Source organism: Arachis stenosperma, chromosome 1 (genome assembly GCF_014773155.1).
Source record: "Arachis stenosperma cultivar V10309 chromosome 1, arast.V10309.gnm1.PFL2, whole genome shotgun sequence".
Taxonomy (NCBI): domain Eukaryota; kingdom Viridiplantae; phylum Streptophyta; class Magnoliopsida; order Fabales; family Fabaceae; genus Arachis; species Arachis stenosperma.
This window is the reverse complement of record NC_080377.1, coordinates 79012782-79084870: the sequence shown is the minus strand read 5'-3', so window position 1 is coordinate 79084870 and position 72089 is coordinate 79012782. Positions and strand designations below refer to the sequence as shown.

At 37.2% G+C, this 72089-nt stretch overlaps 1 protein-coding gene and 1 non-coding gene across 2 annotated transcripts; one reads left to right on the top strand and one right to left on the bottom strand.

Moving 5' to 3' along the window:
- Positions 1–33634: 33634 nt before the first annotated feature.
- On the top strand, positions 33635–37150 carry LOC130981346 (uncharacterized). Its single transcript, XM_057904941.1, has 7 exons — positions 33635–33769; positions 35511–35765; positions 35858–36061; positions 36166–36258; positions 36349–36456; positions 36816–37031; positions 37115–37150. Exons 1-7 carry the CDS (start codon positions 33635–33637, stop codon positions 37148–37150), a joined length of 1047 nt encoding a protein of 348 aa, XP_057760924.1.
- Positions 37151–67492: 30342 nt separating this feature from the next.
- Positions 67493–67600, bottom strand: LOC130951254 (small nucleolar RNA R71). The gene has a single exon (XR_009073896.1). It is a non-coding gene; the product is annotated as a small nucleolar RNA R71 (small nucleolar RNA).
- Positions 67601–72089: the final 4489 nt, after the last annotated feature.

The following is a 72089-nucleotide window of genomic DNA, read 5'->3' as shown; positions in this document are numbered from 1 at the left end:
GCCTTAGGATTTGGGTCGTGTTCCTCTATCTGGGCCCTTTACTGGGCTTTTCTATCGATTTGGCCGAGCTCTTTGGGAAGAGGTCGGATAATCTGACCTGAAGAGGTCGGTCGCTTTGTCGCCAATTATCCTAGGTCGGGTAGCTCGTCCCAGGGTATGAACAGTGCCCCTGCTTGAGCTCGGTCTTTTTGTTGAGGTCGAGTTTTCGACTTCAGTCCTTCTATGACGAAGCCGAACTCAAGCATTTTGTCGATTTCTTCCTGTTTGTAGAATCTTTTGAATGTAGAACGTTTTCCTTTAAAAGCGCGTGCTTTTATATCAGTGCTTTGCTTTTGGGAACGTGAGAGGGTTTAATACCTTCATTAATTGGTATTAATTGCCCCGTTTTCTCCTGGTTTTTATTTTGAATTTTCTCAATCAAAAATGATTTCTCTTCTCCGCTCTTCTTCGTAACTTCTCCCTTTACTCTCTCATTTTCTGTTTCTTTCGTAATTTCTTCCCGCAACGTCTGTTCTGTCACTGTTCTCTGTGGAAGAGGGGTGATTTCTAGATTTTCTCCTTCTATCTTTGCAGTTTTCCGCTTCGAGGGGTGGCTTTGTTGCTTCTGCTCTTCGGCTTTCTTTCGAGGTTTTCTTCTATTTTCTCCAGGTTCGATTTTTCTTCCTCTGTTTCTTTATATGTCTGTAGAAAGTTTGAATTTTGCTCAGAGAAAGTTTTTGTTTTACCGTGCCTGATTGTTGCGTGTTCTGGAATTTCGTCGTTTTTGGTGCGAGTCTTTTTGCTTTTCTCGTTGCTTGAATCTTTTTTTTAGGACTTTTGCATGTTGTCGCCGCTTCTGGTTGCGCCTTCGATGATGGTTTTTGCTTGATTCTGAAAAGTTTGCGTCTTTGATGATTTTCTGCTTGGCATTTTTGATGTTTGACAATGCTTTTTGCTGATAGACTGTAGAAAGGTGGTGACTTTGTGTTTTTACTTCCTTTGTTTCCTTTGAGACTTTATTTTCTTTCTGATGAGTGTCGGGACGTAACCTGTAGAAATTTTTTGAATCCTTGCTTTGTTACTGCCTCCAAAGGATGCCCCAGGACTTTGGTTTGAATCTTGGGGCTTTTCTTTTTTGTTCGTCCGTCGAGTTGTTTTGCCCCTCGTCCGAGATGCTTTTTTAGTAATCCACTCTTCTTTTCTTATTGTAGGATTTAGTTGGCCTCATGTCTTCTCGCAATAACGTTGTAGAGATGCCTTCCTGGGTTCCTGAGGGCATGGCTGATTGGGTGGACTCAATGGTTCTTATGTGTGTCTCTTTGGTTGATTCCGAGTTTTGCGTGCAGCTTAGGCAGTTTCATAGGGTCTGTAGTAATCCTGGTGATGAGAAGAACTATAAACTTGTCCCTCCCTCCTCTGAAGAGAGAGTCTGCTTCTCTACTCGGGTTGTTGACGATCGCCCTTTTTTCTATGTTTATGACTTTTTCTTTGGTCAGCTGGGTATCACCCTTCCTTTTACTAAATTTGAGGCCGACCTGTTATGGTCCTGCAATGTCGCCCCCTCTCAACTTCACCCTAATTCCTGGGGTTTCATAAAGATTTTTTCAATTGTTGTGTAATGGTTTTGGTATCCCTGCTTTCTAATCTCTCTTTTTCTATCTATTTGTCTTGACTAAGCCCGGAGTGGTAAAAAAGAAGGCAGCTTGGGTCTCCTTTCGCTCTACCCAGGGAAAGAAGGTCTTTTCCATGTTTGATGAGTCATTTTGTGATTTTAAAAACTATTTTTTTCAAGGTTCGAGCTGTTGAAGGAGCTCGGCCCTTCTTTCTGGATGAAAATGACGAGCCTGCTTTTCCCTTGGAATGGCAAAAGGATGTGAGGGTGTCCTGATATACGCGGGAAATGTTGGATGAGGCTGAGCGAGCCTTTGTGACTGTCTTGGAAGAACACTGGGGTCAACCTCCCCATATCGACACAAAGAAATTTCTAACCAATCCCTCTCTTCTTTAAACTGAGCTGGGTATTTTGTGTTTCCTTTTTTTATCTATTTATATTGCTTGTGACTGTCTTTTCCGACTTGTGGCTTAATTTATGTTTTATTTGCAGAGGCAATGAAGAATAATGAATCTATGAAAGCTTTTAAAAGAGCGCAGAGGGCGACTGCTGCTAGAAACATCTCGGCCAAGGCGGCTGGGGAAGGATCCTCCCAAGTGCGCGTGAAGCCGTTTGTGCCGAGTTCCCCTGGGGTGAAGAAGGTGATCCCTACTCCCCGAGTTCGTCTGGTGGATCCTCACCCTACTTCTGCTGCTCCTTCTGTTGCTCCTCCTATTACTCCTCCCAATAAGAAACAGCTGAGCCTTTCGACCTCGATGCTCCCGATTTTAATGCTATTGAATTTGTGGATCAGCAAATCGGTCCCTATGGTGCCCTCTCCATGGACGATGTGTCCATCCTCCATCATTTGGAATTTATGGCCCGAAATAACGTAAAGATGGCGCATATGGCGGCTGCTATATACCGGACTGCTCAGATTCTTCCTCTCCACGCCACCAAAGCATTTATGGAGGAGGCAAAGCAGGAGTTTGATCGGATGAGGGAGCTGAAGGAGGAACTTGAAGTAAAGGTGACCAAGTTGGAGAAGGATCTAGAGAACGAGAAGGCGAGTTCCCTTTCGCTGGCAGCTTCTTTGAGGTTGGCCGAGGACACAGCCATGATGCATAAGGAGAGTTACGTTACGTCTTATCGGGCGGTGATGCGCCTGAGGGAGGAGTTGAACAATGCCCGAGAAGATTATTCTGAGCTCCAAGGTCATCTCGTTGGTAGCATGACTGCTGCTTACGAGAACTTGAAGGAGCAAGTTCGGGTCATTGCTCCCGAGGCCGATCTCACCCCTTTCAGCCTAGACAACGTTGTCAGGGATGGCAAGATTGTTCCTGATGACGATGGTGATGATGATGCTGATCCTCCCCCTGTGTCCTCTGCCAAAGTATTGACCTCTTCTGCTCCTCCGGTTGCACCTGATTTGGATTGCCAGGTTCTGAACCAAGAGGATGGAACTATAGACGCTGTGCCTATTCAGACTCGTCCTCCTTCTCCTTGTCCTGATGATGCCAAGAAGGCTCCTGATGCTTGCTGATCTCTTTCTGAATATTTGTGTAGTTGGCCCGGCTTGTGGGCTCTTAAAACTTTTTTTTATTTGCTGACATTTTGTAGTTGCTTGCTTTGGCAACTTTTACTTTGAAAAACAAAGAGTAGCTCGCTATCCTTTTAAGGTGGGTTCTGATGGCCTCCGAGGCTTTATAACTTTGTAGATTATACCAAGGTTTTTAACTTGTTATCTCCTCTGTTTTCTGAGAATGTTGGAACCTTGCAGCTCGACCTCTTTGGATTGCTTTTATAGCTTGGATCCTTTGAAGCTGTGTCTGTGTGGGTCCGACTTGTTTCTCGGTTTTCTCGCTTTTGTACGTATTTCGGCGCTCCGTAACCGATTTCTTTGCGTTGGTCCCCTTCTAAGTTATTTCTGTAATCCCCTTTCTTGGGCCTTTATCAAGTTTTTTTCGGGGATTACTTTTATAACTTTGTTTTGTAGGAGATAGACTTCGTTAGGCCGATCTCTTTCTAAGTTATTTTTGTAATCCTTTTTCTTGGACCTTTGTCAGGTCTCTTTCAGGGATTACTTTTATAACTTTGTTTTGTAGGAGACCGAATTCGTTAGGCCGATCTCTTTCTAAGTTATTTTTGTAATCCTCTTTCTTGGACATTTGTCAGGTCTCTTTCAGGGATTACTTTAATAACTTTGTTTTGTAGGAAACCGACTTCGTTAGGTAGATCTCTTTCTAAGTTATTTTTGTAATCCTCTTTCTTGGACCTTTGTCAGGTCTCTTTCAGGGATTACTTTTATAACTCTTTCTAAGTTATTTTTGTAATCCTCTTTCTTGGACCTTTGTCAGGTATCTTTCAGGGATTACTTTTATAACTTTGTTTTGTAGGAAACCGACTTCGTTAGGTCGATCTCTTTCTAAGTTATTTTTGTAATCCTCTTTCTTGGACCTTTGTCAGGTCTCTTTCAGGGATTACTTTTATAACTTTGTTTTGTAGGAAACCGACTTCGTTAGGTCGATCTCTTTCTAAGTTATTTTTGTAATCCTCTTTCTTGGACCTTTGTCAAGTCTCTTTCAGGGATTACTTTTATAACTTTGTTTTGTAGGAAACCAACTTCGTTAGGTCGATCTCTTCTTAAGTTAAAGTAATCCTCTTTAATAGGGTTGGCCAGACCTCTTTCCAGGGTTTACTTATAACTTGGGTTGACTTGGTCTGACTTCTGAACGTCGGCCAGTCTTTAAGTTATTATTTTAGCTATCCGTAAGACCTCGTCAGGTTCTTTTTTGGATTGCTTTCGATAACTTCTTACATTATTCTGTGTTCATCTTTGCCAATTTGTAGAAAGTGGTTGGCATCTTTAGATCGTCTTTTGGGTGAATCGCGTTTTCACCTTTATCGGACGGTTATCTTTGTCGTGATCATGCAGTGAAATTGTTTTTCACTTTCTGCCAATCTGTTGCTTTATAATCGGACGATGAATACTTCAGATTAATGCGTCTTGAAATCTTGTAGAATATCTAAATAAATTTTATTCAAAGAAAAGTGCGAATATATACATGTGAAAATTTTTTCATCCTTTTAAGTCGGATAGCGTCTAGGTCTCAACTTGGTGCCTCATTAAAAAACCTTTTCAGGAAAAAGAGTGCATCCAATAATGAGATGCTTTACCTTTTCTAACTATAGTACCTTCTTAGGTTGCAGGCGTGCCATGATCTGGGAAGCTCTCGTCCATCGAGTTCGGACAGTCTGTAGTAGCCCTTCCCAAGTACTTCTATAACTCGGTAGGGTCCTTTCCAGTTTGTTGCCAGCTTTCCTTCTCCAGGTCGAGTTGTTCCAATATCATTTCGGATTAGGATAAGATCGTTCTCTGCAAAACTTCTCGGTACTACCCTTTGATTATATCTGGAAGCCATTCGACGCTTTAGAGCTTCCTCCCTGATCCGAGCTCTTTCTTGGTTTTCAGGTAGTAGGTCGAGCTCTTCCCTCTGAAGTTGGGAGTTTGCTCCCTCATTGTAATGAACTACTCTAGGCGATCTTTCCTCAATCTCCACTGAAATCATTGCCTCTATTCCGTATGCTAACCGGAAGGGGGATTCCTTTGTGGTGGAATGTGGCGTTGTTCGATATGCCCATAGGACCTGTGGAAGCTCTTCTGCCCAGGCTCCCTTTGCATCTTGTAATCTCCGTTTTAACCCGGCCAATATGACTTTGTTGGCGGCTTCGGCCTGTCCATTGGCCTGTGGATGTTCGACGGAGGTGTACTGGTGCTTTATATTCAAGTCGGCTACTAGTTTTCTGAAGCCTGCATCTGTGAATTGAGTGCCATTGTCTGTGGTTATTGAATATGGGACTCCAAACCTTGTGACAATGTTTCTATATAGGAATTTCCATCTTTTTTGGGCGGTAGCGTTGGCTAAGGGTTCTGCCTCGATCCACTTTGTAAAGTAATCTACCCCTACTATGAGAAATTTAACTTGTCCTGATCCCTGGGATCAGGGGCCAAGAAGATCGAGTCCCCATTTTGAGAACGGCCAAGGCGAAGTTAGGCTGATGAGCTCTTCTGGCGGGGCGATGTGAAAGTTGGCATGTTTCTGACATGGTGGACACGTCTTTACAAATTATGTGGCTTCTTTCTGTAATGTTGGCCAATAGAATCCTGCCCGGAGTACTTTTTTGGCGAGGGCCCGTGCTCCGAGATGATTGCCACAAATACCGCCGTGTACTTCTTCTAACACTTCCTTTGTGTGGGAGGTTGGTACGCATTTTAATAATGGTACTGAGATCCCTCTTTTGTACAAGATGTTGTTTATGATGGTGTAGTACTGTGCCTCCCTTTTTAGCCTCTTTGCCTCCTTTTCTTCTGTGGGGAGTGTTCCTGTTTTGAGGTAGTTGATTATGGGGGTCATCCATCCTTGGTCCTGGTTTACTATGGCTAGAACTTTTTCTTCTTCCAAGATTGACGGGTTCTGTAACATTTCCTGGATGAGTCTGCTATTGTTGCCGCCTGGTTTGGTGCTGGCTAGTTTCGAGAGTGCGTCAGCTTGGGTATTTTGTTCGCGGGGGATGTGGCAGATCTTATATTCCCCGATTTGTCCGAGCTGTTCCTTGGTCTTATCCAAATACTTTTTCATGGTGGGATCTTTGGCTTGGTAGCTTCCCATTATTTGTGATGTGACTACTTGTGAATTGCTGTAAATGTTGAGTTTTTGAGCTCCCACCTCTTCAGCCAGCTTCAAACCAGCTAACAATGCTTCATATTTCGCCTAGTTATTTGAGGCCGGGAACCCGAACTTGAGGGAGAGCTCAACTTGGGTTCCTTGGTTGCTCTCTATTATTACGCCTGCGCCGCTTCCAGTTTTATTTGAAGAACCGTCTACATAGAGATTCTATTCTGTGAGGGTTTCCGGGACATCTGTGAATTCTGCGATAAAGTCGGCCAGATACTGTGATTCGATGGCCGTCCGAGCTTCATATTGGAGGTCGAACTCTGATAGCTCGACTGCCCATTGTAGAATTCTGCCTATTAAATATGTTTTCTGCAATATTTCTTTTAGGGGCTGGTTAGTTCGAACCTTAATGGTGTGAGCCTGGAAGTAAGGGCGGAGTCGTCGGGATGTTAAAATGAGAGTATAGGCGAATTTTTCTATTTTCTGGTAGTTCAGCTCGGATCCCTGTAGTGCTTTGCTGATGAAGTAGACGGGTTGTTGTCCATTCTCGTCTTCTCTGACTAGTGCTGAGGCTATTGCCCGGCTTCCTACTGCGAGATATAATATGAGTGGTTCTCCTTCTCGTGGTCGAGATAGGATAGGTGGCCGTCCTAAGAACTTCTTAAAGTCTTGGAAGGCTTGCTCACATTCTGCTGTCCATTCGAAATGTTTTCCCTTTCTTAGAGTAGCATAGAAGGGGAGAGATCATATCGTAGCTCCTGCTAGGAATCGGGATAGGGCGGCCAATCTCCCATTGAGTTGTTGTACTTCTTTGACACAGGTTGGGCTCTTCATGTTGAGTATGGCCTGACATTTTTCTGGATTTGCTTCAATTCCTCTTTGTGTGAGCATGAAACCTAAGAATTTGCCCGCTTCTACTGCAAAGGTGCATTTCGCGGGATTGAGTCGCATGTCATGCTTTCTTATGGTGTCGAACACTTGGGCCAGGTCAGACAATAATGTCTCTTCGCTTTGTGTTTTTATTAGCATGTCGTCCACGTAGACTTCCATGACCTTTCTGATGTGATCCGAGAAGACTTTATTCATTAGCCTTTGATAAGTAGCTCCTGCGTTCTTGAGACCGAAAGGCATCACAATGTAGCAGTAGTTTGCTTTCGGTGTTAAGAACGAGGTCTTTTCTTGATCTGGTGGGTACATGGGGATTTGGTTGTACCCCGAGTAAGCATCCATAAACGAGAGATATCTATATCCGGAGGAAGCATCTACCAGTGCGTCAATACTTGGGAGTGGGTATGGATCTTTTGGACAAGCTTTGTTGAGATCGGTGTAATCGGTGCACATTCGCCACTTCCCATTTGATTTTTTCACCAAGACGACGTTGGCTAGCCATAGTGGGTATTTGACTTCTCTTATGAATCCTGCTTCCAGTAGTGCTTGTACTTGTTCTTCCACAGCCTGGGATCGCTCTGGCCCAAGTTTTCTTCGTCTCTGCTGTACCGGCCAAGATCCTGGGTAGACCGGTAACTTATGACTCATTAGCTTAGAGTCTACTCCTGGCATGTCTGCGGCTCTCCACGCGAAGAGATCAACATTGTCTCGTAAGAATTGTATTAGTAATTCTTTTGAATCTTCTCTTAGGATTGTGCCGATATTGGTTGTTTTTTCCGAAGTATCCCCGATCTGAATCTTCTCTATCGCACCTTCTGGTTGTGGACGAAGCTCTTCTCGTCGTTGGACTCCGCCCAGCTCGATTGTGTGGAACTCTTCTCCCCTGCCTCTGAGGTTTAGGCTTTCGTTATAACAGTGACGTGCCATCTTTTGATCTGCTTTTATCATAGCTATTCCTTTCGTAGTGGGGAATTTCATACATAGATGTGGGATCGAGACTATTGCGCCAAGTTGGTTGAGTGTTGTCCAACCTATGAGAGCATTGTAAGCTGAACTTACATCGACCACGATGTAGTCTATTCTGAGGGTCCTGGATTGGTTCCCTTTTCCAAAGGTTGTATGTAGTGGTATGTATCCCAGTGGTTGAACCGGGGTATCTCCTAGTCCGAACAGACTGTTTGGATATGCTTTAAGTTCCTTTTCTTCTAAGCCGAGTTTATCGAAGGCTATTTTGAATAAGATGTCGGCGGAACTCCTTGGTCTATTAAGGTGCGGTGTAGATTGGCGTTTGCCAATATGATGGTGATGACCATGGGATCGTCGTGTCCTGAGATGATGCCGGAGGCGTCCTCTTTAGTGAATGTTATTGCCGGGATGTTGAGTGCTTCCTCCTTTCCCTCGACATGATATACTTCTTTGAGATATCTTTTGCGAGATGACTTGGAGATCCCACCTCATGCGAATCCTCCATGTATCATGTGGACATGTCTCTCTGGTGTCTGAGGTGATCGTTCAGTTCATTCGATATCTTCATCCCTTCGTCTCTTTCTTTGATCATCATCCCGGGTGGCCAGAAATCGATCTAATTTTCCTTCTCTTACCAATTTTTCTATGATATTTTTTAAGTCGAAGCATTCGTTTGTGGAGTGTCCACAGACTCGATGGTATTCACAATATTCCTTCCAGTTTCCTCCTCCTTTTTTGCCTTTGATTGGCCGTGCTGGGGGGATTTTTTCTGTATGGCAGACTTCTTTGTATATCTCGACCAGGGATGCCCTGAGAGGGGTGTAATTATGGTATTTTTTGATTTTCTCAGCTTGTCGATCTTCTTTTCTCTTGGATTCCTTGTCTTTGTCTCGGTAGGAGGTCCCAGATTTTGAGGTGTCTCCTAACCGAGCTTTTTCTTCCATGTTGATATATTTTTCTGCTCGTTCCTGTACTTCGTCTAAGGAGGTCGGGTACTTTTTTGATATAGACTGGCTAAAAGGTCCCTCTCGTAGGCCGTTAATGAGTCCCATGATGGCGGCTTCTGTTGGTAAACTTTGTATGTCCATGCACGTTTTGTTGAATCTTTTCATGTAGTTGCGGAGGCTCTCCCGATCTCCTTGTTTGATCCCTAGTAAGCTGGGGGCGTGCTTGGCCTTATCTTTCTGAATGGAGAATCTGGCTAGGAATTTTTTAGCTAGGTTATCAAAGCTTGAGATGGACTTTGGGGGTAGGTTGTCGAACCATCAGATTGCTGTCTTTGTGAGAGTTGTTGGAAAGGCTTTACAGCGAACATCATCTGGGGCGTCGGTAAGGTACATTCTGCTTCTGAAGTTGCTGAGGTGGTGGTTGGGATCCGTGGTGCCATCATACTGGGTCATATCCGGGAGTTTGAAGTCTTTTGGAATTTTGGTTTTCATGATTTTTCTGGTGAACGGGTCTTGCTCTTTGCGTGAATTTTCTTCAGGATTGGCCCGGGGGGCTTTTAATTTAAGATCGGCTTCCAATTGCTGTAGTTTTTCTTTCAATTCTCGATGTCGCCGCACCTCTCTTTGTAGATCTTTTCCGATTTCTCGTTGTTGTTGGGTTTCCTTTTCAAGTTGTTTTAGGCGATCAAGGAGCGCCTCCATTGCCCCCGGAATTTGGTGAGTCTTTGTCCTTGTTGGTTTCCGGGGTATCTTGTAGCGTGACATCCGCGTTCTTGCACGGTGTTCTATCTTTCAGACCTGAATCGTGGTCGTTGTCATGGTCGTCCGCCATGGTGATGGGATGACTTCCAAGTTTCCCGGCAACGGCGCCAATGTTCCGAGGGTTACCTGAAACTGGAGGTCGATCTCGGACGAGATCTTTCGTATTGGACGTAGCTGGTGTGTCCGGCAGGTGGATGGCAGCCGGAGCTGGTACGTCCGACTTGTTAGATTGATGGTGCTGCTGATCCTCTGCCACCGAAGGGTGGGGGTACCTGCAAGGGACTCCGATGCTTATGTTAGCAAGGGTATTAAGCAGGTTTTTATGTAGAATCAGAGTATGAGTTATACTTGGGTGCTCCAGTGTATTTATAATGGTGTGGAGCGACCTTCTTAGATAAGATAAGTTAGTTATCTTATCTTATCTTATCTTTGAGTGAGGTCATTTTTATCTCCAAGGGAACTACCCTTATCTCTGCAGGCTTGAATTGCCTTAGGATTTGGGTCGTGTTCCTCTATCTGGGCCATTTACTGGGCTTTTCTGTCGATTTGGCTGAGCTCTTTGGGAAGAGGTCGGATAATCTGACCTGAAGAGGTCGGTTGCTTTGTCGCCAATTATCCCAGGTCGGGTAACTCGTCCCAGGGTATGAACAGTAATCAACAAGAAGACGGGTGCAAAAATAAGGTTTGGGACCCCAAAATTCATTTCAACAATCAATAACTTTGGGGTCTTGTCACTTGTTTAAATTTGCTTGGAAGCTTTGTGCGCATAATTTGGGATCCCAGTGAACATTGGATATGCAAACATTGGTGGGATTTAAAGAAGAATACAAGCATAAGCCGCAATTGCAAGGGCATCCTCAAATGTGTAACTTAAAGACTTTAAATAAAAATGCTAGGTGGGAGACATCCCACGATGGTAAAATCTTTCCATTTTATCTTTTGTATATATTGGCAAATAAGTTGAATTTTAATTTTTAGTTAGGTTTATTTAGTTTTAAGTTGTAGTTTGGCCTGTTTGATAATGTTGGTATTGCTTTGGTAGCTTGTTAGGTGCTCAAGACGGTTAAAAAAAAAGAGCACCAGTCACGTGTATGCTTGACCCATGCATACGTGTCAGTGAGATAAGAGATGTTGTTTCTAGTCTATCTCTTTCTATTTCTATATAGAAATATAGAAGGTTGAAAAATCATTATATAAATATATGGATTGAAAATTAGATAATAATCCGGAGATTGCAATAGATAATAAAAAACAGAGGTTTGCGATGATTTTTCAATCTTTTATACTGGATAATCTAGTATACTTATGCATGAAGATAATGAATTCGGTCGTTGTGGTCGGACTTTATTATGGATTTCTGAGCACATTCTCCATAGGGCCCTCTTATTTCTTCCTTCTTCGAGCTCGGATTATGCAAGAAGGGACCGAGAAGAAACTATCAGCAACAGCTGGGTTTATTACGGGACAGCTTATCATGTTCATATCGATCTATTAGTGACACCAAAAAATTTGGCCATGCGTCAACTGTGTGTGGACTGTGCCACCGTATGGCCTGGATAGATAGTTGTGCCAGAATCATGCGGGTACTGTGTAATGAGCAGGATCAGCAGTCACGCGTACGCATCACTCACGCGTACGTGTCGCCTCCCATTTTTCCCAGGTCACGCGTACGCATGCCCCACGCATACGCGTGACACCCTACTTCACACACTCTTGTTTTCTTCTCTTCTCTCCATTCTTTTCTTCTTCCTTCTTCTCTTTGTTACTTTCCATCCTTCAACCATCATCCATCACTACTGTAAACTTTGAGTAATTAGTAAATAATTAACCAATAAATTAATTATTATTTAAAGAAATTAGAAAATTGAATTTTATAGTTTCATGAAGTAGAAATAATTAAAATATAAATTTTAACACTAATTTTAAAGATTTTAGCCCAAAATCGGACCAGCGGATAGAACCGGTCGAACCAGACCCGAACCGGACCCAAGGCCCACTTACATATAATCGAACCCAACCCTTCTTCCCTATTATCCTCGTTGGAAACATGCAGAAGAGAGAAACGACATGAAAACCCGTAGCCCTTCCTTCCGATTTTCAATCATCCATAACTTTCAATCCGGAGTTTCGATTGATGAGCCGTCAGTGGCCACGTGTCTGTCTCAGAATTCTCTACAAAATCCATGGATCAATTTAGGTCAAATTATCTCATGGATAGTATTGGGCTTTGTCTAATTCATCCATGGGTAAGGTAAGAAACTGTTAAACCCTTATGAATCATTAAATTAGTGAACTCTATGATGATTATAATGATATTATGTGAAATAGATTATGTTTTAGTTGACTTGGAGTTCAATTGGGTGATTTAGAATGAAATCCGGGTAATTAGGCTTGAGGAATTGACATTTGGAGGCTTGGAGCTTGTGAAAGGAGAGGTTTTTGAGGTGTTTTGAGTTTAGGGAGGAATCGACCAAGGTATGTGGTGCACGAAATAAGAACTCACACAACTGAACCAGCAAGTGCACTAGGTCATCCAAGTAATACCTGAGGTGAGTCAAGGTCGATCCCACAGAGATTGCTGTTTTGAATCAAGCTATGGACACCCTGTAGATCTTAGTCAAGTGATTAGAAAAGATAGTTTGTTGAGATAAATGCATAAAACAAGAATAGGGATGAAATTATTAATTTGAGTAAAACTAGTGATAAGAGAACGGTTGAGGCTTCGAAGATTCCTCATTCTTCTGGATCAACCTTTCCTACTCTCTTTCTCCAACTGTGAGGGATTCCTTCCATGGTAGGCTGTAAGTGATTAACGCCGGTTTAATGGCCGCCAATCTTCCTCCCTCAGGCCGAATGCCAGGTTTAGTGTGCACCCAACCTGAATGAGGGTGAAGCTCCTACAGTTCATCCCCTTGATTATCCTACTCAAAATGCCACAGACAAGGTCAAATCTTCTGGATCAGAGATTGCTACGCCTTTGGTTTTAGCCTCTACCACAAAGACCCTAATCTCCCCATTCCTCGGCTGAACTGGTGTCTCGAGAAGTCCCCAACAAAGTCATGGATTAGCCGTCTAAGAGATGTATAATCAAACTGGTGGTTCAGTGATCTCCTGTTACAGACTCACACTAAACCTATGTAGAATGAAGATGAGTATTATAGATCATCCCATTCATAAGGTTGAAGAACAAAGATACATCTTAGAATAGAGTCACACACGAATTGAATAGAACAGTAGTACTTTTATTAATCCATGAAAATCAGCAGAGCTCCTAACCTTAACCTAGGAGGTTTAGTGACTCATGTTGATAGAAAAATACAATGGTAAATGTGAAAGTGGGCAAGAGTCCTTAACAGGGGTGAACTCTTGTCTATATATACAAATTTAATGACTAAGGATTACAGAAATGAGATAAACTAAGTTGACAGTGCAAAAATCCACTTCTAGGTCCCATTTGGTGAGTTTTTGGGCTGAGCTTGAGTGTCTCCCATGTGCTAATGTCCCTTAGGGGCTTTGAACGTTGGCTAGGGACCCCCTTTTGGGCGTTGAACTCAAGTTGCTCCCTTGTGGGCGTTGGACGCTATGACTAGGGCTGGTAACTGGCGTTGAACGCCAGTTTTGGGCCTTTATGTTAGAAACAAAGTATGGACTATTACATATTTCTGAAAATCTCTGGATGTTAGCTTTCTAGAGCCGTTGAGAGCGTGGCATTTGAACCTCTGTAGCTCCAGAAAAACACCTTCGAGTGCACAGAGGTCAGATCCTGATAGCATCTGCAGTCCTTTCTCTACTTCTGAATCAGACTTCTACTCAAGCTCCTCAATTTCAGCCAGAAATTACCTGAAATTACCATTAAACACACAAACTCAAAGTAAAATCCAAAAATATGAATTTTGCACTAAACGCTATGAAAATATAATAAAAATTAAATAAAACATACTAAAAACTATTTGAAAACAATGCCAAAAAGCGTATAAAATATCCGCTCATCAGTATGGTTTAGGTTTCTCATAGATAATATATAATGTTTTGTGAAAATATAGAATAGATGATCATTGGATAGGTTGAAAATGTGGGAATATGTTAATGCTAGTAACCTTGATGAAAATGTGGAATTATATTGTGAATGAGTTGATGAATATGATTTTGTTGAGTTGGTTATAGGAATTATGTTAACTAATATTGTTGATGGGAGTTGATGAAGGATTATTGATGAATGTGAGTATTGATGATGAAAGATTGAGGATTGGTTATGTGTATATATATATATATATATACACAGATATATATATATATCTGTGTGTGTGTGTGTGTGTGTGTGAGTGTGTGAGTGTGCTGTCGAAATTTTTATAAAATTAGAGATTTGGTTTGAAATATAATTTAGATAAGCATGGATAAAAGAATTATATTATGTGACTTTGATTTAGAAAGAAAAGAAATGCATCATGTTTTGGAACTTGATTTATTAAGAAAAGTATTATGTTGAAGTTTCAATTTATTAAGAAAAGTATTATGTTTTGAGTTTTATTTAGTTAAAAAGAGAATTATATTTTGAGTGTGAATTATTGATGAACGAAATGGGAGGTGTGATAATGATAATTGTTGAATGAATTGAATGATGATGAAGATGAATTTGATATGGAAATTGTTATGTGGGGATCGTGGTTATTTACCGCCCACCATATTTTAAAGAAAATTATTTTTTGGGGATCGTGGTTATTTACCACCCACCAGATTTGATATGAAATTATTATGGAGATTGTGGTTATTTACTGCCCTCATGTATGCTGTTGAAAACGTCTGTGGGGATCAAGGTGGTTTACCGCCCGCAGATGGTGGGGATCGAGGTGGTTTACCACTCACCAGGTGAGGATCGTGGTACTGTACCACTCACCAGTTTTCAAGAGGACGATGTCCGGGTTAACTACCGGACATGCCGGGTTATTAGCTATATAATCAATAGATGAGACTCATCAGCCATAGGGCAAGCATACATTTGATGCATATGTGTGTTTTGTTTGATTGTGCATTAATTGGGCTTGCCTATGTGATTATTATGCTTACCTGCTATATTTGCTACATGCTTTATCTGTATTCTACTTATGTTTTCTTTGTCTGTACTGCATGTCTAAGCACCGGGGTATTGGAGGATTGAAGGAAGGCGAGTAGTTGAAGGAATAAGTAGAATTAAGTTAGACTTAGGAACCTTAGATAGCTCACCTTGTATTATGGTTTTAAACTTTAATTTTAAGCTTTATATCTGAGTGTCGGAATTTTAAGGATTGCCTCTAGCTTTCTCGGGACCTTATATCTTATGTACATGGGCACCTTTACCATAATGAGAACCCCGAGTTCTCATTCCATACATATAGTGGTTTCTAGATGCAGGACATGAAGCACCGTACTAAGTAATTTGGAGACACTTGGAAGCGAAGAACTATCTTGGGACTTAGTGTTTGTATTTTATTTATGTATATAAATTCTCCATCTTGTATTTTATGCTTATCCCTCTTAGAGGTTGACTTGCAGAAACAAGTTGTCAGTTTTACGAGTCTGAGATATTTTGGGTTATATATATATATATATATATATATATATATATATATATATATATATATATATATATATACTCTGGCCGGCCTTTGCATCACAGGTCGAGTTCGGAGCTTGATATTTGTATTTTGAAATTCTACTTTATGTTTATGGTCTTTTAGCCTTCCTTTCGATCTTGCTTATCTGTCTACACTTATCTTTCGTGAGCGACGCGATTTCTGTTTCGATTTTGGTTAACTTCTTTTTCAAGCCTCCTAGTTATAACTTCTTTCAACTATATCTATGTACGTATTTTATTTTTAGAGGTCGTAGCGCCTTGGTGTACGGAATTGCAATCACACTTTTGCAATTCTGCACAACTAACCAGCAAGTGCACTGGGTCATCCAAGTAATAAAACCTTACGCGAGTAAGGGTCGATGCCACAGAGATTGTCGGCTTGAAGCAAGCTATGGTAATCTTGTAAATCTCAGTCAGGCAGATTCAAATGGTTATGAGGTATTGATAATTAAGAGGTAAATAAAACGGAAAATAACATAGAGATACTTATGTAATTCATTGGTGGAAATTTCAGATAAGCGTTTGGAGATGGTTTGTTGCTTCTGAACCTCTGCTTTCCTATTGTCTTCATCCAATCATGTGTCCTCCCTTCCATGGCAAGCTGTATGGTCCTCTCAGTGAAAATGGTCCGGCTACGGTTTCTGTACGGCTAATCAACTGTCGAATTTCTCGTCTCGGATGAAAAATACTAGGCACAGCTACCGCATGGCTAATCATCTGTCGGTTCCCACTTGTGTCAGAATAGGATCTCTCTATCCTTTTGAACACTGTCACTGCGCCCAACAGTCGTGAGTTTGAAGCTCGTCACAGTCATCTTGTCCCAGATCCTACTCGAAATACCACAGACAAGGTTTAGACTTTCCGGATCTCAGAAATGCTGCCAATTGTTTCTAGCCTACACCACGAAGGTTCTAACCACGCGGACTCAGTCCGTGGATTAGAGACTCAAGAGATTATACTCCAGCTGTCGTCCAATGACTACGTTGAACATCATGTAGACCGCTTGTGGTTGTCAGGCACGCGGATCTTGGCTAAGCGAGTAATGAAGATAGTGGGTGATTGTCACGGGTCACCCCTTCATTCTGACTTAACTAAATTAAGTACGAGAGTATATCTTGGAGAAGAAGTAGGCATGAATTGAAAGAGAAACAATAGTACTTGCATTAATTTATGAAGAACAGCAGAGCTCCTCACCTTAATCTATGAGGTGTAGAAACTCCATCGTTGGAAAATACATAAGAAAAGAAGGTCTAGGCATGGCCGAATGGCCAGCCTCCTAAAAGTGATCAAAATAAAACTCTGACGCTTTTACAATAGTAAAAAGTGCTATTTATACTAAACTAGTTACTAGGGTTTACAGAAATTAAGTAACTAAGTGCAGATAGTGCAGAAATCTACTTCCGGGGCCCACTTGGTGTGTGCTTGGGCTGAGCTTTGAAGCTTTCACGTGCATAGGCCATTCTTGGAGTTAAACGCCAGCTTTGGTGCCAGTTTGGGCGTTTAACTCCAATTATGGTGCTAGTTCTGGCATTTTACGCTAGAAAGGGGTCTCTGGCGGACGTTTAGATGCCAACTTGGGCCATCAAATCTCGGGCAAAGTATGGACTATTATACATTGCTGGAAAGTCCAAGATGTCTACTTTCCAACGCTATTGAGAGTATGCCAATTAGGCTTCTGTAGCTCCAAAAAATTCACTTCGAGTGCAGGGAGGTCAGAATCCAACAGCATCTGCAGTCCTTTCTTAGCCTCTGAATCAGATTTTTGCTCAGGTCCCTCAATTTCAGCCAGAAAATATCTGAAATCACAGAAAAATACACAAACTCATAGTAAAGTCCAGAAATGTGATTTTTGCATAAAAAACTAATAAAAATATACCAAAAAGTGACTAAAACTTACTAAAAACTGCCTAAAAATAATGCAAAAAAGCGTATAAATTATCCGCTCATCACGCCTCACCACCCCTGATTTACATCCTAGGTGTAAGTTTTGTGTGGTAGGGTGTTACATTATGGTATCAGAGCAGTTCGTTCCTGTAGAGCCTGAGGAACAGACTCACTATGCTTCTGAGCATACTCTGGCTGTGTGTATATACTATTTAGGATGTCTGTTTGACATATACAGCATAAATGTTCATGAGCATTCTTTTGGAAAATTGAAGCACTAGACTTGAGATATTAAGATTGGTCACCTTAATATTAATTTTTCGGTGTAGACAAGACCCAAAAGGCATCTCATGGATGCGAGCAAGACTATACGGTTGATTTTAAAGCTGCTCTGGAGAATATGGTTGCTGTTGTGCGAGCTGCTGCTAAAGGGATGGGGCGAACAAATTAGGAACGATGAATGAGGCGGTAATAGACTTGGTGGTGGAGATAACCAAGTGATCCGAACTCGTGCAGCTAGAATAAAAGTTAATGGCGTTAGTTGGAGAAGTAAAAGGATGCAAGAAGATGTTATGTGGAAGTGAGTGAAGAATTAAGCTCTTAGTGATTTATAATTTGAGTGGCGCTGTGGAAGCGCGGTGATTTGGTGGATCTAGAGTTGTAGTGGCTTGAGAAAGGAGTCTTCAGATAGGAGATTGTTTCGAGGATTGACGTAGGATTAAATAATGGAAAGTGTGAGTGTGTGATTTAGGTTATAGTGGGTTGATCAGACTAAGAGATTGAATAATTATTTAGTGTTTGAGACAGTGAGAAGTATTTGAGATTGTTTTGATTTAGATGGAAACCTTAAAGGGTAAGAGAGAGTGTAGTTGTAACACCCCGTTACCCAAGCCTTACCTCGCGCCATAAAGCGAAGGATAACAAAGTATCACAATAGTTCTAAGCCTTGTATAATATCATATATACATATATAGAAAGAAATAGTAATACTAGAAGCCCGGTGAAGGAATAAAAGCTCAAATTGCATAAGGCGGAATTACGAAACGCGAAGCGTTCGCACACGATAACTAAACGCATAGGTACGATAGAACAAGGCATAATATATAAAATCTTGTAAATAGCTCCAGGATACACAAGGTAATAATTTAAGTAAACAATATATATATATATATATATATATATATATATATATATATATATATATATATATATATATAAAAGTGTGAAATGCCAAAAGAGGACTAGTCACAGCCTATGGAGTTTAGGCCGGCTAATCAAACTAAATACAACAGGATTTCAAAGTTTAAAACAGCGACAACCAATCTCTCAAAGTTTTCAGAAAATAAAGCCTCTAAGGCAACAAAGTTAAATATACAAGAGGTGAGAGAATATTACAACAAAAGTAAAACAGAAATAAACAAGGAAGGAACCATACTCCGCTCTGTCACCATGTCCGTAATTTCAACAAGGTGAATTATGACCTGCATCTGAAAATTAATAAAAACATATGGTATGAGAACCAGAGGTTCTCAGTATGGTAACAGTGCCCAATATATAGGATGTAAGGTTCTGGGACGCCAAAGGCAATCCTAGAACTTCACACCGAAAACAGATTTTCAAGCTTAGCAAAATAAATAACGTAAACCATAAACAATAAACAGGATTATCTAAACTTACGGGATCTCTAACTAGTACTAATCACACTACTGTATCCCACAGCCTTCGCCAACCTAACCTCCATGCGATCCCATCGCCACCGCCTTCTGAACCTCCTCAATCTCAGCAGAAAACACAAGTAATGCAGACAAGTAAAGCACAAGTAAAGTACATGTACAGCAAATAGAACAATTAGCAAGTAAACATGTGATTTATTTAGACATAACAGAAATTAAGCAAAGCAAACAAGCAGGTAGAAGATGCATATGATGAATGCCTTTCCTATTGGCTCGTGATATCACTTGTCGGTCTATAAATGCCAACCTAACTCATCCTTACGGATGTAGCTTTTCTGCCACTCCCACAGATATAGTGCTGTGCACACTATATTGACCCACAGATATAGTGCCGGGCATACTCTATTGACCCACGAATATAGTGTCGGGCACACTCGCATGCGTAACCCAAGGATATAGTGCCTGACACACTCTTGCAGCAGAAAAGATTATTAATTATAATTCATTACCAGGGACATAGTGCCTTGTATACTATCGTACTTAACCCAATGATATAGTGCTTGGCACACTCTCAACATTTAACAAGATCATCATTCCTTTTTGAGTTATCATCATACTTAACCCAGGGATATAGTGCCTAGCACACTCTCAATATTCAACAAGATCATCATTCCTTTTTGAGTCCTCAACTCATCATAACCATCATCATTTTCCATTTTCTCAAATTTGCCATAAATTATAATAACCTCTCAAGTCCTCTTAGTCATCCCCAATATAGTATTCCGCCCGCTCACCCACCACTTCAGCAACCTAAACCTCCGTCTTCTAAACTCAACTAAAAATACACCTTTTAATTCACTTATTATTTTCTCCCTTGATTCAAGATCCAAAAACTAGCAAAAAGGTTTTAAACAAGTGTTACGGAAGTTTGCAAGCTTGGCGGGAGGGTAAAAACGGTTAAAAACAAGGTTTTTATTGAAAAAAGGGCAGTGTGCATACGTACAGGGTTGTGCGTACGTACAGGGTTATGCGTACGCACGCCCATAAGAGTTTTCCCAGCTTGTGCGTGCGCACGAGGTTGTGCATACGCACAACTTACAAATTTCGCAAGGTGTGTGTGTGGTGCACGAAATTGTGATTATCAACAATGGCGCCAAAGACTTGGAGCTCTCAAACGTGAATCACACTTTGTCACAACTTCGCACAACTAACCAGCAAGTGCACTAGGTCGTCCAAGTAATAAACCTTACGTGAGTAAGGGTCGATCCCACGGAGATTGTAGGTATGAAGCAAGCTATGGTCATCTTGTAAATTTCAGTCAGGCGGATTTTAATGGTTATGATGGTTTTCGAATATAAACATAAATAAAACATAAAATAGAGATAGAGATACTTATGTAAATCATTGGTGGGAATTTTAAATAAGTGTATGGAGATGCTTTGTCCCTTCTGAATCTCTGCTTTCCTACTGTCTTCCTCCAATCATTCTTACTCCTTTCTATGGCAAGTTGTATGTTGGGCGTCACCGTTGTCAATGGCTACTTCCCATCCTCTCAGTGAAAATGGTCCAAATGCTCTGCCACAGCACGGCTAATCATCTGTCGGTTCTCGATCATGTTGGAATAGAATCCAGTGATTCTTTTGCGTCTGTCACTATGCCCAACACTCGTGAGTTTGAAGCTCGTCACAGTCATCCCATCTCAGATCCTACTCGGAATACCACAGACAAGGTTTAGACTTTTTGGATCTTAGGAATGGCCGCCAATAATTCTAGCTTATACCACGAAGATTCTGATTAAGGAATCCAAGAGATACACACTCTAGCTTTCGCTTGTAGAACGGAAGTGGTTATCAGGCACGCGTTCATAAGGATGGATGATGATGAGTGTCACGGATCATCACATCCATTAGGTTAAAGTACGAGTGATATCTTAGAACAAGAATAAGCTTGAATTGAATAGAAGAATAATAGTAATTGCATTAATACTCGAGGAACAGTAAAGCTCCACACCTTAATCTATGGTGTGTAGAAACTCCACCGTTGAAAATACATAAGTGATGGTCCAGGAATGGTCGTGAGGCCAGCCCGCAAGGTATAAGAACTAAACGTCCAAAGATGTACAATCCCAGATTAATTCTAAGATGTCAAGTACAATAGTAAAAAGTTCTATTTATACTAAACTAGCTACTAGGGTTTACAGAAATAAGTCTAAGTGCAGAAATCCACTTTTGGGGCCCACTTTGGTGTGTTCTTGGGCTGAGCTTGAGCTTTACACGTGTTGAGGCTTCTCTTGGGGTTAAACGCCAAGTTGTAACGTGTTTTTGGCATTTAACTCTGGTTTGTGACGTGTTTCAGGCATTTTACTCCAGAATGCAGCATGGAACTTGTGTTGAACGCCAGTTTGCATCGTCTAAGCTCAAATAAAGTATGGACTATTATATATTTTTGGAAAGCCCTGGATGTCTACTTTCCAACGCAATTGAGAGCGCGCCATTTGGAGTTTTGTTACTCCAGAAAATCCATTTCGAGTGCAGGGAGGTTAGAATCCAACAACATCAGCAGTCCTTTGTCAGCCTCCTATCAGATTTTCGCTCAGGTCCCTCAATTTCAGCCAGAAAATACCTGAAATCACAGAAAAACACACAAACTCATAGTAAAGTCAAAAAATGTGAATTTTGGATAAAAACCAATAAAAACATCCCTAAAAGTAGCTAGATTCTACTAAAAACTACCTAAAAACAATGCCAAAAAGTGTATAAATTATCCGCTCATCACAACACCATACTTAAATTGTTGCTTGTCCCCAAGCAACTAAAAATCAAATAGGATAAAAGAAGAGAATATACTATAAATCTCAAAATATCAATGAATATTAGTTCTAATTAGATGAGCGGGACTTGTAGCTTTTTGCTTTTGAACAGTTTTGGCATCTCACTTTATCCTTTGAAGTTTAGAATGATTGGCATCTATAGGAACTCAGAGTTCAAATAGTGTTATTGATTCTCCTAGTTAAGTATGTTGATTCTTGAACACAGCTACTTTTATGAGTCTTGGTCGTGGCCCTAAGCACTTTGTTTTCCAGTATTACCACCGGATACATAAATGCCACAGACACATGACTGGGTGAACCTTTTCAGATTGTGACTCAGCTTTGCTAAAGTCCCCAGTTAGAGGTGTCCAGAGTTCTTAAGCACAATTTTTCTGCTTTGGATCACGACTTTAACCACTCAGTCTCAAGCTTTTCACTTGCACCTTTATGCCACAAGCACATGGTTAGGGACAGCTTGATTTAGCCGCTTAGGCCTGGATTTTATTTCCTTGGGCCCTCCTATCCATTGATGCTCAAAGCCTTGGATCCTTTTTACCCTTGCCTTTTGGTTTTAAGGGCTATTGGCTTTTTCTGCTTGCTTTTTTTTCGCTTTCTTTCCCTTTTTTTTGCCACTTCTTTTTTTTTCGCAAGCTTTGTTTTTCACTGCTTTTTCTTGCTTTAAGAATCAATTTTATGATTTTTCAGATCATCAATATTATTTCTCTTTTTCATCATTCTTTGAAGAGCCAACAATTTTAACATTCATAAACAACAAGTTAAAAAATATGCACTGTTCAAGCATTCATTCAGAAAATAGAAAGTATTGTCGCCACATCAATATAATTAAACGAATTTCAAGGATGAATTTGAAACTCATGTACTTCTTGTTCTTTTGTATCAAAAACATTTTTCATTTAAGAAAGATGAAGGATTCATGGAATTATTCATAGCCTTAAGACATAGACACTAAACACTAATGATAATGTAATAAAGACACAAACATAGACAAACATGAAGTTTAAAAACCGAAAAACAGAGAGATAAGAACAAGGAAGTTAAGGAATGAGTCCACCTAAGTGATGGTGGCGCCTTCTTCTTGAAGGACCAATGGTGTTCTTGAGCTCCTCTATGTCTCTTCCTTGCCTTTGTTGCTCCTCCCTCATAGCTCTTTGATCTTCTCTAATCTCATTGAGAATGATGGAGTGTTGGATGAACTCCAACTATCCTCTAGCCACAGGCTTAAGGTCCAGTCTTCTCAATTGAACTGGCTTGCCTTTTGAGTCTCTTTTTCATTGAGCTCCTTCCACACATATGTCCATGAGGACTTGGTCCAACCTTTGATCAAAGTTGACCCTTCTAGTGTAGGGGCGTGCATCTTCTTGCATCATAGGGAAGGTGAACGCCAGCCTTATGTTCTTCAGATTGAAATCTAAGCATTTCCCCCGAACCATTGTAAGCCAATTCTTTGGGTTTGGGTTCATGCTTTGATCATAGTTCCTAGTGATCCATGCGTTTGCATAGAACTTTTGAACCATTAAGATTCCAACTTGTTGAACGGGGTTGGTGAGAACTTCCCAACCTCTTCTTCGGATCTCATGTCGGATCTCCGGATACTCATTTTTCTTGAGCATGAAAGGGACCTCAGGGATCACCTTTTTCTTGGCCACAACTTCATAGAAGTGGTCTTGATGGACCTTTGAGATGAATTTCTCCATCTCCCATGACTCGAAGGTGGAAGCTTTTGTCTTCCCTCTCCTCTTTCTAGAGGTTTCTCCGGCCTTAGGTGCCATAAATGGTTATGGAAAAACAAAAAATCTATGCTTTTACCACACCAAACTTAGAATGTTGCTCGCCCTCGAGCAAAAGAAGAAAGAATAGAAGAAGAAGAAGAAGATATGGAGGAGAGAGAGAGAGAGGTGTGGGTTTCGGCCAAGGGGGAGAAGAGAGGGTAGTGATGTGTGAAAATGAAGAAGGATGGAGGGGTTTATATAGTGGAGGGAGAGGGGTTTAGGGTTCGGTCATGTAGGGTGGGTTTGGGTGGGAAAGAGATTTTGAATTTGAGGGTAGGTGGGGTTTATGGGGAAGAGAGATTGAGATAATTGGTGAAGGGTATAGTGTTATTGGATTGTGTGAAGAAGAGAGAAGTGGGGGTAGGTGGGGATCCTGTGGGGTCCACAGATCCTGAGGTGATCCTGTGGGGGGCCACAGATCCTGAGGTGTCAAGGATTTCTCATCCCTGTACCCTTTAGGCGTGTAAAATGCCCTCTATATGCAATCCTGGCATTTAACACGAGACTGATGCTTGTTTCTAGCGTAAATGCCCAAATGTAGCTTGTTTCTGGCATTTAACGCCAGCCTAATGCTTGTTTCTGGCGTTAAATGCCAGCTTGGTGCTTGTTTCTGGCGTTTAAATGCCAGATAGCTCTTCCTCCAGGGTGTGCTTTTTCTTCTGCTATTTTTTATTCTATTTTTAATTATTGCAATTATTTTGTGACTCCACATGATCATAAACCTAATAAAAACATAAGAGAACAATAGAAATATAGATAAATAAAAATTGTGTTGCCTCCCAATAAGCGCTTCTTTAATGTCAATAGCTTGACAGTGAGCTCTCATAGAGCTTCACAGATGTTCAGAGCATTGTTGGGACCTCCCAACACCAAACTTAGAGTTTAAATGTGGGGGTTTAACACCAAACTTAGAGTTTGGTTGTGTCCTTCCAACACCAAACTTAGAGTTTGATTGTGGGGGCTTTGTTTGACTCTGTATTGAGAGAAGCTTATCGTGCCTCTTTTTCATGTTTACAGAAGGATAACCTTGAGCTATAAACACAAGGTAGTCCCCATTCAATTGAAGGAGTAGTTCACATTTGTCAACATCAATCACAGCTTTTGCTGTGGCTAGGAAGGGTCTTCCAAGAATGATGGATTGATTCTCATCCTTCCCAGTGTCTAAGATTATGAAATCAGCAGGGATGTAAAGGCCTTTAACCTTTACCAACACATCCTCTACCAATTGGTAAGCTTGTTTTAATGACTTGTCTACCATCTCTAATGAGATTCTTGCAGCTTGTACCTCAAAGATTTCTAGCTTCTCCATTACAGAGAGTGGCATAAGATTTATACCTGACCCTAGGTCACATAGAGCCTTCTCAAAGGTCATGATGCCTATGGTACAGGATATTAAGAATTTACCAGGATCTTGTTTCTTTTAAGGTAGAGTTTACTGAACTCAGGTATCTAGTTCACTAATGAGCAAGGGAGGTTCACCTTTCCAAGTCTCATTACCAAACAACTTGGCATTCAGCTTCATGATGGCTCCTAGATATTGAGAAACTTGCTCTTCAGTTACATCTTCATCCTCTTCAGAGGAAGAATAGTTCTCAGAGCTCATGAATGGTAGAAGGAAGTTTAATGGAATCTCTATGGTCTCTATATGAGCTTCAGATTCCTTTAGGTCCTCAATAGGGAACTCCTTTCTGTCTAGGATACGTCCTATGAGGTCTTCCTCATTGGGATTCACGTCCTCCCCTTCCTCTTTGGATTCAGCCATTTTGATTGTATCAATGGCCTTGCACTCTCTTTTTGGATTCAATTCTGTATTGCTTGGGAGAGCACTATGAGGAGTTTCAGTGATTTTCTTACTCAGCTGACCCACTTGTGCCTCCAAGTTTCTAATGGAGGACCTTGTTTATTCATGAAACTTAAAGTGGTCTTAGATAGATCAGAGACTATATTTGCTAAGCTAGAGGGGCTCTGCTCAGAATTCTCTGTCTGTTGCTGAGAAGATAATGGAAAAGGCTTGCTATTGCTAAACCTGTTTCTTCCACCATTACTAAAGACTTGTTGAAGGTTTTGTTGATCCTTCCATGAGAAATTTAAATGATTTCTCCTTGAGAAATTATAGGTATTTCCATAGGCTTCACCGATGTAATTCACCTCTCCCATTGTAGGATTCTCAAGATCATAAGCTTCTTCTTCAAAAAATGCTTCTATAGTACTGTTGGATGTATTTTGCAATCCATTTAGACTCTGAGAAATCATATTGACTTACTGAGTCAACATTTTGTTTTGAGCCAATATGGCATTCAGAGTATCAATTTCAAGAACTCCCCTTTTCTGAGGCGTCCCATTACTCACAGGATTCCTCTCAGAGGTGTACATGAATTGGTTATTTGCAACCATGTCAATGAGTTCTTGAACTTCTGCAGGCATTTTCTTTAGGTGGATGGATCCACTTGTAGAATGGTCCAGTGACATCTTAGAAAGCTCAAATAGACCATCATAGAATATATCTAAAATGGTCCACTCTGAAAGCATACCAGAAGGACACTTTTTGGTCAACTGTTTGTATCTTTCCCAAGCTTCTTAGAGGGATTCACCATCTTTTTGCTTGAAGGTCTGAACATCCACTCTAAGCTTGCTCAGCTTTTGAGGAGGAAAGAACTTGGCCAAGAAGGCCGTGACCAGCTTATCCCAAGAGTCCAGGCTATCTTTAGGTTGTGAGTCCAACCATGTTCTAGCTCTGTCTCTTACAACAAAGGGGAAAAACATGAGCCTGTAGACTTCAGGATCTACTCCATTAGTCTTAACATTATCACAGATCTATAAGAATTCAGTTAAAAACTGATTGGGATCTTCTAATGGAAGTCCATAGAACTTGCAGTTCTGTTGTATTAGAGCAACTAGTTGAGGCTTCAGCTCAAAATTGTTTGCTCCAATGGCAGGGATTGAGATGCTTCTTCCATAAAAATTGGAAATAGGTGTAGTATAATCACCAAGCATCCTCCTTGCGCCTCCACCATTGTTATTGGGTTCGGCCATGTCTCCTTCTTTTTTGAGATTCTCTGTAAGGTTTTCTCTGGATTGTTGTGCTTTAGCTTCTCTTAGCTTCTTCTTCAGAGTCCTTTCAGGTTCAGGTTCTGCTTCAACAAGAATGTCCTTGTCCTTGCTCCTGCTCATATGAAAAAGAAGAGAACAGAAAAGAAGAGGAATCCTCTATGTCACAGTATAGAGATTCCTTTATGTTACTAGAAGAAAAGAAGAATAAGAATGAGAAGAGAAAAATTCGAACACAGAGGAGAAGAGAGGTTTCGAATTTTGAGTAGAAGAGAAGTGTTAGTAATTAAATAAATAAATAGAAGAAGATGAGAGGGAGAGAATTTCGAAAATTGTTTTTGAATAAATGGTTAGTGATTTTCGAAAATTAAGAGAAGAAGTAAAATTAAAATTAAAATTTGAAACAATTAGTTAATTAAAAGAATTTTGAAAAAGGGTGAGGGTGATTTTCGAAAATTAGAAAGAGAAAAGTAGTTAGGTGGTTTTGAAAAAGATAAGAAACAAACAAAAAGTCAATTAGTTAGTTGAAAAAGATTTAAAATTCAATTTTTTGAAAAGATAAGAAGTTGGAAAAGATTTTGAAAAAGATATGATTTGAAAAAGATATTTTGAAAAGATATGATTGAAAAAAATATTTTGGAAAAGATTTGATTTTTAAAATTAAAATTTATTACTTGACTAACAAGAAACTAAAAGATATGATTCTAGAAATTCTTAACAAGAAAGTAACAAACTTGAAATTTTTGAATCAATCACATTAATTGTTAGTATAATTTTCACATATAAAAGATAAAATTAAGAAAAAGATTTTTGAAAATCAATTTTAAAGAGTTTCCGAAAATAATAAAAAAATGAAAAAGATTTGATTTTTTGAAAGAGATTTTGAAAATATTTTTTAAAATTGAAATCTTGACTTGACTAACAAGAAACAACTTATTTTAAAAATTTTTGACGAAGTCAACCCAAAGATTTTGAAATTTATGAGAGAAATAAGGAAAAGATATTTTTTTAGTTTTGAATTTTTAATGATGAGAGAGAAAAACACAAATATGACCCACAACATAAAAATTATGGATCAAAACACATGATGCATGCAAGAACACTATGAATGTCAAGATGAACACCAAGAATACTTTGAAGATCATGATGAACATAAAGAATTATTTTTGAAAAATTTTCAAGAAAGGAAAAATATGCAAGACACCAAACTTAGAAATTTTTCGTGCTTAGACACTATGAATGCAAAAATGCATATGAAAAACAACAAAAAACACAAAACAAGAAAATTTAGAGATCAAACAAGAAGACTTATCAAGAACAACTTGAAGATCATGAAGAACACCATGCATGAGTTTTTTCGAAAAATACATAAATTTTGAAAACATGCAATTGACACCAAACTTAAAAATTGACTCAAGACTCAAACAAGGAACACAAAAATATTTTTTTTGATTTTATTAAATTTTTTTTGAAAAACGAAAACAAAGAAAAAAATTTTTGAAAAATTTTTTTGGAAAACAAAATAAGAAGAAAATGACCTAATCTGAGCAACAAGATGAACCGTCAGTTGTCCAAACTTGAACGATCTCCGGCAACGGCGCCATAAACCTGGTGCACAAAATTGTGATCATCAACAATGGCGTCAAAGACTTGGAGCTCTCAAACGTGAATCACACTTTGTCACAACTTCGCACAACTAACCAGCAAGTGCACTGGGTCGTCCAAGTAATAAACCTTACGTGAGTAAGGGTCAATCCCACGGAGATTGTTGGTATGAAGCAAGCTATGGTCATCTTGTAAATCTCAGTCAGGCAAATTTTAATGGTTATGATGGTTTTCGAATATAAAGATAAATAAAGCATAAAATAGAGATAGAGATACTTATGTAAATCATTGGTGGGAATTTCAGATAAGTGTATGGAGATGCTTTGTCCCTTCTGAATCTCTGCTTTCCTACTGCCTTCCTCCAATCATTCTTACTCGTTTCTATGGCAAGCTGTATGTAGGGCGTCACTGTTGTCAATGGCTACTTCCCATCCTCTCAGTGAAAATGGTCCAAATGCTTTGTCACAGAACGGCTAATCATCTGTCAGTTCTCGATCATGTTAGAATAGAATCTAGTGATTCTTTTGCGTCTGTCACTACGCCCAACACTCGCGAGTTTGAAGCTCGTCACAGTCATCCCATCTCAGATCCTACTCGGAATACCACAGACAAGGTTTAAACTTTCCGTATCTTAGGAATGGCCCCCAATAATTCTAGCTTATACCATGACGATTCTGATTAAGGAATCCAAGAGATACACACTCTAGCTCTCGCTTGTAGAACAGAAGTGGTTGTCAGGCACGCGTTCATAAGGACGGATGATGATGAGTGTCACGGATCATGACATCCATCAGGTTGAAGTACGAGTGATATCTTAGAACAAGAATAAGCTTGAATTGAATAAAAGAATAATAGTAATTGCATTAATACTCGAGGAACAGCAGAGCTCCACACCTTAATCTATGGTGTGTAGAAACTCCACCGTTGAAAATACATAAGTGATGGTCCAGGCATGGCCGTGAGGCCAGCCCCTGGTGCACGAAATTACAATCACACTTTTGCAATCCGCACAACTAACCAGCAAGTGCACTGGGTCATCCAAGTAATACCTTACGTGAGTAAGGGTCGATCCCACGGAGATTGTTGGTATGAAGCAAGCTATGGTTATCTTATTAATGTTTGTCAGGATTCTAATAAGGTTCTTTGAATTTAATTGTAAAAAGTGAAAGTGTTTGGAATAAGTAATTGTTACTCAATAATGGAGAATATGTTGGAGTTTTGGAGATGCTTTGTCTTTTGAATTCCTATAACATAATGCTTTCTCACTTTCATAAATGCAAGGCTCCTTCCATGGCAAGCTGTATGTAGGGTGTCACTATTGTCAATGGCTACCTCCCATCCTCTCAGTGAAAATGGTCCAAATGCTCTGTTACAGCACGGCTAATCATCTGTTGGTTCTCGAACATGTCGGAATAGGATCAATTGATCCTTTTGCGTCTGTCACTACACCCAACACTCGCGAGTTTGAAGCCCAGAATCCTACTCGAAATTCCACAGACAAGGTTTAGACTTTCCGGATCCTCATGAATGCCGCCAACAATTCTAGCTTATACCACGAAGATTCTGATTAAGAAATCTAAAAGATACTCATTCAATCTAATGTAGAACGGAGGTGGTTGTCAAGCACACGTTCATGGATTGAGGAAGGTGATGAGTGTCACGGATCATCACCTTCTTCATAGTGAAGCACGAATGAACATCTTAGATAGGAACAAGCATGTTTGAATGGAAAATAGAAATAATTGCATTAATTCATCGAGACGCTGTAGAGCTCCTCACCCCCAACAATGGAGTTTAGAGACTCATGCCATAAAAGAGTATAAAATTCAGATCTAAAAATTTCATGAGAACCAAAATAAATCTCTAAAAGTTGTTTAAATACTAAACTAGTAACCTAGGTTTACAGAAAATGAGTAAACTAGGATGGATAGTGCAAAAATCCACTTCTGGGGCCCACTTGGTGTGTGCTGGGGCTAAGACTTAAGCTTCTCACGTGCCTGGGCTGTTTTTGGAATTGAACGCCAGGTTGTAACCTGTTTCTGGCGTTGAACTCCAACTTGCAACCTGTTTCTGGCGCTGAACGCCAAACTGCAACATGGAACTGGAGTTGAACGCCAGTTTACATCGTCTATCTTTGCGCAAAGTAAGGACTATTATATATTGCTGGAAAGCCCTGGATGTCTACTTTCCAACCCAATTAAGATCGCGCCAATTGGACTCTTGTAGCTCCAAAGAATCCATTCCGAGTGCAGGGAGGTCAGAATCCAACAGCATCAGCAGTCCTTTTTCAGCCTAAATCAGATTTTTGCTCAGCTCCCTCAATTTCAGCTAGAAAATACCTGAAATTACAGAAAAGCACACAAACTCATAGTAAAGTCCAGAAATTATTTTTAAAGAACGGTTTTACAACCATTACAACAATTATTTATGAAATAACCATTTTTTAATATTATTTAAATAATTATACAAATTAAACAATACTAATAAAATTAATTTTAGATAATAATATAAATTGAAATTATTTTTTCTATAAATATTGAATTTATAAAATACTCAAAATCTATTGTTATAAATAATTAACAAATATTATTTTAAAAAAATAAAATTGAAATAAGTTTATTATAAATATTATATATTATTATAAATATATAAAAAATATTATATTTTGAACACATAAAGCTAAAATAAATTTATAATAAATATTATATATTTTTATTATAAATATATAATAAAAATTAATATAAAGAAATAAAATTAAAATAACAATTTTTCCCTAATTCATTAAGAAATACAGCGAATTGAAGAAATTAAAGTAAGAAAGCTAAGCTAAGCCCTCATCTTCTCTTCGAAATAAACCAGGCCAGCAAAGAGCGAAGAACGCTCTTCCTCCTTCCACCGACCGAACCCTAACCCAGCCATCAGAATCAGAGACGCATCGCAAGTCACCAGGAAGCCCCAAATTGCAACTCACCATCCTCGCACCATCATCGTCGCTGCGCTGCGTTCTTCCCAAATCGTCGCTGCGCTGCGTTCTTCCTGAATCGCCGCTGCCTCCTTCTTCCCGGCGTCGCTGAGTCTCTCCTCTCTGCGGCGTCAGTGCTTCTCCCCTCTCCGAGGCTTCACTGCTTCTCCACGGCGTCCTGGATCTCCCCTGTTCTGCTTCTGGTTCGCTGCTTCTACCTTGCTGCTTCTGCTTCAGTGTTTTGTTTGGCTGCTGCTGGTTTGCTGCTATTGCTTCGCTGCTGCTGGTTTGCTGCTGTTGCTTCGCTGCTGCTGGTTTGCTGCATTGGCCGTTTGTGGTAAGTCTCCTTCTCTGATTTTCTGTTTCTTAGTTAGGGCTTGATTGGTTGTTGGGTATTTTTGTTAGCTGTGGAAAGTGGTGATATTTGTGAACATGAGCAAGATGAGGGTTGAATGTTGACTGAGCTTTTGTTCTGGTTTGAATTTGGTTTGAATTTGGACTGGGTACTTGTGGTTTGAATTTTATTATCTGCGAGTAGTGTGTTGTGGACTGCTTGTATCTGCTTTGTTTATTTTAGCCTTATTGTATAATGTTATTATTTGAGTGAGTTGTGGACTGCTTTTCATATTGGTTGGTTTCATCTGGGATAACAGAGGAATTTCATGCTTATTCCAACTATTTGACTTAGAGATCAGCATAAATTCTGCTCTTCTTCCTACATACCTCAATTAACCAGGATAAATATTTATTATTTTAAATATTTGATGGAAAATGTGATGCTTATAGATGCTCCCCATTCTTGATTCGCGGTTACAATGACCAAATTCCAATCGATGACCCCTTTGAACATATGTATGTAATACTGGTTTTAATGGCAATCTGGCTTGCTGCTTCTCCGATTTCTGCTCTTCTTTTCTTAAGCATATCAATGGATCAGTCAATTTTATAAGCATGTAGCATATTGCAAGCTAAGCTTTAGTAGAAAACCAAAAACAGCATCATTTTATTTGAGCTAATACATTTTTCTTTAATTTGTTGTTAACAAATAATGAAGTTCCAACCCATCAGGATTGACAGATAGGTGACTGCTGGACGCTGACTCATCATAATGCACAAAAATCAAACCTTAAGCAAGGTTTTTATTAACAACAAAAACAACTGAAATTCTCATGAAATGTTAATTCCGATTATATCCAAAATAATAATTATTATGGGGGTTTGGAGGATGTCATTGTTAGACAGATAGACTTAAACACAGTCCCACATATGTTGCTTTCATTCTTCAAAGTTCAAACGGCTACTTGTTTACAGCTAGCATTTTCTATTTGTTATTTTCTATTTCATTCTTCTAATCCTTCGCTCTTTGCTTTGCACCATTCTTTACAGCTAGCATTTTCTATTTGTTATTTTCTATTTCTTTCATCATTATTATTAATATTATTGTTTACTGTCTTATTTATTTGGGTGCCCCTTTTATCTACTTTTCTTAATAATTGATTATGGTGCCTGATGCATGTCTTGTGAAGGGAACCCCCACACCAATATCAGCCTTTCATTTTCAACATGTGTCACTTGTGACTCATCACACATTAGGAACCACCCCTTCCTCTCTTTCTTTTTTAAAATCTTCTTATCAACCACAATTGAAATTACGATGTGTTAGTTTGTGAACTAAAATTTAAAGAGTAATGATAATATTATTCTGCTAATTGATAATTCTATTGTTTGATTTTTTAGTTATATATCACTTTTGAAAATAAGATTTCTAAAAACTGGTTTTAAAAGTGAATTTTTTGTTAAAAAATCTGGTTATGAATTACTGATATTTTTATTTTTTGTTGCTGTTTTAGTTTGTCTCTTTAAAACCAGAAAAAGAGAATCAAATAGCGGATCTCTCTGTAGCTGTGATTACCTTAGACATTGAGCTACACTACAGGTAAATCATTTAATATATTATCTTTTTAAATTTGTTTGAACATTTAATTGTTAAGAATATTTACTGATTAATTGTTTGCTTAAGCTTCTTTGCATAATTTGTTAGATACAAATTGTTAGTCTCTTGATTGGTTGAGATGTTCTTTTTCGAACATGTGTGGTTGACTTCTAGAAATTTTTTAGAAGCAATAAGCTCTTGATTAGAAAAAATCACTTATAGTTAGTCTAAAACATATGCCCGTGTTCTTTTATTTTAGTTGACAAAGTAATGGACAAAGGGTGGACTAGTTTACCAAGACATACTAAGGGTTACCAACATGGTGTTAATTCATTTTTGGATTTTGCCTTTTCTAGAGGTAGATCACAAGGACAAGAAATTCTTTGTCCTTGTTCTGTATGTAATAACTTTAGTTGGGGGCGAAGGGATGAAGTTTATGATCATTTAATAAGTAAGGGATTTCAAAAAGGTTACACTGTGTGGGTTCATCACGGCGAAAGGATAAGTCACATGGATAGTGAATCCGATGAGAGTGAAGTCCATGAAGGATTTGCTGCTGATGCCTGGAATGTTCTCTTCTCAAATTGTATAGTGCGTGCTGTTTTATCCTTGTCAATGGCTTATTATGCTAATTTTGATATCGCTGTTGGTTGCCATTTTCGCTTGCTGCCACTTAATTCATATAAATTGATCTTGATTAGTGCTGATTTGATTTTAGTGAGTTCATATGGGTTGATTTTGCTGTTTGTTTAAATTCAGAAACGTCCTATTTACTGCCAGAGTACTGTCGAAATTTCTCAATTTTTTTCCATGTTTATAGTTTCTTAGTTTAATTAGTTTGTTCAGTTTTTGTTAAATTAGTCGATTTAGCTATGCATGCTTAGTGGATTATAGGTGGTTAGCAACTAGGAAATTATATCTGATTTGTAGTGGATTTAGGTTGAACTCTTTGGTTGCTGCTGATGCCTGGAATGTTCTCTTCTCAAATTGTATAGTGCGTGCTGTTTTATCCTTGTTAATGGCTAATTTTGCTAATTTTTATATCGCTGTTGGTTGCCATTTTCGCTTGCTGCCACTTAATTCATATAAATTGATCTTGATTAGTGCTGATTTGATTTTAGTGAGTTCATATGGGTTGATTTTGCTGTTTGTTTAAATTCAGAAACGTCCTATTTACTGCCAGAGTGATGTCGAAATTTCTCAATTTTTTCCATGTTTATAGTTTCTTAGTTTAATTAGTTTGTTCAGTTTTTGTTAAATTAGTCGATTTAGCTATGCATGCTTAGTGGATTATAGGTGGTTAGCAACTAGGAAATTATATCTGATTCGTAGTGGATTTAGGTTGAACTCTTTGGTTGCTGCTGTGCCTGGAATGTTCTCTTCTCAAATTGTATAGTGCGTGCTGTTTTATCCTTGTCAATGGCTTATTATGCTAATTTTGATATCGCTGTTGGTTGCCATTTTCGCTTGCTGCCACTTAATTCATATAAATTGATCTTGATTAGTGCTGATTTGATTTTAGTGAGTTCATATGGGTTGATTTTGCTGTTTGTTTAAATTCAGAAACGTCCTATTTACTGCCAGAGTACTGTCGAAATTTCTCAATTTTTTTCCATGTTTATAGTTTCTTAGTTTAATTAGTTTGTTCAGTTTTTGTTAAATTAGTCGATTTAGCTATGCATGCTTAGTGGATTATAGGTGGTTAGCAACTAGGAAATTATATCTGATTTGTAGTGGATTTAGGTTGAACTCTTTGGTTGCTGCTGATGCCTGGAATGTTCTCTTCTCAAATTGTATAGTGCGTGCTGTTTTATCCTTGTTAATGGCTAATTTTGCTAATTTTTATATCGCTGTTGGTTGCCATTTTCGCTTGCTGCCACTTAATTCATATAAATTGATCTTGATTAGTGCTGATTTGATTTTAGTGAGTTCATATGGTTGATTTTGCTGTTTGTTTAAATTCAGAAACGTCCTATTTACTGCCAGAGTGATGTCAAAATTTCTCAATTTTTTTCCATGTTTATAGTTTCTTAGTTTAATTAGTTTGTTCAGTTTTTGTTAAATTAGTCGATTTAGCTATGCATGCTTAGTGGATTATAGGTGGTTAGCAACTAGGAAATTATATCTGATTCGTAGTGGATTTAGGTTGAACACTTGGGTTGCTGCTGATGCCTGGAATGTTCTCTTCTCAAATTGTATAGTGCGTGCTGTTTTATCCTTGTCAATGGCTTATTATGCTAATTTTGATATCGCTGCTGATTGCCATTTTCGCTTGCTGCCATTTAATTCATATAAATTGATCTTGATTAGTGTTGATTTGATTTTAGTGAGTTCATATGGTTGATTTTGCTGTTTGTTTAAATTCAGAAATGTCATATATAATTAGTATCTTTGTATAGAGACAACAGTGAAAAAAACACGAGGACCTACACAATGCTTGAAGATTCATGCAAGACAGTTGGAAGATAGAGAACAAATTACTCTAGATAGTGAAGGAGAGGCAATTGGTCCTACTGATGAAGCTGTAAACAACTTGAGCAAATTTTTGGGCACAGTGGCAAGGAATTCAGATTTTTGTCCATTAATTTACACAAATTGGAAGGGGATTAAAGATAAAGAAGCCATTTGGGAATATGTTCAAGTGAGAACTTTAGTCTTGTTTCTTTTAGAAAGTATTTGGAAATGTACACATGTATTTTATTCTTACTAGCAAATAATAATTGTGTTTTATAGGCTAAATTCATTATTCCAACTGAAGGAAAGAGGATGGTCCTCGCTCGTATCAATGACAACTGGAGAAGGTATAAGACTACAATAAAGCAAACTCATTTTCTGCCATACAAATGTGTTAATGAGATGCTGAAAAATGGTCCTAAGAGTATACTTGAGAGTCATTTTCGCAAGTTAATTGCTTATTGGAGAACTGAGAAAGTTAAGGTAAGACATGTGAAACTTAGTGTAATTGTTTATGCAATTATATTATATACACATATGAGCGAAGTTTGATGATTTGTTGATAATACTTGTCCCTTGTTATGTAGAAAATGTCTGTGCAGAATAAGAAAAATAGGGCACAACAGAAATTTAGGCATCGAAAGGGACCAATAAATTTTGCAAGAATACGTGCAAGATTGGTACAATTTTTAATTCCTTGTTGAATTTGTTTGTGTATGTGTGGTGTGCCTTTTAACTCTATATAAATGCTATTTGAATTGGACTTATAGGCTGCTTCTAAGGAAAATAATGAACCATCTACTCAAGCAGAAATGTTTGTTGAGACTCGCCAAAGCACAAAGGGAAAATCATTGGATGAAGACACTCTGGATGTTATTGTAAGTATTAATTAGGAGTTAATTTGGTTAAAATAGGTTATAGATTTCTTGTGTCTTGGCAATTTGTCCATCACTTGTGGTTATTTTTATGCTTGCGTTGAGTTAAAGAATCTTGACATTATTTTTAATCTCTATTATTTGTTTCGATGTTGTAAAATGATATATGCCTTTACTCCAATTGTGTATTTACTCTTATTTTATTATTATTATTTTTCTTCACATTAATATAGGCACATTTGCAAGCTAAGAATAAAAAGTCTAAAGAATCAGCAATTAGAGCTTTCCAATCCATATTTGGGAAAGAGAAGGCAGGGAGAGTGTGATGTCACGGAAGAGTAACCACACCAACTTTGTTGAAGAAAAATGAGGAAATTGCCACCCTTAAGCAGCAACATGCAACTGAGAAAGCAACATTAGAGAATAAAGTTGATGTGATGCAAAAAGAAGTAGATGAACTAAAATCGCTTGTTAAGATGATGCTGCAACAAAAAAGCTCAGGAGTGGACCTTGACATGTTAGCTACTCAATTAGGAAGCACTTTAGGGAATCCGAACAATAATGATGCGCATGAAGAGGTATTATTTGTTGTTAAAGTTTCTATATATTATCATATCTTAAAGATGTGTAGTTTTATATTTGATTTTTTTTATGTTTACAGGAAAACTATGTTGAAGGAGAAATCGAACTTGATTAAGGTCAACTTTTTAAAAGCAAATGTTATAGGGTAAAAGTCATGAACTTGTGGACATGATGACTATTTGCTACTTAGCTATTTCAACCCTCTCTTTTGTTATTATATTTTTTGCAAACTTAGATGATATTGTGGATCTTACAACAATTTTTATAAGTTAAATTTGATGAGAAATATTCAATTATTTTTCTTTAGTGACTTAATTCAAATAGTTTAGAATATTTATTGATACTAAATAATTAAAAAAAACTGAAATGAATTTAATTCGCGAGAAAACTATTATAAATAAAAAATTATATATCACAAAAAAATCGTTGTCAATAGTTATAAAACCGTTGTCAAAGATGACTACATAATAAAACCGTTGCCAAAACGCGACTCTAAAGGTAACGTTTTAAAACCGTTGTTTTAGATCACTATAAAATAGCAATGGTATTAAAACCGTTGCCGAAAACGACATCAACTGTAACACTTTAAAACCGTTGTCATAGATGGCTATAAACTGGCAACGGTTCAAAAACCGTTGCCGAAACCTGGCACCAATGGCAACGGTTTAAAACCGTTGGCTATGTGAATAATAAAACGACAACAGTTTAAAACCGTTGCCTATCCAGTTACGGTTTTAAACCGTTGTCATGTTAATAGGAACGGTTCGAAACCGTTGCTTATTGAGTAACGGATCAAAACCGTTGTTTAAAATTTTTCGTCAAAACCGTTGTCTTAGGCACTAACTGTGGCAACGGTTTTTCTGTTACCGTTGCCTTAGATAAAAAACCGTTGCCTTTGACCATTGGTAACGGCCGCATATACCACAGGTCAAAAATCGTTGCTAAAGCGTTGCCTAAAGTTTTGGGAACGGTTTTTCAATCTACGGCAACGGTTTTTGACCGTTGCGAAAAGCCTTGTTTGTTGTAGTGCAACCACAAGATTCAAAATCCAAAATCACCATCAACATATATCATCACACATCATAATCATCAATATCCCTCATTCCAAACCATCACAAACATTTTACATTAACTTATTACCGTAAATTCTCATAATCCTCATTATTCATCAATATAACTAATCACCATCAATACTCATCAAAACCAATAATTTCCAACAATCATCATCAATCACAATAATCCAATACAACCAACAATTAATGTCAATTCAAATATAATTATTCATACACCAATATCATTCAATCCTATCTTAAGGTCAACTAGTCTAAGTGTCCAGAAATATTACATATTACATAAAGGAAACTGAAATCATACCTTGGTCGATTCCCAAAACGTACCAAACATCAAAACGAAGCCACCAAGCTCGATCCAAAGCGACAAACCAACTCCAACAAATATCAAAACTAAATCTAACATCACATAACATAAAAACATCAAACCTAGGGTTCACAAAAATAACTAAACATAAGGGTTTAGTGAAACCTTACCTTGCCCAACGAGATTAGGGGTAAAAATCAACAATATTCCAATCCTAGATCTCCCCTAAATAACCAAAATCACAAAATCTACTAAAAAATCAAACGTAAAAATGCAAATTTACTTAGGACAGAAAACTGGAGCTTGAGATGCAATTTCTTACCAGCTTTGCTTAGATAGAAATGAAGAGCTCGATGAGAGTTTCGCGTAACCTCAAACGACTCGTCAATCGGAGTTCTGTAGCTCAAGTTACAAGCAAATGAAGATGAGGGTGAATAATGTTCTTCCTTCTCCCTTTCCTCTCAATGCAGCTGCGCCCCCTTCTTCAAATTAGGGTGGAATGAGCTGAAATGCTCATTTAATGAGCATATATATGTTGGTCCTTGGGCCCGGTTTGGGTCCGATCCAACACGTTAGCGTTTTTAGTCCGTTTGGTCTATTTTGGGCCAAAATATTTAAGATTAGCGCCCGGTTTTCAATTCTAAATTATTTTTTCCTTTTTAAAATATAAAATTCTATTTTCAAAATCTTATTTTCTTAAAACACGGTACCAAACAGTCTAGAGGCGGTACTGGCAGCTTAAACACCAGTATACGTTTTTACAAAAATCTTTTGCAAAAGATGCATTTTCCAACTCAAAAAAATTCATTGAAATTAAATTTCACCTTTTTATTTTTAAAATATCATTTCTATATTTTCAAACCTATTTCGGACGATTAAATTATTATTTATTGAAGCGGTTAAGCCGATTCTTATAGTAGTTACTGTGAAAGAGCTAGACGAAGCTAATAGTGAAACAAATAGATATGAATTAGGCTTGAATTTGGTTAACTTTATGAATAATTATATGTGAATTAGCGTTAACTGTTGTGATTCGTATCTCCAATAAAAAAATCTAATCCGAAAAAAAGTATTTGTATCATTCTCCTCTATACTTTGGCATCATTTTTGTTCGGTAGAAGTTGGCAGTGACATAGTTCCTCTTCCTCTTGAGTTCGGCCAGTTGGAGTTCTAGGAGGCACAGACGATTTCTAACATTTTCTTCTTTAGCTGCTCAGTCAGAAAGCTTTTTTGGAGCTTTCATTGTCTTGATTTCTTACGAAGGTAGGGTTTGGTAACTTTATAATACTTAAATGTGAATTTGATAAGTGAATATTGATTGGGTTGATTTTGTTTGAGTTTGATTGAGTTTATGCTGAATTTATGTGATATATTGATGTATTTATGAAGTTCATGGCTTAGCTGTGATGAAACTCGTAGGGACTGAATTGTTTTGGTAATTTTTGGGGCTGGAATATCGTTGAGAATAAATTATAGATTGGTGGGGTGCGATGGCCGAGAGATTAAATTAAAAGTTACGAAGAATCGGTAACTAAAAAACTCAAGAACGGATTAAAGCACAAATAATATTCTGAAAGGAAAGAGCTAGGAATTTCAGTTTTAGTATAAGAGTAAGATTAGTTCTTAAAATTTATTTTCGAAAGGTAACATTGTATTTGAGGATCTTTGAGTAAGTCTATGTATATAATGCTACGTGGATATATATAATTTTGCGATTAAATGATTTAAAGTACAGACTCTTCATTTTCTTGGTGAAAGTTTTGGTTCATATTTGCGAAGGCTCAATATTAAATAAAAATAGTATAGAATAAACAGGTTTAGAGGTAAGTAATGCATGAGCTTTTAGTACGATCATGAGGTGCTAAAAGTTAGAGTGTTACATTATGGTATCAGAGCAGTTCATTCCTGTTAGAGCCTAGGGAATGGACTGACTATGCTTCACTGCATACTCTGAATGTCTGTCATGCAATAGGACTTGTCCTAGTGACAAGAATTTAAGTTTTAGATCCATGATTGTCTATTGATTAATGCTATTAGTTGATCGTTGCATCTCTCATGGTATTAGGTCTGGCCAACTTAATACAAATGATTCATATATACAGAAACACTAATGGATTATCATAGACGAAATAGAAGTAATAGGTTATGCGAATCACGGGCTTTGGAAACATTAGAAGTTGCGTTCTAAGGGTTGGATTCGTTTCAACATATACTCTTTATTCGTGCTACGTGACTTGGTTTCATCTTTTCTTTTACTGTTTATTCATTTATTTTTCATCTCTTCCATTCTTTATTTCAATTCTTTTTGAAACCAGAGTTGACTAACCATCTTTATTATTATTTGTACACTACCTCATAAATTATGTACCTTTCGATCTGAGCTTGAATTTATTCTGATGCAACGCATAATCCTTAATTTTTAAGCGATTTAAAACCTTGAGAGTTATGATTCGTAGCAAGCTAATTATACGATTTGATTCTTCTGCCTCGCATTCTGCAACCTATGTGCTTCCTGCTCAGATTACAACCCTTGATCTTGTGTTCATCTACATGAATGATATAATCCCTCGATAAACGTTTTGAACCTGTTTTGATACGATAAACCATTTCTAATACTTTTCTTCGGAAGTTCTTATTTTGGAATCTTCTTTGAAAAGAGTTTTGTTTTGATTCTTTTTCTATTTGATCCTATCTGTCCACTCGAATCCTTTTGAGTATTCATCCTTGATGTTGCTTGTATTTTTCTTATGAATCTAGTTTTTTTCATAGATTTTAAATTTATTTTATCGTATCAATTTTCAAGGACGAAAATTCTTTTAAGGTGGGTAGAATGTGATGACCCGCATTTTTGAAAAATGTAATTATAATTTTATTAATAAATAATGAAAATTATATATATATATATATATATATATATATATATATATATATATATATAATTTAAGTAATTGATATTTTTAATTTGAAAACAAAGTTTAGTTAATAATATTATTATCGAATTGGATATCTGATATGAATAAATATCGGTATTTCTTAGTGAACATAACTTTACTAACGTTTCGCCATATATCTTTTATTGTTATGTTGCTAATGTCATTTATATTATTAACTTATATATATTATTACTTGTGTTTTAATATAATTAGCTTTTATAATTATTAGTGTAAAATATTTATAACTTGAAACATGCCGTGACACCCAACTCATGATTAACCAAGCCATGACACCTAATAATCATCCTTAATATTTTATCATCTTTTTTATTAGATCCATTCCTTGTGACCGAACTAATTAGAAGATAAAAGAGAAAGGTGCTAATGGAATTAAGTATGTGTTTGTACCATATATTAGTTGGCAAATTAATTTCGTTGGAAACCATTAGAGCTTGATGGCAATAATGATAGATGCACATTTGGAGTTATAAAAGAAAGAAAGGAAGACGTGGCTAGTAAGCATATAAACGTATATATACATATATATCCATGACTCTATGACACCTACAATCGCAGCTTTGCCACCGCAAATTAAATCATCACCATTTAGCCTTTAATCACTTCCATTCTCTTTCATTCATCACCGAATGAATTTGAGGAACAAAAAGAAAGAAAAAGACCGTGAAAGAAAAGAGAAAATTGTGACCTCCTATGAGATTTCGACTTCGATTTTTTTGTAACCAGTATCTTTAAAAAAATTTAATTCGGTAAAAATGTTTGAATTTTTCTCCTCTATACATTGGTATCATTTTTGTTTGGTAGAAGTTGATGATAATGTAACTTCTCTTTTTCTTGAGTTCGACCAGTTGGTATTTTAGGAGACACAAATAATTTCTGATGTTTTTTTTCTTCAGCAGCTCAGTCAAAAAGTTTTTCCAGAGCTTTCGTTGTTTTGATTTCATACAAAACTAGAATTTGGTAACTTCATAATAATTAAATGTGAATTTGATAAGTGAATATTGATTGGGATGATTTTTTTTGAGTTTGATTGAGTTTATACTGAATTTATGTGATATATTGATGTATTTATGTAGTTCATGGCTTGACTGTGATGAAACTCGTAGAGACTGAATTGTTTTGCTGATTTTTGGGTTGGAATGTCATTGAGAATAAATTATAAATTGCTGGGGTGTGATGGTCGAGAGATTAAATTAAAAGTTACAAAGAATCGATAACCAAAAAACTCAAGAACAGATTAAAGCACAAGTAATATTTTGAAAGGAATGGGCTAGGGATTTCGGTTTTAGTATAAGAGTAAGATTAGTATTTAAACTTTATTTTCGAAAGGTAACATTGTATTTGAGGATCTTTGAGTAAGTCTATGTATATAATGCTACGTGGATATATATAATTTTGTGATTAAATGATTTAAAGTACCGACTCTTCATTTTCTAGGTGAAAGTTTCGTTTCGTATTTACGAAGGCTTAATATTAAATAAAAATAGTATAGAATAAACAGGTTTAGAGGTAAGTAACGCTTGAGCTTTTAGAACAATTATGAGGTCCTAAAAGTTAGGGTATTACACTCGAACCCAATCCTTCTTCCCCATTATCCTCGTTGGAAACATGCAGAAGAGAGAAACGATGTCGAAAACATGTTACCCTCCCTTCCGATTTTCAAACGTCCATAACTTTTAATCTGAAGTTTCAATTGACGAGCCATCAGTGGCCACGTGTTTGTTTCAGAATTTTCTACAAAGCCCACGGATCAATTTGGGTTGAATTAGCTCGTGGATAGTGTTGGCCTTTGTCCATTACATCTATGGGTAATGTAAGAAACTATTAAACCTTTGTGAATCATTAAATTAGTGAACTCTATGATGATTATAGTGATATTATGTGAAATAGATTGTGTGTTGGTTGACTTGAAGTTCAATTAGGCGTTTTGGAATGAAATCCGGGTAATTAGGCTTGAGGAATTGACATTTGGAGGCTTGGAGCTTATGAAAGGAGAGGTTTTTGAGGTGTTCACAGCTTAGGGAGGAATCGACCAAGGTATGATTTTGGTTTCTTGTAGATAATATATAATATTTTGTGAAAACATAGGCTAGATGACTATAGAATAGGTTGGAAATGTGAAAATATGTTAATGCTAGTAACCTTAATGGAAATGTAGAATTATATTGTGAATGAGTTGATGAATGATGATTTTGTTGAGTTGGTTGTAGGAATTTTGTTAATTAATATTGTTGATGGCAGTTGGTGAATAATTATTGATGAATGTGAGTATTGATAGAAGATTGAGGATTGGTTGAGTTATGTATATATATGTGTGTGTGTGTGTGTGTGTGTGTATGTTTGTTGAATAATGAATGAATTAAGAGTTGGAAATGATTTGAAAAGAGTTTGAAAAGTGGATTGGTTGGGACCCAAGAAGGGTGGCAAAGTCTGAATTTTAGAATGAGATGTTGTCGAACTTTTTATAAAAATTGGAGATTTGGTTTGAAGTATTATTTAGATAAGCATGGATAAAAAAATTATATTATTTGACTTTGATTTAGAAAGAAAATAGATGCATTATGCTTTGGAACTTAATTTATTAAGAAAAGTATTACATTTGAGTTTTAACTTATCAACAAAGGTATTATGTTTTGAGTTTTATTTAGTTAAAAAGAGAATTATGTTTTGAGTGTGAATTATTGATAAACGAAATGGGAGGTGTGATAATGATAATTGTTGAATGAATTGAATGATGATGAAAATGAATTTGATGTGGAAATTGTTTTGTGAGGATAATGGTTATTTACCGCCCACCAGATTTGATATGAAATTGTTGTGGAGATCGTGGTTATTTACCGGCCACGTGTGTGCTGTTTTCCAATTGAAAACGTCTGTGGGGATCGAGGTGGTTTACCGCTTGTAGATGGTGGGGATCGAGGTGGTCTATCGCTCAACTGGTGAGGATCGTGATACTGTACCACTCATTAGTTTTCAAGAGGACGATATTCAGGTTAGCTACCGGACATGTCGAGTTGGCTATATAACCAATAGATGAGACTCATCAGCTATAGGACAGGCATACATCATATGCATATGTGTGTTTTGTTTGATTGTGCATTAATTGGGCTTGCCTATGTGATTATTATGCTTACTTGCTATATTTGCTACATGCTTTATCTGTATTCTACTTATGTTTGCTTTGTCTGTACTGCTTTTCTATGCACTAGGGTATTGGAGGATTGGAGGAAGGCGAGTAGTTGAGGGAATAAGTAGAATTGAGTTAGACTTAGGAACCTTAGATAGCTCTCCTTGTATTATGGTTTTTGTAAACCCTACTAAATTAGCACATAATTAGTCAATAAATTAAATTTTAATAAAAGAAAATAGAAATGCAAATTTAATAGTAAAATAGGATAGAGCCAATTAAAACAAGAATTTTGACACTAATTTCAAAGAATTTGGCTTAAGATTGGGCCGAACGGGCCGAACCGATCGAACTGGGCCCAATTGGGTCCAAACCCATAAACACAATCCACAAACAAGCTGAGCATTCAGCCTCTTTTCCCCATTAGTCATTCCAATTCACGGTGAGAGAGGGTGCAAGAACACAAACCCTTTGTTCACTATTCACTCCAACATTCAATCTTCTGTAACTTTCAATCTAGAACTCCGATTGATGAGCCATCAGCAGTCACGTGTTCATCTTGGAGTTTTTTACAAAACCCATATAACCAAGTTACTGGTAAGTCTCACCTTCGTTCTTAGCTGTTCATCCTTTAATTTTGACATCCTTGGACTTTGGTGTTGAGATTTTGTGTTATTTCGGTGTTTAGGATCAAATTAACTTGGTGAACTTGTCGAGTCTTGTCCTTGGTAAAGTGAGAATCCTAGAATCCTAGTTAATTTCTTGAATTTATGTATTGGGTATTGAATTTGGGTGTCTGTGTGTTGTATATATGTATTAAGTTGTGTATATGTAATTAGAGATTGAATTTGTGGACATTGGAATCTTGTAGGAGGTTGAGTACTTGTGCTTTGGTGAGTTCTTGAACCTTGGGCTGTGTTTGGGGCAAAGGGCATTAGTGATTTGTCACGAAAAACACGTGGAAAATGGCCAAGGTATAGTTTTGGTTTCTCGTATTTAATATATAATGTTCTGTGAAAACTTAAGCTAGGTAACCATAGGATAGGTTGGAACGTATGAGTATATTTAATGTTTAGTAACCTCGATAAGAATTATGATATGGATTTGGTGTTTGTTGAATAAGTGTTAAGTGATATATTGTGTGTTTAATGTTGGTTGGATAAGTGTTTGGTGATAAGTTGATGATGATGATATATATATATATATATATATATATATATATATATATATATATATTATATATTATATATTATATATATAATGAATACAGATATGCTTATCTTGTTGATCATTTGAGATTATGATGCATGATATGGTTGAATTAAGAAATGCTAGGATGAGAGATTGTTGTTTGTTTTGGATATGGAAATAGCATGTTGAATGATGTGTTGATGATAGTCGGCAAGTTGATGGTAATGGAATTGTATAGGAAATGGAGTATAGATGATCATGTTGATATAAGTGAAGTTAAAGCCTTAAAATTGTTGAAAATTCAGGTTTAATGGGTGATGGTTGTATGTGGAGTGATAGTGCTATGAAATTGTATGAGTTGGTGCTGATTTTGAATGTTGTAGGTTGGTTTTTGAAAGGAACTTGCAAAGAATTGAGGTTTGAGGTTTTGTGTAACAATAAGATTTTGGCCAAACTTCGATGAGCCATAACTTGGCTTTTGGACCCCCAAATTATTTCAAACTTATTTCAAATGAAAATTGGGTCCGTGAAGTTTACGCCGTTTGAAGAATGGAGAAAAAATGATTTAAAACGAAAAAGTTATGCGCGTCGGAAGTTTGAGATTAAAAACTAAAATTTTGCAACTTTTGAAACTTAGTAAAATATCTGAAAAAACGTATGTCCATGCGTACACATGGCCCACGCGTATGCATGACATGGAATATTTTGCATATGCATATATCCCCTTCGCGGACAAACGCTACTGCCTAGTTTGCATGTGTACGCGTAAAGAGGGATGCGTACGTGAAATGGGCTAAATGCACTCCTACGCGTACGCATGGCCCACGCATACGTACGTGTGACATTTCAGTAGTGCACTTCTACGCGTACGCGTGATTCCTATTTTCAGCAAAGAAGTTTTGTGTTATAAAACTTAATTTTGAACCTTCAAACCTCTGTTTTCACCCTTTTAATGATTAGCCTAGCAAGAAGTTGGAATTAGGAAATTGGGGTAATGGTGCACGAAATTGTGATCATCAATGGCGCCATCAACATGGTACGCTCATTGCAATCTCAACTCTTTATTACAACTTCGCACAACTAACCAGCAAGTGCACTGGGTCGTCCAAGTAATAAACCTTACGCGAGTAAGGGTCGATCCCACGGAGATTGTTGGTATGAAGCAAGCTATGGTCACCTTGTAAATCTCAGTCAGGTAGATTCAAATGGTTATGAATGATATATGAATAAAGCATAAAGTAAAGATAGAGATACTTATGTAATTCATTGGTGAGAACTTCAGATAAGCGAATGGAGATGCTTTGTCCCTTCCGTCTCTCTGCTTTCCTACTGTCTTCATCCAATCCTTCTTACTCCTTTCCATGGCAAGCTGTATGTTGGGGATCACCGTTGTCAGTGGCTACAATCCCGTCCTCTCAGTGAAAATGTTCAACGCACCCTGTCACGGCACGGCTATTCATCTGTCGGTCTTCAATCAGGTTGGAGTAGAATCCATTGATTCTTTTGCGTCTGTCACTAACGCCCAGCCTTCAGGAGTTTGAAGCTTGTCACAGTCATTCAATCATTGAATCCTACTCAGAATACCACAGACAAGGTTTAGACCTTCCAGATTCTCTTGAATGCCGCCATCAATTCTAGCTTATTGGTGCACGAAATTGTGATCACTACTTTTCACAACTCAAATAATCCCCGGTAATGAATCCAAAAACTTGGTGCTCAATACCATGGTATAAACATAATTTCACAACTTCGCACAACTAACCAGCAAGTGCACTGGGTCGTCCAAGTAATAAACCTTACGCGAGTAAGGGTCGATCCCACGGAGATTGTTGGTATGAAGCAAGCTATGGTCACCTTGTAAATCTCAGTCAGGCAGATTCAAATGGTTATGAATGATATATGAATAAAGCATAAAGTAAAGATAGAGATACTTATGTAATTCATTGGTGAGAACTTCAGATAAGCGAATGGAGATGCTTTGTCCCTTCTGTCTCTCTGCTTTCCTACTGTCTTCATCCAATCCTTCTTACTCCTTTCCATGGCAAGCTGTATGTTGGGGATCACCGTTGTCAGTGGCTACAATCCCGTCCTCTCAGTGAAAATGTTCAACGCACCCTGTCACGGCACGGCTATTCATCTGTCGGTCCTCAATCAGGTTGGAGTAGAATCCATTGATTCTTTTGCGTCTGTCACTAACGCCCAGCCTTCAGGAGTTTGAAGCTCGTCACAGTCATTCAATCATTGAATTCTACTCAGAATACCACAGACAAGGTTTAGACCTTCCGGATTTTCTTGAATGCCGCCATCAATTCTAGCTTATACCACGAAGATTCCGATTAAAGAATCCAAGAGATAAACATTCAAGCCTTGTTTGCTTGTAGAACGGGAGTGGTTGTCAGGCACGTGTTCATAAGTGAGAATGATGATGAGCGTCACATAATCATCACATTCATCAAGTTCTTGAGTGCGAATGAATATCTTGGAATAAGAACAAGCTGAATTGAATAGAAGAACAATAGTAATTGCATTAATACTCGAGGTACAGCAGAGCTCCACACCTTAATCTATGGTGTGTAGAAACTCCACCGTTGAAAATACATAAGAACAAGGTCTAGGCATGCCCGTGAGGCCAGCCTCCCAATACATGATCAAAAGACTCCAAATGATCAAGGATCAAAAGATTCAAAGATCTAAAGATGATCTAAGATCCCAAGATGAAAATACAATAGCAAAAGGTCTTATTTATAAAGAACTAGTAGCCTAAGGTTTACAGAAATGAGTAAATGACAGAAAAATCCACTTCCGGGCCCACTTGGTGTGTGCTTGGGCTGAGCATTGAAGCATTTTTGTGTAGAGACTTCTCTTGGAGTTAAACGCCAGCTTTTGTGCCAGTTTGGGCGTTTAACTCCCATTCTTGTGCCAGTTCCGGCGTTTAACGCCGGGCAGTTTTGAGCTGATTTGGAACGCCGGTTTGGGCCATCAAATCTTGGGCAAAGTATGGACTATTAAACATTGCTGGAAAGCCCAGGATGTCTACTTTTCAACGCCGTTGAGAGCGCGCCAATTGGGCTTCTGTAGCTCCAGAAAATCCACTTCGAGTGTAGGGAGGTCAAAATCCAACAGCATCTGCAGTCCTTTTTAGTCTCTGAATCAGATTTTTGCTCAGGTCCCTCAATTTTAGCCAGAAAATACTTGAAATCACAAAAAAACACACAAACTCATAGTAAAGTCCAGAAAAGTGAATTTTAACTAAAAACTAATAAAAATATACTAAAAACTAACTAAATCCTACAAGAAACATACTAAAAACAATGCCAAAAAGCGTACAAATTATCCGCTCATCACTTATACCACAAAGATTCTGATTAAAGAATCCAAGAGATAAACATTCAAGCCTTGTTTGCTTGTAGAACAGGAGTGGTTGTCAGGCACGCATTCATGAGTGAGAATGATGATGAGCGTCACATAATCATCACATTCATCAAGTTCTTGAGTGCGAATGAATATCTTGGAATAAGAACAAGCTGAATTGAATAGAAGTACAATAGTAATTGTATTAATACTCGAGGTACAGCAGAGCTCCACACCTTAATCTATGGTGTGTAGAAACTCCACCGTTGAAAATACATAAGAACAAGGTCTAGGCATGGCCGAATGGCCAGCCTCCCAATACATGATCAAAAGACTCAAAATGATCAAGGATCCAAAGATTCAAAGTTTTAAAGATGATCTAAGATCCCAAGATGAAAATACAAATAGCAAAAGATCCTATATATAGAGAACTAGTAGCCTAGGGTTTACAGAAATGAGTAAATGACATAAAAATTCACTTTCGGGCCCACTTGGTGTGTGCTTGGGCTGAGCCTTGAAGCATTTTCGTGTAGAGACTTTTCTTGGAGTTAAACGCCAGCTTTTGTGCTAGTTTGGGCGTTTAACTCCCATTCTTGTGCCAGTTCCGGCGTTTAACGCCGGGCAGTTTTGAGCTGATTTGGAACGCCAGTTTGGGCCATCAAATCTCGGGCAAAGTATGGACTATTATACATTGCTGGAAAGCCCAGGATGTCTACTTTCCAACGCCATTGAGAGCGCGCCAATTGGGCTTCTGTAGCTCCAGAAAATCCACTTCAAGTGCAGGGAGGTCAGAATCCAACAGCATCTGCAGTCCTTTTCAGTCTCTGAATCAGATTTTTGCTCAGGTCCCTCAATTTCAGCCAGAAAATACCTTAAATCACAGAAAAACACACAAACTCATAGTAAAGTCCAGAAAAGTGAATTTTAACTAAAAACTAATAAAAATATACTAAAAACTAACTAAAACATACTAAAAACATACTAAAAACAATGCCAAAAAGCGTACAAATTATCCGCTCATCAGGTAACTTGGAAATGAAGTTAGGAAGGAGAGGTAACTTAGAATGGAAGCAAGATTATTAATGATCGGAGGAGATGGCACTCGAAATGATAAGTTGACGAAAGTGGTATATGAGGCAGTTAAGCAAGTAGTGGAAATTTGAGAATGGTGTATGAGAGAATTGGTGATGTTAATTATTTGAGAATAATAAAATATATGTGAACCATAATTAAGTGATTATGATTTGTTGAGGAAGTGCGATAATGTCGCGAGTATGCCAGAGATGCATATTTGAGCTAAGAATTGAGAAATTATTGAGCTTGGGGTAATGTTTTTTCCATGTCAGCTTGGGATTCATCCCATGGATATTATTGAGCTTGGGGGCATTCTCTTCCCCATGTCAGCTTGGGAATTCTCTCCATGTTGTATTTTTGAGCTTGAGAACATGTCGGGATGGCTACGTAACCGACATTTGATATCAATAGCCATATGACAGGCATACATCATATGCATTTGTATGTATTGCTTGTTTGTGCATTAATTGGGATTGCCTAATTGATTATAATATGCTAATTGTCATAATTGATATCTGTATTTTCTGTATTCTACTTGTGCTTACTTTGTCTGCTTGTTTGTCTTTGTAATTACTGGAGATGGAGGAACGAAGGAAAAGCGGAGAGATTGAGGATTCTATTTAAGTTCCAGTTAGATTTAAGGAATTGATTTAGTTTAGAAAGTCTTAGAGGACCACCCTGATTTATGGTTTTGTTTAGTTCTTTAAGTTTATAATCTGAGTGTCAGCATTCTAGGATTGCCTCTAGCATTCCCAGAACCTTATATATTATGTGCGTGGCACCTTTACCATGCTGAGAACCTCCGGTTCTCATCCTATATTGTGTTGTGTTTTTCAGATGCAGGTCGAGAGGCTCCTCGCTAGGCGTCTGGACTTCTGAAGCGGAGTAGTTCTTGGGTTTATTTTGATATATAGCTTATGTATATACATATAGTTAACTTTCTCTGATTGACTTGTAATTTTGTTCCTCTTAGAGGCTAATGGAGAGCTAGGGTTTTATTTTGTATTTTGAGCTTTGGGATATGTATATGTGTATGTAAATATTTTCCGGCCAGTTTTGGCTTCGCAGGTCGAGTTCGGAGCTTGATATTTGTATTTTAAAATTCTACTCTATGTTTATGGTCTTTTAGCCTTTCTTTCAATCTTGCTTATCCGTCTACGCTTATCTTTCATGAGCGACGCAATTTTTGTTTTGATTTTGCTTAACTTCATTTTCACAGCTCCTAGTTATAACTTCTTTCAACTATATCTATGTACGTATTTTATTTTTAGAGGTCGTAGTGCCTCACCACCATTGATTTACGTCCTAGGTGTAAAGCTCTGTGTGGTAGGGTGTTACAACCACCATTCACCATCCACCATCCACCATCATCTCCTTTAGTTAGTTAGTTAGTTAATTTAATTTCTATTTAATTTTCTGTTTTGGTGCTAAGTGTTGGATTATTGATTTGATTTACTGATTTTGATGGGATATTGCTGTTAATTACTGACTTATTGCTATTTTAGCATCATTGTTTTTAATACTTATTGTTAGATTTCTTTGTTGAGGTTATACTTTGTTACTTGGTACTAAATTTTTATGCTTAATAATTGTGCATACCAAGTACTTGTGAATTGCCTTTAAAGCACTCTAAATCTTTTGAATTACATACTTTGGGCAGCATGTGATTTAAATTCTTTAACCATGACTAGGCAATTTTCTTATTGTTGATGTTGTGAATTTATCTTAATACATTGTGTTAATTGACCATATACAACCATATTGTTTATAGCTTTGATTACCCGGTTATGCTTATGCCTTAATGACATGTTGACCCTTAATTTTTAATTATGTGCTCTACACATACTTGAAACTAGTTATTTTATCACAATGCTTCATTTGTGAAATTGGATTGTAAGCTCATCTAGTGACATCTTTTTGAAATTCTCAAGCTATATGGACCATGCTTGCTATATGATTGATTTTACCTTATATCTCTCTTTTCCTAAGTTGTATAGCACCCGTGTGCCCCACTTTATGTCAATTAGGTGATGCGAACAAAAATTCAAAGTGTGTCATTGATTGATGTGTGATTTTCATAGTTTCTTTTGTTTATTAAGTTTCCTTGCACATCAACCAATTTCCATTCATTATCCATTTCACAATCACTTGATTCTTGCTTGAGTACTTTCATGCTTCTTTATTACTTGTTTGTTTGTCTTAACCTACAAGTTTTATTTGAAGTATTTCAAACACACTAAAATGAGTGAAGTGCATACTTCTTTTGTGTAGTTGTGATATAGCTTTTAAATGCTAATGTGTGAGTTCTAAATTGTGCGCAATTTAGAATTCACACACTATTTTCCTTAATGTCACAAACTGATCAATCCACTTCATTTTAGTGATTCTTACCTCATTCCAACAATCCATGCTTCCCTTCTTTTACATTTACTCGTCTTACTATCCTGTTTTTTATCTTTCAAGATGACTTTCCATAAGCAAAAAATGGAAGCAGAAGAAAGAACATGCAGTAGCCAGTTGATCCACCAACTGAAGGTGTCAATCCATGAAGTCGCCGTACCCCTTTGCTCATGTTTGAATGCATCGAGGACGGTGCAAACTTTTAGGTGTGGGAGGTCGTCCGACCAATTGGCCAATTTTTGGGTGAAAAATTCTAATCCTAACACTTTTACATTTCATTTATTTTTCTTCTATTACTAGGTTTTTTAGAATTCTTAGTTACATTTTTATTAGTTTATTGCATTTCTTTACATATATACATATATATATAATAAGCTTAGTCAAAATAATAAAACTTTTTAAGGAATTTATCTATAGGGCACCCCAATTGATTTGAGTAAAAATTTTTCATTGAAATTGCTTGAATTATATATTGTAGAATATGTTATTGAGCCTAATTGTGTGGTTGCGTCATATAACCGCTATTTTCATTCTTGTGTGTATTATTCTCTTTCTATGATTGTAATATTTAATTTGTTTGATTCTTTATGTCCATTATTTTGTGTATGAATTCATTTATATGATTGAGGCCTTCATTTCAAATAGCTCACTTACCCAATTTTGAACTAATTTTGTTAACTAATTTTGAACCTATTTTAATTTCTTTTTGTTCTTTATTCTAGTACATCACTACCCCTAAGTGAAAAATAGTAAATGCTCCTTGTTTGGATCTTTGATTAGTTTAAGGTAGTGAGAATGTGTATCATTCAAGTTTGAGAAAGCTTGGGAACATTGGTTAAGATAAAAGTGTATTTTTATATTTTGTTGAGGATATTAGGAATTGGGTACATACTCATGCATTATATGTTTAAACCATATGCATTGATACTCTTGTATATATTTTATTTCAAAAAAAAAAGAGAAAATAAAAAAATAAAAAGGAGACAAATGTTAACCCCAAAGAAAAGTAATAAGAATAATGCATATGGGATGTGATTTGAAAAATTGCATGAGTGTGTGAAAAAGTGAAGAATGGATAGTTAGGTTTGCATCTAAATTGCATAGGTTATTATATGTGTTAGGTTAGAGTTTAAGTTAATCAAAGATTCAAATTTCAAGCTCACTTGACCATATGCATCTTTACATTTACCCTAGCCCCATTACAACCTTTGAAAGCCCTCATGATATTTGTATGCATGCATTGAATAACTGTTGATTGTTAGATGAAAGACAAATCTTATAAAAGCATGATTAGAGAAGAATTGAGCAGATCAACCCTAAACACTTGAGCGATTAGAGCGTATACACATCCCTTGAGGGGTTCGATTGTTCAATTCTATGTTTCCACATGTTATATCTCCTTCTTGTAAGTTGTTAAATTCTTTTCAATAATTCAATTCAATTGTGGATTTGATTTGATTGTGATTGCTTTAGACCTTATGTTTATACATGCTTTCTTGGGAAGTGATTTATTTTGACCAAGTAGTTGCATGCATGTAGATAGGTTGCATTTAGATAGTTTACATTGAATAAATATTAATACCCCTTTATTGTCTTTCTTGATTTTAGCATGAGGACATGATATTGTTTAAGTGTGGGGAGGTTGATAAACCCCAATTTTAGGATTTATTTTGTGTTGAACTTAGCTAATTTTATCAACTTATCTCACATTTATTCAATGAAATAGTATGGTTTTGTGAATTTTTTCTAAATTGTGCTTAAGATTAAAAACATGCTTTTTAAACTCTTAAATTGCTAAATTTAATTTACTTTAATTCCATTCGATGTCTTGATGTGTTTGTTAAGTGATTTTTGGCTTAAAAGGAAAAGATTGGATTGAAGAAATGAAGAAAAAGCATGCAAAGTGGAGAATTTATAAGAAATGAGAATTTGGTGGAATTCATGGCCTTGCTTACGCATGCCTCACGCGTACGCATGAGTAAGATTTGTCAGGTCACGCGTGCGCGTGACGCTCGGCAAGTGACTCACTTAAAGAAAATGTGGCTGGCGGTTTTTGAGCTCATTCAAGTCCAAATCCAACTCATTTCTAAAGTATTTGAGGCAAAATTCAAGAAAGAACAAGGGGGAGAACAATTAGTGTAGCTTAGGAACCATGCTTTAAGTCATTTTTTAGAGAGAGAAACTCCCTCTTCTCTCGAGAATTAGGGTAAATATAGGTTAATTTTCTTTTAGATTTAGGTTTTAATTCTTGTTTTAATCTAGTTTCTTTTACTTTTCCTTGTTCTATTGCTTTAATTTTCTTGGTTCTTCTTGTTAATTTCTCACTTGTGCCATTTTTTTTTAGTTTATGAATACTATTGTTAATTTTAATTTTCTTTAATGTAATTTGATGTTTTATGTTCTCTTAGTGCTTGTTTGAGTTATTGTTGTTATTTTCTTGCATTTGGTAGCTTTAGATTTTGTTATTCATGAAATTTATTATGCTTTTATTTTTATGCTCATCAAGTATTTGATAAAATATTTGGATCAGTTTTACAGTAGATGTTTGAGCGTTTTTAGCTTGGAAAGAGAAGTTTGGTAGTTTTGAGTTATTAATACCCAACTTATGTTGGTGATTTAGAGTTGTTAGTTAATCTTGTTTCCAGTGATGCTACTTATGGATTGGGATTAACTAGGTCTACTTGATCTTCTCCCAATATTGGACATAATATAATAGGCTTAACTCTTGGTAATTATTGTGTTATGATTAATGACTAGGATAGAAAACCTTGATTCTCAATCCTTGCCATGAATGCCTCTTTAGTATTTGTTATCTTAGTTGTTTGATTTACTTTCTTATCATTTAGATTATTGTCTTCTTCTCCACAAACCACCCCATGAATTTCATAACTAATAACATGCATACCTCACTGCAATTTCTTTGAGAGACGACCCAAAGTTTAAATACTTTCGGTTTTTATTGGTTTGCATTGTGACAAATAAAATTAAACTTTGGTACGAGTCAATTGTTGGTTTGGAACTATACTTACAACGAAACGACTCTTTTATTGAGAAGAAATTTTGATCCGACGATTTTCCCAACATCATACCTCCACTAATTTGATTTCGAATTTCACTCCACCTTTTCCAAGGCTCATTAAAAAATGGATGACATGTGTTAAAGAGTGTGTGACTACAGTTTCATATTCTGTTATTGTGGATGGACAAATTCATGGTTTATTCAAATCATATAGAGGGTTACGTCAAGGTGACTCTCTATCCTCCTATCTATTTTTGTGTGTGTAGAAGATCTTTCCTATCTACACCACAGAGGAGAATAGAGACTGAAATTTTAGGATTGAGACTTAATCACAAATGTCCTAAGATCAACCTTCTATTCTTTATATATGATTCAATTCTATTTAGCAGAGTCACAGAGGATAATTGCCTAAACCTGTTCGGATTTTGAGAAACTGAGAAAATTAGAGGTCAAGTGGTTAATCTAGATAAGTCATCAATCTTTTTTAGCCATAACATCCCTAATACTACTCATGATCACCTTACTGAAATTCTAATAGTTCCTCATGTTGGAAATCAAAATAAATATCTTGGGCTATCGGTAATTATTCAGAAATAAAAAAGAGACACATTCAACTACATCAAAGACAAAAATTTTCAAAAACTTTAATAATAGAAGAGATCAGTATTGTCTGCAAGTAGAAGAGAAGTCCTAATCAAGGCTGTAGTTACGGCAGTACCTCTGCATACTCTAACTTACTTCAAGTTACCGGAATCGTTGATGGATGAAATAAAAAATAGCAATGCCTAATTTTTGGTGGGAACAAAAAGGTATGGAAAGAATGATGCATTCAATAAGATGAAAACTGTCTTGTAGAACGAAAGACCAGAAAGGCCTCAACTTTAAAGAACTAAAAGTCTTTTAACCTTGCAATGCTAGACAAGCAAGGTTGAAAAATTTTACCTCAACCTAACTCATTGATTAGTAAGGTTTATAAGAGCAAATACTACAGATATTCCATTCTCATGAGAGCAGAGTTAGAAAACAATCCGTCATAGGGTGAAGAAGTATAATTAAATTACGCAAAGTGATAGAAAAAGAGTGTTATGTGAAAAATTGATAGAGATAACACTGTTCGTATTAAAAAAGATTCCTAGATATATAAATTTACAGCAATTCCAAATTCCTATACTAATTATTTTTTAAAATGGGTATCCGATTTAATTCACTTAGATAGACAATGGAATTAAGCTTTGATAAGAAATATTTGTAGCCCAAAAGTAGTTACAACAATTCTGAATATAGAAATCCGTAAAAAAAAAGATACAATCATTTGGCTAAAAGAAAAATCAGATAACTATTTAGTGGCATCTGAATACAAAGTAGTCTTCTATTAATTTTATCTACTATAAACTTGTCTGAACAATACCAAAATAAAAAATATCTAACCAAATTTTTGGAAATTTAAATATCAACTAAAAGTGAAGAATTTTTTATGAATGATTTTTTCATAAAATTTATCTATTAGGTAGAAGCTTCATGCCAGAATTCCATCGGTGTATCCAACTTGTCCTCGATGTGGATTGACTGTAGAATCAGTGTCCCATTGTCTCTGGAAATGTCCCAAAAACATAAAATACTTAAATTATAAAAGTTATTATAAAATATTATCATGCACTCTTCTATCATTTAATAGAATAGTAAAATAATAACGATAATTTTTAAATACCAATCAAATTTTTATTATACCAAAAATTTAACTAATTAATTAATTAAAATTATTTTTTAGTATATTTATTTTTATAAAAACATCATAAAATAGTAAAAATATATTAAGTCAGAAAAAATACAAAATAGTGAAGAGCGAAAAAAACAAACAAAAATATATAGCAATTTATAATGGTAGTTAATTTGTACATAAATCTGTACATTCTGTAACAATTTATGATGATAGTCAATTTACACATAAATTTTTACACTCTATAACAGTTTATTATGTATAAAATTTTGAAACTTTTATACCTTGTATTAATTTATATAAAAAGTTGCAATTGGATATTCATTATTTATTTATATAATTTGTCTTTAAATATCTTAGATTTTATTTTTTTTATCTCTAATATGCATTAAAGTTTACATTTAAAATAATTATAAGACAAATATGAATGATAAAATTTACTGTGTATGTAAATATTAAAATTTGATTATTTAAATATTACGTAAAAATAACTATAAATATTAAAAATACACTAATAAACCTTTTCGTTTAGATTGTCTGCAATATGTTTGCCTTCATTTGGTCAACTTTGCGTCATTATTTAATTTGTTCATCCTTGTTTTCTTGTTATTTTTATTTCTACTTTTTTCTACTAAACTCTCTTTATATTTTCAATTCAAAACTTCACTTCCTTTCACACACGCTTTCTTTTGGTAAAATAAAAAAGGAAAGGATAAATAGATCTCTGACTTTTTTTTCTACAGACATTTTTGTTCCTAACCATTAAAAAATACTTTTAAATCCTTGACGTCCTTAAAAGTTGGACGGATCATTCCCTCCGTCCAAATGCCTCCATCAGACCCAACAAAAAAGTCTGACGTGGCTCCCATAATACTTGTCCCGCGTACACGTGGGTCACGCTTACGCGTCGCATGGCAGACTTCCTTCTCACGCGTCGCCATGAATTCAGCAAATCCTCATTTCTTTATGAATTCTCCACTTTGCAAGCTTTTTTTCCATTTTTTTCAAGCCATTCTTGCCTTCAAAACTTTAAATCACTCAAACAGAGATACCAAGGCATTGAATGGGAGAAAAGTAAATTAAATTTAGCAATTTAATAGCCTAGAAAGCATGTTTCCAATCATTAAGCACACTTAGGAGAAATTCACAAAACTATGCTATTTTAGTAAAATCCACCAAATTCAATGTAATATAAAGCATAAAATTATGGTTCATCAACTTTTTCACACTTAAACATTAGCATGTCCTCATACTAAACTCTTGTAGTTCATCAACTAATATGCAAAATGCGTCTACCTACTTACTTAAAAGTGAATCAATCTCTAAGAACATATATGAACAAGTAGGGCTAAGATAGTATGATGATTTATGAATTCCACTAATTCAAATCTCAAAGTGAAGTATAAATATACTTGCAAGAAGAAAGCTCGTGAAATCAAGGAACAAGGGATTGAGCATCGAACCCTTAGCGGAAGTGTTTGCAATCTAATATCTCTAGTGTTTGAGGGTCGATTCTCTCAATTCTCTACTAATCTTGCTTTCTAAGGCTTGCTCTTCTTCTATCAATCAACACATATTCAATGCATGGATATACATATCAAGAGGTTTTTTCAAGGGTTGTAATGGGTGATGCCAGGGCATCTTGGCCAGTTTCACTGACCTTTTCTTTATTGTTTTAGGGTAGTTTCATGCATTTTCTTAGTAAATAAGAAAATTTTGGATAAAAATATACTTACACCTTGATTCAAGCAAACATTGTGAACTTTACATGGTTTCATGAGAATTATGCAGGAATTTAATGATAAAATGGATAATGCATGATCTCATGCCTTGGAACAGAGCTTTGATGCACTTTATTTGCTTGATTTCAGGACAAAGGAAGCAAGGAAGAGCCACGTTAGTAGCCACGTTAATCTAATTAACATGACCACTAACGTGGAATGGGAATAAGCTTGTAGCATTAATGGAAAAAGTGATCGCCAATAACGCCTTCGAAGCCATCATAGACCACATTAGTTGCCACGTTAATTACATTAACGTGGTGGCTAACGTAGAGGAGAAGGAGAGCTCCAACGTTAGTGGTAAAGTGAATAACAGTAACATTCCAAAAAGGCACATTTAGCCATGTTAAGAGTCACGTTAATCCAATTAACGTGAACTCTAACGTGGGAGGAGAAAGCAATCGCCAACGTTATTGACACTCACCTTTGTCACTAATGTTGGAGATGGCAATCACCACCACGTTAGTGGTCACGTTAATGCAATTAACGTGAGGCACTAATGTGGGAAGGAGGGACGTTTGGAGCGTTAGTGACAAAGGTAAGTGTCACTAACGCTCTCGAAGCTTAAGCATGCCCACGTTAAGGGCCACGTTAGTTACACTAACGTGGATCACTAACGTGGGGAAAAGAGGCAAAGAGAAACGTTATTGGATAAGGTGAATACCAATAACGTTTGCGAAGGACTAAGAGGCAATGTTAGTGGTCACGTTACTGCCACTAACGTTGAAGTTAACTGGTGCATGAATTTGTAAATCACACTTTTCACAACTCGTACCACTAACCAGCAAGTGCACTGGGTCGTCCAAGTAATACCTTACGTGAGTAAGGGTCGAATCCCACGGAGATTATTGGCTTGAAGCAAGCTATGGTTATCTTGTAACTCTTAGTCAGGATAATAATAATTCTCAGTTTTGATTGGTAGTAAATAAAAAGCATGGATTAAATAATACTTGTTATGCAGTAATGGAGAATATGTTGGAGTTTTGGAGATGCTTTGTCTTCTGAATCTCTGCTTTCCCCCTGTCTTCTTCTTCATGCATGCAAGGTTCCTCCTATGGCAAGTTATGTGTTGGTGGATTACCATTGTCAATGGCTACCATCCGTCCTCTCAGTGAAAATGGTTCAGGTGCGCTGTCACCGCACGGCTAATCATCTGTAGGTTGTCACTCATGCTGGAATAGGATCCATTGATCCTTTTGTGTCTGTCACTACGCCCAACTCTTGTGAGTTTGAAGCTCGTCATAGTCATTCAATCCCTGAATCCTACTCGGAATACCACAGACAAGGTTTAGACTTTCCGGATTCTCAAGAATGCTGCCAATGGATTCTAGCTTATACCACGAAGATTCTGATTAAGGAATCCAAGAGATACTCATTCAATCTAAATAGAACGGAGGTGGTTGTCACACACGCGTTCATAGGTTGATAATGGTGATGAGAGTCACAGATCATCACATTCATCATATTGAAGTGCGAATGAGTATCTTAGATAGAAACAAGCGTGTTTGAGTGAAAAACAGAAATAATTGCATTAATTCATCAAGACACAGCAGAGCTCTTCACCCCCAACAATGGAGTTTAGAGACTCATGCCGTCAAAGAGTACCAAGTTCAGATCTTAAAATGTCATGAGATACAAAATAAATCTCTAAAAGTTGTTTAAATACTAAACTAGTAACCTAGGTTTACAGAAAATGAGTAAACTGAGATAGATAGTGCAGAAATCTACTTCTGGGACCCACTTGGTGTGTGCTGGGGCTGAGACTTGAGCTTTTCACGTGCCTGGGATGTTTCTGGAGTTAAACGCCAGGTTGTAACCTGTTTTGGGCGTTTAACTCCGACTTGTAACCTGTTTCTGGCGTTTAACGCCAGAATGGAACATGGAACTGGCGTTAAACGCCCATTTACGTCGTTTATCTTTGAGCAAAGTATGGACTATTATATATTTCTGGAAAGCCCTGGATGTCTACTTTCCAACGCAATTAAGAGCGCGCCAATTGGATATATGTAGCTCCCGAAATTCTATTTCAAGTGCAGAGATATCAGAATCCAACAGCTTTAGCAGTCCTTTTTCAGCCTGAATCAGATTTTTGCTCAGATCCCTCAATTTCAGCTAAATAATACCTGAAATCACAGAAAAACACATAAACTCATAGTAAAGTCTAGAAATATGAATTTTGTATGAAAACTAATTAAAACATACTAAAAAGTAGCTAGAACCTACTAAAAACTACATGAAATTACCCCCAAAAAGCGTATAAAATATCCGCTCATCACAACACCAAACTTAAACTGTTGCTTGTCCTCAAGCAACTAGATAAATAAAATAGGATAAAGAGAAATCAAGAAGCAATAATATCTCAGATTTTTAAGTGAAGCTCAAATTCTAATTATATGAGCGGGACTAGTAGCTTTTTGCTTCCGAACAGTTTTGGCATCTCACTTTATCCTTTGAAATTCAGAATGATTGGCATCCATAGAAACTCATAATTCCGATAATGATATTGGTTCTCCTATTTCAGTATGTTGATTCTTGAACACAGTTATTTATGAGTCTTGGTTGTGACCCTAAGCATTTTGTTTTCCAGTATTACCACCAGATACATAAATGCCACAGACACCTAACTGGGTGAACCTTTTCAAATTGTAACTCAGCTTTGCTAAAGTCCCCCAGTTAGAGGTGTCCAGAGTTCTTAGGCACACTCTTTTGCTTTGGATCACGACTTTAACCACTCAGTCTCAAGCTTTTCACCTGGACCTTCATGAGACAGGCACATGGTTAGGGACAGCTTGATTTAGCCGCTTAGGCCAGGATTTTATTCCTTTTATGCCCTCCTTTCCATTGATGCTCAAAGTCTTGGATCCTTTTTGCCCTTGCCTTTTGGTTTAAAAGGCTATTGGCTTTTTCTACTTTTTTCTCTCTTTTTTTCACTGCTTTTTCTTGCTTCAAGAATCAATTTCATGATTTTTCAGATCATCAATAACATTTCTCTTGTTCATCATTCCTTCAAGAGCCAATAGATTTAACATTCATAAACTCCACCATCAAAATTATGCACTGTTCAGGTATTCATTCAAAAGACAAAAAGTATTGCCACCACATATAAATAATTTGAATTTTTCTTATTAAAAACTCGAAAAAAATATTGCCTCCTTATTCTAAAAATCTGCTATTTTATTCATGTTTGATGATGATGAGAAAAATAAATTATAGCTTAATTGGAGATAAAATCAAAATAGAGATACTAATTACTACTACTCATATATAACTTCTAAGGTAAATTCCTAATAAGAACAATTATCACAGAGTTAAGGCTAAGATTAGGACTCAACAACCTTTATTTTGGGAAGTGGATGCTCCTTTAGTCTGTGGGGTGCTTGGCCCTTCAAGAGATAGCTTCTGACGCTTCAGTTCCTTCAGTTCATGCCCTTGCTCTTCTTGTTCCCCAAGCAGCTTGCAAAGCATGCTATTTTGATTTTTCTATTCTTCCATTAGTTAGTCCATAGCTTCTTGTAACTTGGTAACAGATGCTTCAAGACGCTCCCAGTATTCAATTTGAGGGATTTTCGGGAGGAACTCCTGTGCTTTCCTCTTGATGGGGTCGTCCAGCACTTGTTGTCCTTCCATTGACTTTTTGGTGATTGGTTGCTCAACTAAGATATACTCATTTACTCCCATCTTTACCTCAGCATCTTTACATAGCATAGAGATTAAGCTTGGATAAGCCAATTTGGCATCTTTGGAGTTCTTGTTTGCAATTGTGTAAAGTTCACAAGAAATCAACTGATGAACTTCCACTTCTTTTCCCAACATAATGCAATGGATCATTACTGCTCTTTTGACGGTGACTTCAGAGTGGTTGCTAGTGGGCAGTATAGAATGCCCAATGAAGTCCATCCCGCCTCTGGCGACTGGTTTGAGATCTCCTCTCTTGAGTTGGTTTGGGACACCCTTTGTGTTGTTTGTCTACTTGGTTCCAGGGAGGCATATGACCTCTAGAATTTCGTCCAAGCTCTTATTTGTTCTCATCATTCTCCTATTAAAGGAGTCTGGGTCATCTTGCAGTTGAGGCAGCTTGAAGATCTCTCTTATTTTGTCAGGGTGGAGGTGAACAATCTTCCCTCTGACCAGAGTTCGATAGTCATAGAAGGTGGTTCCAGCTATTCTCTGCCTGTCTGTTTGCCACAGATTAGAGTAGAATTCCTGAACCATGTTTCTTTCCACCTTTGTTTCAGGATTAGCTAGGATTTCCCAGCTTCTGTTTCGAATTTGCTCTTGAATCTCCGGATATTCGTCTTCTTTCAGATCGAATTTAACTTCTGGGATCACTGACCTTAGACCCATTATTTTGTAGTAATGGTCTGAATGTTCTTTGGTTAAGAACTTCTCTTGATTCCAAAGTGGTTTTGGAATATTCTCTTTCTTGCCTCTTAGAGTGGTTTGTTTTCCCTTAGGAGCCATGATCTTAGTGGGTATTGGTTTAGTGATTGATGAGCAGATAATTTATACGCTTTTTGGCATTGTTTTTAGATAGTTTTTAGTAGGATCTAGCTACTTTTAGGGATGTTTTTATTAGTTTTTACGTAAAATTCATATTTCTGGACTTTACTATGAGTTTGTGTGTTTTTCTATGCATTCAGATATTTTCTGGCTAAAATTAAGGGACCTGAGCAAAACTCTGATAAAAGGCTGTCAAAGGACTGCTGATGCTGTTGGATTCTGACATCCCTGCACTCGAAATAGATTTTCTGGAGCTACAAAACTCCAAATGCTGCACTCTGAACAGCGTTGGAAAGTAGACATCCATAGCTTTCCAGCAATATATAATAGTTCATACTTTATTTGAGATTAGATGACGCAAACTGGCGTTCAACGCCAGTTCCATGCTGCATTCTCGAGTCAAATGCCAGAAACACGTCACAAACCAGAGTTGAACGCCAAAAACATGTTACAACGTGGCGTTCAACTCCAAGAGAAGCCTCTGCACGTGTAAAGCTCAAGCTCAGCCCAAGCACACACCAAGTGGGCCTCGGAAGTGGATTTTTGTATAAATTACTTACTTATGTAAACCCTAGTAGCTAGTCTAGTATAAATAGGACATTTTACTATTGTATTAGACATATTTGGATTATTTTTGGATTACCTTATGATCCTTTGTTCTCGTTCAGGGGGGCTGGCCATTCGGCCATGCCTGGACCATCACTTATGTATTTTCAACGGTGGAGTTTCTACACACCATAGATTAAGGGTGTGGAGCTCTGCTGTACCTTGAGTTTTAATGCAATTACTACTATTTTCTATTCAGTTCAGCTTATTCTTGTTCCAAGATATCCGTTGCACTTCAACTTGATGGATGTGATGATCCGTGACACTCATCATCATCCATCCTTATGAATGCGTGATTGACAACCACTTCCGTTCTACCTTAGAACGAGCACATATCTCTTGGATTCCTTAATCAGAATCTTCGTGGTATAAGCTAGAATTGATGGCGGCATTCATGAGAATCCGGAAAGTCTAAACCTTGTCTATGGTATTCCGAGTAGGATTCAGGGATTGAATGACTGTGACGAGCTGCAAACTCGCGATTGTTGGGCGTGATGACAAATGCAAAAGAATTAATGGATTCTATTCCGACCTGATCGAGAACCGACAGATGATTAGCCGTGCTGTGACAGAGCATTTGGACCATTTTCATTGAGAGGATGGGATGTAGCCATTGACAACGGTGATGCCCTACATACAGCTTGCCATGGAAAGGAGTAAGAAGGATTGGATGAAGGCAGTAGGAAAGTAGAGATTTAGAAGGAGCACAGCATCTTCATACGCCTATCTGAAATTCCCACCAATGATCTACATAAGTATCTTTATCTTTATTTTATGTTTTATTTATTATTATTTTTGAAAACCAATATAATCATTTAAATTCGCCTAACTTATATTTACAAGATGACTATAGCTTACTTTATACCAACAATCTCCGTGGGATCGACCCTTATTCACGTAAGGTTTATTACTTGGACGACCCAGTGCACTTGCTGGTTAGTTGTGCGAAGTTGTGAAGAAAGTGCTGAGTTAGTAGATGCGCATACCAAGTTGAATGCCATTGATAGAGATCACAATTTCGTGCACCAAGTTTTTGGCGCCGTTGCTGGAGATTGTTCGAGTTTGGACAACTAACGGTTCATCTTGTTGCTCAGATTAGGTAATTTTCTTTTTGTTTTATTTTCAAAAATCTTTCAAAAATTTATCACATGTTTTCGAAAATTTTTCAAAATTTTTAAGAATAGATTCTAGAGTTTCATGAAGTATGTTGAAGCCTGGCTGGCTGTAAAGCCATGTCTAAATTCTTTTGGACTGAGGCTTCAACTAATCACCACATTGCATGTAATGCCCTGCTGAAGCTTGGCTGGCTATTAAGCCATGTCTAATTCCTGGACCAGAGCTTTAGACTAACATTGCAAGATTCTTGGAATTCTTCTTAAAAATTTTGAATTTCTTATTTTCTTTTTCCTATATGTTTTTCGAAAAAAAAAAGAAAATACAAAAAAAATCATAAAATCATAAAAATCAAAAATATTTTGTGTTGCTTGTTTGAGTCTAGAGTCAATTTTTAAGTTTGGTGTTAATTGCATATTTTTATTTTTCTAAAAATTTTCGAAAATTCATGCATGTGTTCTTCATGATCTTCAAGTTGTTCTTGGTAAGTCTTCTTGTTTGATCTTCATATTTTCTTGATTTGTGTCTTTTGTTGTTTTTCATGTGTATTTTTGCATTCATAGTGTCTAAGCATTGCAAATATCTAAGTTTGGTATCTTGCATGTTTTCTTTTCTTGAAATTTTTTTCAAAAACATGTTCTTGATGTTCATCATGATCTTCAAAGTGTTCTTGGTGTTCATCTTGACATTCATAGTGTTCTTGCATGCATCATGTGTTTTGATTCATAATTTTCATGTTGTGAGTCATTTTTATGTTTTTCTCTCTCATAATTAAAAATTTAAAAATAAAAAAATATCTTTTCCTTATTTATCTCAAAAAGTCAAAATTTCGAAAATTTGAGTTGACTTAGTCAAAAATTTTTAAAATAAGTTGTTTCTTATAAGTCAAGTCAAAATTTTCATTTTTAAAAAATCTTATCTTTTCAAAACTTTTTCAAAAATCAAATCTTCATTTTTTCTTACTATTTTTCGAAAATTTTTAATTTGAATTTTAAAATCTTTTTCTTATCTTTAATTCATGATTTTCAAAGGCTTCACTAACAAGTAATGTGATTGATTCAAAAATTTGAAGTGTTACTTTCTTGTTAAGAAAGGTTCAATCTTTAAATTCTAGAATCACATTTTTTAGTTTCTTGTTAGTCAAGTAATTCATTTTAATTTAAAAAAAATTTATCTTTTTCAACCATATGTTTTTAGTCATATCTTTTTTATCATATCTTTTTAAATCATATCTTTTTCAAAAATTTGATTTTAAAATATCCCTTCTATCTTCTTATCTTCTTATCTTTTTAAAATTGATTTTCAAATCTTTTTCAACTAACTAATTAACTTTTTGTTTGTTTCTTATCTTTTTCAAAACCACCTAACTACTTTTCCCTCTCTAATTTTCGAAAATTCCTCACCCCTTTTTAAAATTCTTTTTAATTAATTAATTATTTTAAATTTTAATTTTAATTTTATTTCCCCCTTTAATTTTCGAAAATCACTAAATTCTTTTTCAAAATTTATTTTCGAAATTCTCTCTCTCATCTTCTTCTATTTATTTATTTATTTAACACTTCTTTTCATCTCAAGAATTCGAACCCCTATCTTCACTCTTGTGTTTGGATTCTTACCATTTCCTTCTTCTACTCTTTTCTTCTTCTACTAACCTAAAGAAATCTCTCTACTGTGGTAAAGAGGATCCCTATTATTATTTTATGTTCCCTTCTTTTTTATATGAGCAAGAGCAAGGACAAGAATATTCTTGTTGAAGCAGATCCTGAACTTGAAAGGATTCTGAAGAGGAAACTAAGAGAAGTTAAATTACAACAATCCAGAGACAACCTTACAGAAATTTTCAAAAAGAAAGAGGAGATGGTAGCCGAAAATAATAATGCAAGGAGGATGCTTGGTGATTATACTACACCTACTTCTAAATTTGATGGAAGAAGCATCTCAATCCCTGCCATTGGAGCAAATAATTTTGAGCTTAAACCTCAACTAGTTGCTCTAATGCAACAGAACTGCAAATTTCATGGACTTCCATCAGAAGATTCCTATAAGTTTTTAATTGAGTTCTTGCAGATCCCTGAGACTATTAAGCCTAATGGAGTAGATCCTGAGGTCTTCAGGCTCATGCTTTTCCCTTTTGCTGTAAGAGACAGAGCTAGAACATGCTTGGACTCACAGCCTAAAGATAGCCTGGACTCATGGGATAAGCTGGTCGCGACCTTCTTGGCTAAGTTCTTTCCTCCTCAAAAGCTGAGCAAGCTTAGAGTGGATATTCAGACTTTCAAACAAAAAGATGGTGAATCCCTCTATGAAGCTTGGGAATGATACAAGCAGATGACCAAAAGGTGTCCTTCTGACATGCTTTCAGAGTGGACTATTCTAGATATATTCTATTATGGTCTATCTGAGTTCTCTAAGATGTCACTGGACCATTCTGTAGGTGGATCCATTCACCTAAAGAAAATGCCTGCCGAAGCTCAAGAACTTATTGACATGGTTGCAAATAACCAGTTCATGTACACTTCTGAGAGGAATTCTGTGAATAATGGGACGCCTCAGAGGAAGGGAGTTCTTGAAATTGACGCTCTGAATGTCATATTGGCTCAGAACAAAATGTTGACTCAGCAAGTCAACATGATTTTTCAATGTCTGAATGGATGGCAAAATGCATCCAACAGTACTAAAGAGGCATCTTCTGAAGAAGAAGCTTATGATCCTGAGAACCTTGCAATGGCAGAGGTAAATTACATGGGTGAACCTTATGGAAACACCTATAATTCATCATGGAAAAATCATCCAAATTTCTCATGGAAGGATCAACAAAAGCCTCAACAAGGCTTTAATAATGGTGGAAGAAATAGGCTCAGTAATAGCAAGCCTTTTCCATTATCTTCTCAGTAACAGACAGAGAATTCTGAACAGAGCCCCTCTAACTTAGCAAACATAGTCTCTGATCTATCTAAGGCCACTTTGAGTTTTATGAGTGAAACAAGGTCCTCCATCAGAAATTTGGAGGCACAAGTGGGCCAGCTGAGTGAGAAAGTCACTGAAACTCCTCTTAGTACTCTCCCAAGCAATACTGAAGAGAATCCAAAAAGAGAGTGCAAGGCCATAGACATAATCAACATGGCCAAACCTAGGGAGGAAGGAGAGGACGTGAATCCCAATGAGGAAGACCTCATGGGACGTCTCTCAAGCAAGAAGGAGCTCCCTATTGAGGACCCAAATGGATCTGAAGGTCATATAGATACCACAGAGATCCCATTAAACCTCCTTCTGCCATTCATGAGCTCTGAAGACTATTCTTCCTCTGAAGAGGATGAAGATGTAACTAGAGAGCAAGTTGCTCAATATCTAGGAGCCATCATGAAGCTGAATGCCAAATTGTTTGGTAATGAGACTTGGGAAGGTGAACCTCCCTTGCTCATTAGTGAACTAGATACATGGGTTCAGCAAACTTTGCCTCAAAAGAGACAAGATCCTCGCAAATTCTTAATACCTTGTACCACAGGCACCATGACCTTTGAGAAGGCTCTGTGTGACCTAAGGTCAGGCATTAATCTTATACCACTCTCTGTAATAGAGAAGCTGGGGATCATTGAGGTACAACCTGCCATATTCTCATTACAAATGGCAGATAAGTCAGTAAGACAGGCTTATGGATTGGTAGAGGACGTGTTAGTAAAGGTTGAAGGCCTTTACATCCCTGCTGATTTCATAATCTTAGACACTAGGAAAGAGGAGGATGAATGCATCATCTTTGGAAGACCTTTCCTAGCCACAGCAAGAGCTGTGATAGATGTTAACAGAGGAGAATTAGTCCTTCAATTGAATGGGGACTACCTTGTGTTTAAGACCCAAGGGTGTTCTTCTGTATACACGGAGAGGAAGCATGAAAAGCTTCTCTCAGTACAGAGTCAAAGAAAGCCCCCACAATCAAACTCTAAGTTTGGTGTTGAGAGGCCACAGCCAAACTCTAAGTTTAGTGTTCAATCCCCACATCCAAACTCTAAGTTTGGTGTTGGGAGTCCACAACATTGACCTGATCACCTGTGAGGCTCCATGAGAGCCCACTGTCAAGCTATTACCATTAAAAGAAGCGCTTATTGGGAGGCAACCCAATTTTTATTTATCTAATTTTATTTTTTATTTTATTGTTCTTTTGTGTTTTATTAGGTTCATGATCATGTAGAGTCACAAAATAAATACTACAATTAAAAACAGAATCAAAAACAGCAGAAGAAAAAGCACACCCTGGAAGAAGGGCTTACTGGCGTTTAAACGCCAGTAAGGAGTATCTGGCTGGCGTTCAATGCCAGAACAGAGCATGGATCTGGCGTTGAACACCAGAAACAAGCAGCATCCTGGCGTTTAAACGCCAGGAATACTCCCTGAGGAGAACTGGCGCTGAACGCCAGAAACAAGCATGGAACTGGCGTTCAACGCCAGAAACATGCTGCAAATGGGCGTTGAACACCCAAAACAAGCATAGAGCTGGAGTTTAACGCCAGAAACAAGCATCAATCTGGTGTTAAATGCCAGGATTGCATAGAGATGGCGATTTACACGCCTAATTGGTGCAGGGATGTTAAATCCTTGACACCTCAGGATCTGTGGACCCCACAGGATCACCCCAGGATCTGTGGACCCCACAGGATCCCACCTACCTCAACTCACCCTCTCTCTCTGTTTCACACAATCCAATAACACTCTTCCCCAAAAACCCTTCACCAATCACCTCAATCTCTCTTTCCCATCCCCTCTTCACCACTCACATCCATCCACTCTTCCCCATAAACCCCACCTACCTTCAAAATTCAAATCTTTTTCCCACCCAACCCACCCAATATGGCCGAACCTTAACCCCTCTCCCTCCACTATATAAACCCCTCCATTCTTCTTCTTTTTCACACAACACAACCCTCTCTTCTCCTCCTTGGCCGAAACACAACCCTCTCTTCCTCTCCTTCATATCTTCTTCTTCTTCATCTATTCTTTCTTCTCTTGCTCGAGGGCGAGTAATATTCTAAGTTTGGTGTGGTAAAAGCAGAGCTTTTTTGTTTTTCCATAACCACCTATGGCACCTAAGGCCGAAGAAACCTCTAGAAAAGGGAAAGGGAAGACAAAAGCTTCCACCTCCGAGTCATGGGAGATGGAGAGATTCATCTCCAAAGCCCATCAAGACCACTTCTATGATGTTGTGGCCAAGAAGAAGGTGATCCCCGAGTTCCCTTTCAAACTCAGGAAAAATGAGTATCCAGAGATCCCACATGAGATCCAAAGAAGAGGTTGGGAAGTTCTGACCAACCCCATTCAACAAGTCGAAATCCTAATGGTTCAAGAGTTCTATGCCAATGCATGGATCACTAGGAACCATGATCAAAGTATGAACTCGAACCCAAAGAATTATCTTACAATGGTTCGGGGAAAATGCTTAGATTTCAGTCCAGAAAATGTAAGGTTGGCATTCAACCTGCCCATGATGCAAGGAGATGCATGCCCCTACACTAGAAGGGTCAACTTTGATCAAAGGTTGGACCAAGTCCTTATGGACATATGTGTGGAAGGAGCTCAATGGAAAAGAGACTCCAAAGTCAAGCTGGTTCAATTAAGAAGACTGGACCTTAAGCCTGTGGCTAGAGGATGGTTAGAGTTCATCCAACGCTCCATCATCCCCACTAGCAACCGATCCGAAGTTACTGTGGATCGGGCCATCATGATTCATAGCATCATGAATAGAGAGAAAGTAGAAGTTCATGAAGTCATCTCCCTTGAATTCTACAAAATAGCCAAAAAGTCCTCCACCATGGCAAGGCTAGCTTTTCCTCATCTTATTTGCCATCTATGTTACTCAGCTGGAGTTATCATAGAAGGAGACATCCCCATTGAGGAGGATAAACCCATCACTAAGAAGAAGATGGAGCAAACAAGAGAGCCCACTCATGGATCCCAAGAGACGCATGAGGAAGCTTATCACCAAGAAATCTCGGATATGCCTCAAGGGATGCACTTTCCTCCCAACAACTATTGGGAACAACTCAACACTTCTCTAGAAGATTTGAGTTACAATATGGATCAATTAAGGGTGGAACATCAAGAGCACTCCATCATTCTCCATGAAATTAGAGAAGATCAAAGAGCAACGAGGGAGGAACAACAAAGGCAAGGAAGAGACATAGAAGAGCTCAAGGACATCATTCGTTCTTCAAGAAGAAAGCGCCACCATCACTAAGGTGGACTCATTCTTTGTTCTTATTTCTCTATTATTTTTTTTTTCGGTTTTTATGCTATATGTTTGTTTATGTTTTGTGTCTCTACTTCATGATCATTAGTATGTCGTAACTATGTCTTAAGGCTATGAATAATTCCATGAATTGTTCACCTCTCTTAAATGAAAAATGTTCCTAATTCAAAAGAACAAGAAGTACATGAGTTTCGAATTTATCCTTGAAATTAGTTTAATTATATTAATGTGGTGACAATACTTTTTGTTTTCTAAATGAATGCTTGAACAGTGCATATTTTTGCTCTTGTTGTTTATGAATGTTAAAATTGTTGGCTCTTGAAAGAATGATGAACAAAGAGAAATGTTATTGATAATCTGAAAAATCATAAATTTGATTCTTGAAGCAAGAAAAAGCAGTGAATAGCAAAAGCTTGTGAATATATATATATATATATATATATATATATATATATATATATATATATATATATATATATATATATATATATATACAGAAAGAAAAAGAAAAAGCAAGCAGAAAAAGCCAATAGCCCTTAAAACCAAAAGGCAAGGGTAAAAAGGATCCAAGGCTTTGAGCATCAATGGATAGGACGGCCCAAGGAAATA

Coding starts and splice junctions, on each gene's coding strand:
- LOC130981346 (XM_057904941.1), top strand. CDS start 33,635: ATGGATAGTGAATCCGATGAGAGTGAAGTCCATGAAGGATTTGCTGCT. Junction 36,259..36,348: donor CAAGAATACGTGCAAGATTG/GTACAATTTTTA, acceptor TTGGACTTATAG/GCTGCTTCTAAGGAAAATAA. Junction 36,457..36,815: donor AAGACACTCTGGATGTTATT/GTAAGTATTAAT, acceptor ACTTTGTTGAAG/AAAAATGAGGAAATTGCCAC.